The 63,569-nt window shown below is 40.5% G+C and overlaps 6 protein-coding genes and 2 long non-coding RNA genes across 11 annotated transcripts; 3 read left to right on the top strand and 5 right to left on the bottom strand.

Annotated features, from left to right (window-relative positions):
• Positions 1-10,270: 10,270 nt before the first annotated feature.
• Positions 10,271-11,776, bottom strand: LOC126591876 (uncharacterized). The gene is made up of 4 exons (XR_007612540.1): positions 11,212-11,776; positions 11,031-11,128; positions 10,851-10,948; positions 10,271-10,675 (listed from the first exon to the last, which is right to left on the bottom strand). It is a non-coding gene; the product is annotated as an uncharacterized LOC126591876 (long non-coding RNA).
• Positions 11,777-15,834: 4,058 nt separating this feature from the next.
• Positions 15,835-20,335, top strand: LOC126591871 (2,3-bisphosphoglycerate-independent phosphoglycerate mutase). The gene is made up of 10 exons (XM_050257577.1): positions 15,835-15,999; positions 16,192-16,373; positions 16,513-16,640; positions 16,865-17,015; positions 17,113-17,316; positions 18,145-18,569; positions 18,928-19,120; positions 19,207-19,302; positions 19,480-19,635; positions 19,832-20,335. The coding sequence occupies exons 2-10, from the start codon at positions 16,212-16,214 to the stop codon at positions 19,994-19,996; spliced, it is 1,680 nt and encodes a 559-aa protein (XP_050113534.1). The 5' UTR covers positions 15,835-15,999; positions 16,192-16,211; the 3' UTR covers positions 19,997-20,335.
• Positions 20,336-21,069: 734 nt separating this feature from the next.
• LOC126591873 (cell division control protein 2 homolog C) lies at positions 21,070-22,924 on the top strand. The gene is made up of 4 exons (XM_050257579.1): positions 21,070-21,792; positions 21,902-21,971; positions 22,082-22,220; positions 22,587-22,924. The coding sequence occupies exons 1-4, from the start codon at positions 21,180-21,182 to the stop codon at positions 22,677-22,679; spliced, it is 915 nt and encodes a 304-aa protein (XP_050113536.1). The 5' UTR covers positions 21,070-21,179; the 3' UTR covers positions 22,680-22,924.
• A 562-nt stretch (positions 22,925-23,486) lies between these two features.
• Positions 23,487-25,341, top strand: LOC126591874 (serine/threonine-protein phosphatase PP1-like). Its single transcript, XM_050257580.1, has 3 exons — positions 23,487-23,859; positions 24,025-24,584; positions 25,013-25,341. Exons 1-3 carry the CDS (start codon positions 23,691-23,693, stop codon positions 25,187-25,189), a joined length of 906 nt encoding a protein of 301 aa, XP_050113537.1. The 5' UTR covers positions 23,487-23,690; the 3' UTR covers positions 25,190-25,341.
• Positions 25,342-28,805: 3,464 nt separating this feature from the next.
• Positions 28,806-30,143, bottom strand: LOC126592309 (F-box protein CPR1-like). Its single transcript, XM_050258010.1, has one exon. The coding sequence runs from the start codon at positions 30,141-30,143 to the stop codon at positions 28,806-28,808; it is 1,338 nt and encodes a 445-aa protein (XP_050113967.1).
• Positions 30,144-37,497: 7,354 nt separating this feature from the next.
• On the bottom strand, positions 37,498-41,607 carry LOC126591872 (uncharacterized). The gene is made up of 8 exons (XM_050257578.1): positions 41,100-41,607; positions 40,242-40,389; positions 39,802-39,952; positions 39,580-39,705; positions 39,410-39,490; positions 39,076-39,268; positions 38,732-39,002; positions 37,498-38,089 (listed from the first exon to the last, which is right to left on the bottom strand). Exons 1-8 carry the CDS (start codon positions 41,292-41,294, stop codon positions 37,839-37,841), a joined length of 1,416 nt encoding a protein of 471 aa, XP_050113535.1. The 5' UTR covers positions 41,295-41,607; the 3' UTR covers positions 37,498-37,838.
• Positions 41,608-43,642: 2,035 nt separating this feature from the next.
• LOC126591870 (mediator of RNA polymerase II transcription subunit 33A-like) lies at positions 43,643-51,096 on the bottom strand. Of its 3 annotated transcripts, none has more exons than XM_050257574.1 (13): positions 50,946-51,096; positions 49,617-49,885; positions 49,338-49,448; positions 48,371-48,724; positions 47,847-48,163; positions 47,622-47,713; positions 47,149-47,533; positions 46,770-46,980; positions 46,574-46,688; positions 46,226-46,387; positions 45,402-46,062; positions 45,001-45,207; positions 43,643-44,851 (listed from the first exon to the last, which is right to left on the bottom strand). In XM_050257574.1, the coding sequence occupies exons 2-13, from the start codon at positions 49,868-49,870 to the stop codon at positions 43,755-43,757; spliced, it is 3,966 nt and encodes a 1,321-aa protein (XP_050113531.1). In that variant the 5' UTR covers positions 49,871-49,885; positions 50,946-51,096; the 3' UTR covers positions 43,643-43,754. The 3 variants fall into 3 exon arrangements, with proteins under 3 accessions (XP_050113531.1, XP_050113533.1, XP_050113530.1); XM_050257576.1 differs by lacking the exon at positions 50,946-51,096 and having other exon boundaries at positions 48,371-48,604; positions 48,676-48,724; positions 49,617-49,654; XM_050257573.1 differs by lacking the exon at positions 50,946-51,096 and having other exon boundaries at positions 49,617-50,022.
• Positions 51,097-60,422: 9,326 nt separating this feature from the next.
• Positions 60,423-61,953, bottom strand: LOC126591875 (uncharacterized). Of its 2 annotated transcripts, XR_007612538.1 has the most exons (5): positions 61,485-61,953; positions 61,304-61,401; positions 61,123-61,220; positions 60,942-61,039; positions 60,423-60,766 (listed from the first exon to the last, which is right to left on the bottom strand). It is a non-coding gene; the product is annotated as an uncharacterized LOC126591875 (long non-coding RNA). The 2 variants fall into 2 exon arrangements; XR_007612539.1 differs by lacking the exons at positions 61,123-61,220; positions 61,304-61,401 and having other exon boundaries at positions 61,485-61,803.
• Between the last annotated feature and the right edge of the window lie 1,616 nt (positions 61,954-63,569).

Here is a 63,569-nt window from a genome sequence, read left to right as displayed (position 1 = left end):
GCAGAAATTTTTAGAACAGTGTAATTAAGAATAAAATCAAAGGAAAACTAATGAAAATGACTTGAAAACTTTGAGTTTTAATGATAAGGACAAAATAAAGAGTAAAATGAATAGTACCAGATTTGACTTTTTAGTTTAAAAATGTGGTTTTTCGTTAAAGTGAACAGTACCGTGAGCTTTTTGTTAAAACTCCCTAAAATCAAAGATCCATAAAAGGAAAGAAAGGGAAACAATTATGGAAGCCGTTGGACATCATCATTTTCCAAAAGCCAGATTGGGCCTTGAGGCAGAATCCTTGGATCCCCAAATTGAAGCACATGTAGGATTTAGGGCCCATATATGTCTCTAGAAGAAACGACCGCTTGTTGAAACTGTAAATAAAGGACTTGAGCCCAAGCAAAACCACAATTCTTTGTCATGTCAAATGCCAAAGAGATGATTGAATGATTCAGAAGATTAGGGAAACTTTTCCCCAGTCGTCTAGTAACCTGTTGGCGTTGTGTTACATTCAAAGTCCAACAAGTTTCAAGTTCAGTTGGTATCGATCTGCTCATTAACTATGGAAAAGTTTTTGACAAAAAACAGATGAATCGAAAATTTTTTGTAGATGAAGAGATGTCAAAGGGCTTCTTACTTCCCAAACGGATCTCTGTGTGTGGACTTGAGTCCCATACAAGCCCAATATTAAATTGACTTGTGTGGAGGAAGGCAGGCTACGGTGCAAACAACCGAATCAAGTGGTCGTTTGGCCGCACACATAAAACACTATACACACTACCTCAGTACCTCCCTTGTATTTGGTGGCGATTGGACTGAAAAATTTCTCCTAGGCATGCTTGTAGTGTTGTACCAATTCTTTTTCGTCCGATTAGCTTTTGTTTTAGAAGAAATAATCGCTTTGCAAGTGCAGAATTTTAGTTTCAATTATGTCCCTCGGGCTTCTAATGATGTTGCACACTGTGTTGCCAGGTTTGACCTTAGTATTCGTGATAGTTTAGTTTGGTTTGAAGACCCTCCTGACATTATCCGAGACGTCTTCTTCCAAGACTCTTTGAGTTGATGCTTCATTAATAATTGATATCACTAGATGGATACGTCCCCTTGAAGGTTATATGAGTTGCGTTCTTATATAGAATATGCACGCATGCCCTTTTCTAGTGCTTTGACTCTTTTACTAAAATGTAATTCAATGACCTCAACATTATTGAAACATAAAGTATTTTGTTAGGTAGTTAAAAAACTTTAATTAAGTAGAACAAGAGCATGAAGTAGCCACACACAAGGGTCAATTGTCTATACAAATTGGACGCATGCACCTAAACATCAGAAAATCGAACTTGAAACATCTCGTTACTTACAATTAAAATGAATAAATTTAGCATTTATACTTCATTTGTTGTATGATTTCAGTATGTCGAAAATCCATTCTTGGTACACCAAGTATCATAATACAATTGGTTTAATTTGTATTTTGTTGAAGTATCTAACCAATTGTATTATTACACTTAGGGTATCGAGCTGTGAAAAATATCTCCAATTTCTGAATATTTTCACTAATGAGTACCTCTCTTGTATTTGGTGGTGATTGAACTGAAAAATCTCTCCTTGCATGCTTGTAGTGTTGCACCAATTATTTTTTGTCCGATTAGCTTTTGTTTTAGAAGAAATAATCGCTTTGCAAGTGCAGAATTTTAGTTTCAATTATGTCCCTTGGGTTTCTAATGATGTTGCACACTGTGTTGCCAGGTTTGGCCTTAGTATTTGTGATAGTTTAGTTTGGTTTGAAGATCCTCCTAACATTATAATTATCCAAGACGTCTTCTTCCAAGACTCTTCTCGTATTTGAGTTGATGCTTCATTAATAATTGATATCACTAGATGGATACGTCCCCTTGAAGGTTATATGAGTTGCGTTCTTATATAGAATATGCACGCATGCCCTTTTCTAGTGCTTTGACTCTTTAACTAAAATGTAATTCAATGACCTCAACATTATTGAAACATAAAGTATTTGTTAAGTAGTTGAAAAACTTAAATTAAGTAGAACAAGAGCATGAAGTAGGCACACACAAGGGTCAATTGTCTAAACAAATTGGACGCATGCACCTACACATAAGAAATCGAACTTGAAACATCTCGTTACTTACAATTAAAACGGATAAGTTTAGCATTTATACTTCATTTGTTGTATGATTTCAGTGTGTCCAAAATCCATTCTTGGTACACCAAGTATCATAATACAATTGTTTTTTTTTTTTAAGTATCTAACCAATTGTATTATTACACTTAGGGTATCGAGATGTGTTCCCGATACACTAATTTCAATTATGTCCCTTGGGTTTCTAATGATGTTGCACACTGTATTTCCAGGTTTGGCCTTAGTATTCGTGATAGTTTAGTTTGGTTTGAAGACCTTCCTGACATTATCCGATACGTCTTCTTCAAAGACTCTTCTCATATTTGAGTTGATGCTTCATTAATAATTGATATCACTAGATGGATACGTCCCCTTGAAGGTTATATGAGTTACATTCTTATATAGAATATGCACGCATGCCCTTTCCTAGTGCTTTGACTCTTTTACTAAAATGTAATTCAATGACCTCAACATTATTGTTACATAAAGTATTTTGTTAAGTAGTTGAAAAACTTAAATTAAGTAGAACAAGAGCATGAAGTAGGCACACACAAGGGTCAATTGCCTATACAAAATTGGACGCATGCACCTACACATCACAAAGTTGAACTTGAAACATCTCGCTACTTACAATTAAAAGGAATAAGTTTAGCATCCATACTTCATTTGTTGCATAATTTTAGTGTGTCAAAAATCCATTATTGATGTACCATGTTTGTACCATACTTGACCAATCCCGAAACTACCGAGCACCGGCCAACGCTATACTGTCAAGGACCCAGAAGAGTTCCCCTCCGACCAGGAGGCCAATCACTACTCGACACGTGTCAAGATTAGAAGCCAATCAGAGCGCAGCACGTGTCGACATCAAGAACCAATCATAACATGACACATGTCAATGTGACAAAGCTACAAGTTTTTCTATAAACAGGGGTCATTCCCCCACAATATTGCCTAATGTCATTTTGTACTAAACTATTCACAAGAACTCATTAAATTGAGAGCTTGATCCTTTGTACTTGTGTAAGCCCTTCACTACTAATAAGAACTCCTCTACTCCGTGGACGTAGCCAATCTGGGTGAACCACGTACATCCTGTGTTTGCTTCTCTGTCTCTATTCATTTACGTACTTATCCTCACTAGTGACCGAAGCAACCAAGCGAAGGTCACAAAACCTGACACTTTCTGTTGTACCAAAGTCTTCGCTGATTTTGTGCATCAACATTTGGCGCCGTCTGTGGGAAACGACACTTATTCCTACTCTCTTCAGCTGTGTCAAGCTGGTTTCTATCATTCGTACACTTTCTTTTGACCAGGCATCCCTCTCCAACATGGGAAGCGAAGGAAGCCACAGCACACAGAATGACACCCTCCTTGCACATAGTGCGAAACAACGAAAGAAGGAAGGAAAACGAGTTCTTCTTCAAGCTAAAGTCGATGAGTTGGAAGCTCAGAACAACAAGATAGCAATGAGGAATGAGGTCCTCCAGGAGCAATATGAGAAGCTCTTCGAGACACTCCACGAAGCTAGGCAAGCTCAGACACGCGAGCTTGTTGCCCCCGTGGAAGTCAACCATCAACTGGGTGCCCTCCAACATGGAGGGTCACATGCATTCGACATAGATATCCCTGATAGGGAACAGATTACCCCTCGACTTGATAATCAACATGAGGCTTCTCTTAACCCAGTTGCTTCGACCCGAACCATGAGAAGTGGAGGGAGACACCTCTTTGCTGAAGGGGCAGAAGGATCGAAAGCCGTCTTTCGCGATTGTCGGGATTTCCTGAAGCAACGTCGAGAGAATTCCATCCATATAAGCTCAAAGATTAATGACCCAAGGATTTCTGAGAGACTCGGTCCCCTGCCACGGCCCAAGCCGGCCACCAATTTGGGGAAGGGGCAACAAGTCCTAGAGAGACATGAGGGTACAGGGGACTCAGAGGTGTTCCGACAGACATACCCTGGAAGCCAGTACAGCGAGTCCAGGGAAAAATCACATGCCCTTGATCAAACCTTCCTAATTCCAATAGGAGATGGAGATTTACGAAAGAAAGCTCCAGTGACACATAACTCCGCTCAGGACCCCCTTGTCCTACAACTTCTTGAGGAAGTAAACAAGTTGAAGGCTGAACGTCAGGCTGAAATACCTGACTGGAACCAACCCAGGCCTGGCCCTCTTACAAGGAGGATCCTTAACACCCCCCTTCAAGCAAAGACAAAGCAAAAGCTTGGCTTGCAACTTTATACTGGAAAAGAGGACCCGATTGAGCACCTTAACCTCTTTGAGTCCACCATGGCATACCGGATGCACACCGACGAAGAGCGATGTCTTCTCTTCCCCTCCACCCTCTCTAGTGGAACTCTAAATTGGTATTGTCGTCTTACACCTGAGACGGTAGACTCATTTGAGGAATTGAGGAAACTATTTGTTTCCCAACACATTTTCCAAACCGATCGCTTGCACTCTGCAGATGACTTGTACACTATCCGCCAGAAGCCAGACGAGTCATTACGTATGTATGCTGGCCGCTTCAGCCATGAATACTCCCGGTGTGCCGAGGCAGACGACAAGACTGCCTTCAAAGCCTTCACGGCAGGCCTACGTGATTGTTTCTTTAAATACATGATCAATGCCAATACTTGGAAGACTTACTCTGAGGTGATGGCGCAGGCTTATAACCATGCCTCCGCCGAGGCAAAGACATATCAGGAGAAACCCCCTACAACCATCCTTTATCAACAAGTGGGAGGTGGAAGCCAGACTCACCTAAATGAGAAGACCTCGACTTTCCAAACAGCAATGGCACCTCCCCATGCCTTGCATAATGCTTCACCGAATCAACAGACATATCAATTTCAAGGCAAGAGGAAGGATTTCCATCCTCACCACTCTCCTTTCAGTAAAAAGAGTAAGGGACACTATCCCGATAACCAAGGGTATCGCCACAATAACGCTCGCCCCCAGGCAGTCAATGCAGTGGGTCAAACCCGCGTCAAGATACCCCCTACCCCAAGGTATGAGACATACACGCCCTTGAATGCCACATGCGCGGCCATTTACCCCAGCATAGCTCACCTGATACCAAAGCCAAAGCCGAGGCACCCAGATTACACGCCCCCGAATAACGCGGGCATGTTTTGTTGCTACCATGAGCATAACGGCCATGATAGTGAGAAATGTATCATCCTCCGTGATCGTATTGAAGCTTTGGCACGAGAAGGAAAAATTGATCAATTCCTCCTTCACCCTCAAAGGGATAACCGTAACCAACGCCAGGTGAATGTCATATATTCCATAAGCGGCGGCACACCCATATCTGAATCTTCCAATAGGGCCATGAAAAACAGTGAACGAATTCTAAGGCCTGGTCACCAAGTGTTTCACGTGGAAGACATCAGGGGAGGGAAGTATCAAAAGCCTAACTGGGATCCGATATGTTTCTACCCTGAGGAAGAAAGAGGCATCATCTACCCTCATAACGACCCATTGATCGTGGAGGCTCACATAGCCAACCTTGATGTTCGACGAATCCTCGTAAACACAGGGGCTTCGGTCAATATCATGTTTGCCGAAGCTTTCAGGGCACTCAGTGTAGCTGAACACTTGCTCGATCGCTCGATTTCTCCTCTGATAAGCTTCTCCGGTGATATCGTGCAACCCTTAGGGAGCATACATTTACCCTTTACTATTGGTACAGGCCCTTACACGGCTACCATTACCACTAACTTCCTAGTGGTTGACTGCCCAACGGCATACAATGTCATCTTTGGGCGCACAGGCATCAATGATCTCAAGGCTATGGTATCCACGCATATGCTGTTGATGAAATTTCCAACCCCCCATGGCAACGGCTACATCAGAGGAGATCAGCTTAGTGCACGATCATGTTACAACACTTCAGTTAAGCAACAACACTTGCCCGGACCCAAGGAAACCCTGTCTGTACATGACCAAGTCACAAAGACCAGCCTAGATGAAGCGAACTTGGATCTTCCTGATAGCAACAATCAACCCGATGATCCTCGAGATGACTCTTTCACCCAGCAAGCCCAACCTGCTGAAGAGTTGGAGAAGGTACCTATCTCAAGAGATTATCCAGATCGCATGGTGAAGATTGGCACCACATTGTCACCACCCCTTCGGTTAGCATTGATATCTTTTTTGAAAGAGAACACTGAAGTCTTCGCCTGGTCATACGAGGACATGCCAGGCATCTCTCCCGATGTCATCTGTCATCGTTTGAGTATTGACCCCAAGATCAAGCCGGTGAGACAGAAGCGAAGATCTTATGACGCTGAACGATACGAGGCAATGAAAGCAGAAGTTGAAAAACTCAAAGGCATAGGCTTTGTCCGCGAAGTCAATTACCCGACATGGGTAGCAAATGTGGTCCTTGTTAAGAAAAATCCGACCAAAGAAAGTCTTTTGCTTCAAAAGGTCTTGTGGAGAATGTGTGTTGACTACACCGACCTAAACAAAGGGTGTCCGAAAGATAGCTTCCCTCTTCCTCTTATTGACAGACTTATAGACTCTACGGCCGGGTGTGAACTCCTGAGCTTCATGGATGCTTACTCAGGATACAACCAAATCCTCATGAACCCTTCGGATCAAGAACACACAGCCTTCACTACCGACAGAGGACTATACTGCTATAAAGTCATGCCTTTCGGCCTAAAGAATGCAGGAGCGACTTATCAGAGACTAGTCAACTCAATGTTCGCCGAGCAGATTGGGAAGAGCATGGAAGTTTACGTTGATGATATGTTAGTCAAGAGCAAACATGCTGACCAACACATCACCAACCTATCTGAAACTTTCACTATTTTGAAGAGGTATCGAATGAGGTTAAACCCCAACAAATGTGCCTTCGGCGTAGGCTCTGGCAAATTCTTAGGTTTCATGATTAGCCAACGAGGCATTGATGCTAATCCTGAGAAGATCAAAGCAATCCTCGACATGAAGGAACCGGTAACTTCAAAGGACATCCAGAGCCTTACTGGCAAGGTGGCAGCCTTAACCAGGTTCATCTCTAAGGCCACAGACAGATGTGCTCCTTTCTTCAAAGCACTCAAGGGAAATAAGAAGTACATTACATGGACGGAGGAATGTGCCAAGGCATTCAGGAACCTCAAAGAGTACATGAGTAAAGCCCCTCTACTCTCCAAGCCCGAGGTAGGAGACATTCTCATTATCTACCTATCGGTATCAGCTTCAGCCGTAAGTTCCGTTCTCATTCGAAAGGATGGGAATATTGAGCGACCTGTCTACTACGCTAGCAAAGCCTTACAAGATGCGGAGACACGGTACTCTAACATTGAGAAATTGGCTCTGGCATTGGTCATGTCTGCTCGAAAACTCCGCCCTTACTTCCAAGCGCACTCCATCATCGTGCTTACCAATTATCCTCTTCGACAGATACTCCAAAGTCCTGACACTTCAGGGCGAATGATCAAATGGGCAATAGCGTTGGGTGAGTTTGACATCTCCTACCAACCAAAGCCAGCTGAGAAGGGCCAAGCAGTGGCAGACTTCATTGCCGACTTCACATATCCGGTTGACATTGCTTCTACACCTGAAGCAGTGGCTTCATTACCCCCGGAAGCTCAGAAGATAGAACCAACAACCCCAGCATGGAGTCTGTATGTTGATGGCTCATCCAACCAACAGGGCTGTGGAGCGGGACTAGTCTTGACTACACCCGACAAAGTAGCAATGGAGTATGCTCTTCGTTTCAAATTCAAGGCATCAAACAATGAGGCCGAGTATGAAGCCCTTCTAGCAGGATTACGTTTGGCCAAACACCTCGGGGTTAAACAAATTGATATTTTCAATGACTCCCAATTGGTGGTCAACCAGGTTACCAACAACTTTGATGCTAAGGACAGCTCCATGGCAGCATATCTTGCTCAAACACAACTTTTGCTCAAGCACTTCCACTACCAGATCACCCAAGTTCCTCGAGCGGCAAACAGTCATGCAGACGCCCTGGCTCGCCTCGCCTCGGTTGTGGAAGACAAGATTGGAAGAAAAATTCATGTCGAACTGTTGGCAACACCAAGCACCATGGCCGCAGAAGTATGCAACTTACAACAGGGGGATAGTTGGATCACCCCGATCTATAATTTCCTTGCTCATGGCACCCTCCCAAATGATAAAGTCCAGGCTAAGCAAATTCGATACAAGTCTACCCGCTACCTGATCATCAATGATCAACTCTATAAGCGAGGTTTTAGCCTGCCATACTTAAGGTGTCTTACGCCTGCCGAGGCGGAAATCGTCCTTCGGGAAATACATGAGGGAGTCTGTGGAGATCATGCTGGATCTCGGTCCCTAGCACACAAGACTTTTCGCCAAGGATATTACTGGCCAACACTCCACCAGGATGCCATAAAAGTATCCCGCTCATGTGACAAATGTCAACGATATGCGACCATTCCTCATTCCCCTCCAGAGCCTCTTACTCCTATGATCAGCCCTTGGGCCTTCGCCCAGTGGGGACTTGATTTGATCGGCCCAATGCCGGCAGGGAAGGGCAAAGTCTGTTACGCAGTCGTTGCAGTGGACTACTTCACAAAGTGGGCCGAAGTAGAACCCTTGGCAACCATTACTGAGGCAAAGATAGAAGACTTCGTGTGGAAGAACATCCTTTGTAGATTCGGCATTCCCAATGCGATAGTCACTGACAATGGGCGACAGTTTGACAACAAGAAGTTCAGGTTGTTCTGCTCTAAGTTCAACATCAACTTATGCTTTGCCTCTCCAGCTCATCCCCAGTCTAATGGACAAGTTGAGGCCATCAACAAAATAATCAAGCGCACTTTGAAAACCAGCTTGGACAAAGCTAAAGGCTGTTGGCCAGAATTTGTACCCCAAGTTCTTTGGTCATATCGCACTTCATATCGGACTTCAACAGGAGAAACTCCATTCTCACTTGCCTTTGGCACAGAGGCGGTTGTCCCTGTTGAGCTCGAGCAAGCAACATTCCGAGTCCAGAACTACATTCAAGTGAAAATGACAAACAACTCACCCTCAACTTGGATTTAGTCGAGGAACACAGAAACCAAGCTCACTTGAGGAATGTCGCCTACAAGCAGCGCATCTCCAACTATTATGACTCTAGGGTCAAGCCTCGTTCTTTCAAAATAGGAGACTGGGTCTTAAAGAAAAGATTACTCTACGACAGAGTCCCGAGTGAAGGCACACTTAGTCCAAACTGGGATGGACCGTATGAAGTCATTGGCATCAGTCGCCCTGGCTCTTACACACTTAGAAGCTCTGATGGCAAGACCCTTGGCCATCCATGGAACGCTGATCACTTGAAGTACTACTACAAATAGACTCACGATGTACAAGTGTTGAGCTATAGCCGTTCGGCATCCTATGTAATGAAGGCCATTTGGCAATGAATTCAATAAAGAGGTAATTTAGCCAACTCAGCCCTCACTCTTTTACATTCATAGCAAGCGATGCCAGAACCCTTCTCAATCAGAAAGCAATCCGTCTTCCACAGTCACTACAAAACAAGCAAATGAAGACCGTGTCAAGCGCCAAAAAAAAAAAAAAAAAAAAAAAAAAAAAAAAAACAGCTTCATCCAAAAAGCTTCACCCGAAAAGCTTCACCTCCAAAGCTTCACCCACAAAGCTTCACCTAAAAAGCTTCACCCAAAAAGCTTCACCCGAAAAGCTTCACCTCCAAAGCTTCACCCACAAAGCTTCACCTAAAAAGCTTCACCCACAAAGCTTCACCTAAAAAGCTTCACCCACAAAGCTTCACCTAAAAAGCTTCACCCAACAAGCTTCACCCGAAAAGCTTCACCTCCAAAGCTTCACCCACAAAACTTCACCTAAAAAGCTTCACCCACAAAGCTTCACCCAAAAAAAAAAACTTCACCCAAAAAGCTTCACTTAAAAAAGCTTCACCTACAAAGCTTCATCTACAAAGCTTCACCATCAAAGCTTCACCTAGAAAGCTTCAACACCAAAGCTTCAACACCAAAGCTTCACCTACAAAGCTTCAACACAAAACCTTGCTCCAAATAAACAAATTTTGTTCACAAAACCCAAGATGCCCTTGAACTTGTACAAAAACACTTGGGTAAACATAAACATTTTTTGTTTTACACCCACAAGGGCCCAAAATTTTCCTTCTTATTTATTCACTTATATATGTTCCCAAACATATTATAATAGATCCAACAACAAGCCAAAGTCCCAAGTTTCATAATGGACAAAAGTACAAGCAATTCATCAATATTGAAGGTGCTACAAAAATTGGAATCTGCCCCAAAATAGAAATCCAACCCAAGAGACTTTTTCTCTCTCTCCCTCTTCCGCCTCCTTTCATCTATCAAATTTCTGCAACCTCTGCTCTTCTCCAATGGAGCTGAATTTTGGACACCCTATAGTTCTTGAGCATATGAACAACTTTCAAGAAGGAACCATTTCTGTTTGAGCGACGGAAATTAAAGTGTTGAAGCTCCAAACATGATAGTCGGCTTCTTGCAGATTTCGAAGCTGTTGTGATGTTTCGAAGATCTGGAAATATTTAACCGTTAGTTCATCCTGAATGTTTGATATGTTATGAAAGAGTCGATGAGGAACAACTTCAATGAAGAAAGCATACCGATCTGAACAAGAGAAAATGGAGTTTCGAAGCTCACAACAAATCTGACGGGTTGACAGAAAAATAATAACCAGTCATTCATCATACCTGGATTTCTGGAGTTATACTGCTCCGAGGGATCTCAAATTTGGATATGTTGTAGTTCACGAGCTGAGGAACAACTTCAATGAAGAAAGCATACCGATCTGAACAAGAGAAAATGGAGTTCGAAGCTCACAACAAATCTGACGGGTTGACAGAAAAATAATAACCAGTCATTCATCATACCTGGATTTCTGGAGTTATACTGCTCCGAGGGATCTCAAATTTGGATATGTTGTAGTTCACAAGCTGAGGAACAACTTCAATGAAGAAAGCATGCTGATCTGAGCAAGAGAAAATAGAGTTTCAAAGCTCACAACAAATCTGACGGGTTGACAGACAAATGATAAACAGTCACTCATCATACCTGGATTTCTGGAGTTATACTGCTCCGAGGGACCTCAAATTTGGATATGTTGTAGTTCACAAGTTAGGGAACAACTTCGATGAAGAAAGTATGTTGATCTGAACAAGAGAAAATGGAGTTTCGAAGCTCACAACAAGTCTGACGGATTAACAGAACATTGATGAACAGTTACTCATCATACTTGAATTTCTGAAGTTGTACTACTCCGATGGATCTCAAATTTGGATATGTTGTAGTTCACAAGATAAGAAAAAACTTTCATGAAGACGACTTTGCAATCTGAGCTATAGAGAAAGGTGTTATCTTGCATCCACTCAGGCTGATTAGTGGAAACGAAAAGCAATTCCACCAAAGAAAAGATGAAAAAGAGAGAAAAGCTACTAATTGCACTTGATCTTGTCTAGTCAATAGCATGCAGCATCAAACACACAAAAGTTGGAAATATTTTTAGATAAAGCATATACGAATGTGTGACATCGAAACAAGAATTCGTTACTTTGACAAATTAGTAACACGCGAGACACCTCATTCGGCAACTCTCTTCGCCTGAAGACTTGGGGGACTCCCACCATATGCTACTGCACCTTGATACTCGGCAGTCTCACAACCACTCAGTGACTTGGATTTTTCAAGTCTCCAACCGAGAAGTTTTCCTCACTCGGGAAATTAAGGGAACACTACCTCAAACTACATGCTTCACTCACAAAGCTTCAACAATACAGGTTTCAACAAAAGCAAAAATTCAAAGAACTTTATGAAGAAGGCTTTGGTGTATTTAACACAATATGTTGAAATGAAGCAAAGCTTATTTATTAATATTTTCGATAAGCCACAAATATGTACATATACATGAGTCAAAATAAACAAACAAAAGGGAGCCTTCACAAAGGTTGCTTAGGGGAAGTCTCAGCAGTCGGTAGAGCCCCAGAAAGAGAAAGCACCGGAGGGTGGTTATCCGGAGCCTCAGTACTTGACAAAACCCCAGAAGGAGGAGGCATTGGAGGTTCATCATTTGAAGCTTCATTACCAGGTACAGCCCCAGAGGACGAAGGCAATAAATGCCTTTGGAACAAACCCACAAACCGCTGATGATCAAGTAAAACCTTACCATCAGATTCCTTCATCTGGTCAAGCTTCCTCTTCATGTTTGTAGCATAGTCATAGGCGAGCCGGTGCAACTGCTTATTCTCATGCTTGAGCCCTCTAATCTCTTGTTTGAGACTCATCACTTCAGCAGCCAATGATTCAACTTGGCGGGTTCTAGCAAATAGGCGTTGGGCCATATTAGACACAGAACCTGCACACTGAACACTAAGAGCCAGAGAGTCCTTAACAGCCAACTCATCAGACCGTTTGGAAAGTAGTCTGTTATCTTTGGGAGTGAGAAGGTTCCTGGCCACCACTGCAGCGGTCATATCATTCTTCATCACAGAATCCCCAACGGTAAGAGGACCAGTAAGGGATATGAAGGATGGGCGCCATATGTTGTCTGGAGAAGGCGTGGCTGTCTCTTCTCCAAGGTTCAGGTCAAAACGACGGTCGGAGGGTCCAGACATTTTCAAATGTGTTGAAGAGGGAAGAGGTCAGACAAATCAAGATCTTAGAAGTGCAAGAAATGAGCTTCTACTGGTAGAGATTCAAGTGTGCTGTGGAACTTAATGCCAGCCTCTATAAAAATCTGCACTCGACGGAGCTTCAGAAATCGAAGAGGCGTTTGCTTTCTCAAAAGCTGGGCTGCTCAGAGACCACGAGGGCCGATCTCAGAAATCGAAGAAGCACTTGCTTTTTCAGCCTCGTCAGCACCTGTCACATGCACACTCAGCTTTGCAGAAATTACGGGCAATCTGTCGAAGATTTCTAGTGAAGTAAAAAGCACGTGAATCTTACTGTTCAATCACCGCTCTCCATATGCACCATCAACTCCTCGGGTACCACATATAACTTTATCAAAGATCTCTGACAAAGTTTAGGCACGAGAATTTCGAAGTTCCAGCTACCCTACTATTACCCATAAGGGTAAAGGAACAGCACCACTGCTTGACAACTGGAAAGTCCCTATGTGTGTCGACCTCCGTGTTTTGCGGCAAGACAGATTGGCAAGAATGTCCAACCTTTACTCACATTCGAGAAAAGACTCCCAACATAATTACTTTCTCAAAAACCGGAGTAGCACCGCTTTCCGAATCTCGAGAGTCAGATCCTCGACGGGATTGCTTGTTCGAAAACCGAAGAGGCACAACTCTCATAACTTCGAGAGCCAGATTTCCTTAGATAAAGCTTGTCTGTAATCTTCACACGTAACATCAGCTTTCCAGATACCACATACCACTTTTTCAAAGTGCTCTGACAAAATTAAAACACGTGAAGCTGGTAGCTCCCACTACATTGCTGTGACCAAGAAGGGTAAAGGAATAGCATTACTACTTGTTATTGGGAAATCCCTATATACATTGACCTCCCTCCTCAACGGACAGGCAAACCTGCAAAAATGCTCAACCCTTTCTCGCATTCGAAAAGGCACCCTCAACATAACCTCTCGAAATACTCAGCTTTATTTCCCCCCGATAATACCTCAGCAAATAAGCCACACCAAGAACAAGAGTATCTCATATCATCAGGGTCGAAAGCAAGAGTATCCCATATCATGCTTTCTCCCTATCTTTGTCTTTGTCCTTGTCCACACCTGCAGGACAAGGAGAAAGAGAGCAGTCAGTCGGAACCTGAAATCAAACCTCCAATTTGGAACTGACTGCCTGGAGCCTTTGCCTGGTTGCTTACTTAGCATTGCTCTCGAGTACTCATCCTCAACTGCTGTCAAGGTCACGAATTCCACCGGCAAATACCTCATGACAGTTGATCAGATATTGGCTCTTTACACTGAAGCTGCCAAGCGTGGATGAGTCACTATGAAGGAATGTTCTGAAGGACCATTTAAATGCAAAGGTTGCACACCACTTCTGCCATGCAAAAGATTGAAGCAGAAGGTTCAACGGTGAGCTGAAACAGATCACTACAGCACGACAGCTTTCCATACCACATTCATTATTCCGTCAACAGCAAAAGTATCCCATATCATCAAGGTCGAACGTACTCTAGATTTGATGGACTTGTTTTGACCCTCAAATTTTTGAGTTGGCCTTATACTCTGAAGGGCACCAGAAAACCCTCCAGCACAGTTCAAGAATAAGCCTGTGGAAAGTTACTTCTTCAAAAGCAAAAGTATCTCATATCATCTCTTATCCATTTGCTTCTCCTTATCCTGGCAGTTGAATGAGAGACAAGGAGAATGAGAACAATCAACCGGAAGCCGAAGTCAAACCTCTGATCCTGGGTTGCTTACTTGGAAGTTTGACTGCTTACCTTGTCTGTCACCTCTTTCGGCAGATCTCCTAGCTCGGCGACTTGGGGGACTCCTACTATAGGGTTTGTATCACACTTGACTAAGCCCGAAACTACAACTAAGCTTCAAGTGAAATTGATACATTACCTTGTGCGTCAACATCAGCTAAATACACCATTCCCGGATGGAGGAAAGGTACTTCCAGAGAAGGGCAGATGAAGATCAGACCACACTTCGGTACTTAGAAGTTTCGTGATTACTCAAGGGATTGGATCTTGCAAGTCCCCAACCGAGGAGTTTCCCTCACTCGGGAACTTAGGGGAGCACTGTTTGTACCATACTTGACCAATCCCGAAACTACCGAGCACCGGCCAACGCTATACTGTCAAGGACCCAGAAGAGTTCCCCTCCGACCAGGAGGCCAATCACTACTCGACACGTGTCAAGATTAGAAGCCAATCAGAGCGCAGCACGTGTCGACATCAAGAACCAATCATAACATGACACATGTCAATGTGACAAAGCTACAAGTTTTTCTATAAACAGGGGTCATTCCCCCACAATATTGCCTAATGTCATTTTGTACTAAACTATTCACAAGAACTCATTAAATTGAGAGCTTGATCCTTTGTACTTGTGTAAGCCCTTCACTACTAATAAGAACTCCTCTACTCCGTGGACGTAGCCAATCTGGGTGAACCACGTACATCCTGTGTTTGCTTCTCTGTCTCTATTCATTTACGTACTTATCCTCACTAGTGACCGAAGCAACCAAGCGAAGGTCACAAAACCTGACACTTTCTGTTGTACCAAAGTCTTCGCTGATTTTGTGCATCAACATACCAAATACCAAGTATCATAACACAATTGGTCTATTTTTTTTAAAGTATATAATTAATTGTATTATTACACGTAGGATATCGAGCTGTATTCTCGGCATACTTAAAAATATCTCAAATTTCAAGATATTTTCACTAATGAGTTAAATAATTAGAACAAAATTAGATGCTTCTGGAATATTCGGTTAATAATTTTAACCAAACTCTCTTTCTACCTACGCCAAAAAGCCAAGACGGTAGGTGGCATCGGTCGCGGCTTTGCCAAAGCTATCACGTGCATTACCCCGCCGCTGGTTTTCGACTCACGTGGATTCCGCTGCAGTGCTGCACCAATGGTCGCGACTTTTCAATCTTACGCGCCACGTGTAACGCCAAGATTGAATCTGATCACCATACAGTCATGAACCGCAAACCACCGAGTCAAATACCGCAGGGCTTTACCCCCACGCCAAGAGGTAACCTAGAAAGGCAAAAAATCTACGGCGTCAGATTCGCTGTTAAGTTCCAAACCTCCATTTCGTCAGTTGGGTTCCGTTATATATACCGGCCGTAGGAGAAGCATAGCATTCCAGTTACTTCTCGCTCTCTTCAACTCCTCTCTTCCACAAGGTTCGCTTTTTTTCGTAATTCCCAAAATTTTAAAGTTTTATTTAATTAAATTTGTTTTTAATTAATTATTCGAGTGCGATTTGTTTGGATTATTAGTGATAATAATTTGAGGGTGATTTGTTTGTAATTTTGTGATATAAAATTGGTTGGTGGATTGGGTTTTGATTGAATTTTGATTTGTGTTCGGATCAGAAAAATCGAGAAAAAGGAAAATGGGGAGCTCAGGAATCGACTGGAAGTTACCGGATCACCCTAAGTTGCCGAAGGGGAAGGTGATCGGACTCATCGTTTTGGATGGGTGGGGCGAGGCCAACGCAGACCAGTACAACTGTATCCATGTCGCCGAGACCCCCGTCATGGATTCTCTCAAGAAGGTGACTTTCGTAATTTTTCAGATCTGGTTTTTCGATTTTCGATTGCCATGTTCGTTTAAATTCTTAGATTTTTGTTGTTAGATTTGTATTTTGATGCGTATTGATTGTGTGTGTGTGGTATGGTGTGTTATGGATATAGGGTGCTCCTGAAAGATGGAGGTTAGTGAGAGCTCACGGAACTGCCGTGGGACTTCCCACAGAGGATGATATGGGCAACAGTGAAGTGGGTCACAATGCTCTCGGTGCCGGGCGTATTTTTGCCCAGGGGTGAGTTTTGGGCTCTCCCTTCAATTTGTTTTGCTTACTTTATGTTAATTATGATGTTTGTTTGTGGTTTTCGTTATGTTTGTCGATGCTTTGATTCAAAATATCGGATTCGTTGAGCAATTGTGGTTTTTTTTTAGTGAATATAGTGCTAAGCTTGTTGTTGATGCTTTGATTCAAAATATCGGATTTGTTGAGCAATTGTGGTTTGTTTTTAATGAATATAGTGCTAAGCTTGTCGACGCTGCACTTGCTTCCGGGAAAATGTTTGAGGGAGAAGGTTTTAAGTACATTAAGGAATCCTTTGCCACTAACACATTGCATCTCATTGGTTTAATGAGTGATGGTGGAGTCCATTCTCGGCTCGATCAATTGCTAGTGAGTTTTCGAAGCACTAGGCTGTTTTTCCTTTGTTTGGATTTGGTTTGCTTTCTTTCATATTTTTTCTTATATTATTTTTTCTCTCTTGGTGTAGTTGTTGCTTAAAGGAGCTAGTGAGCAAGGTGCTAAAAGGATCCGTGTGCATGTTCTCACTGATGGACGTGATGTTCTGGATGGTTCAAGTGTGGGATTTGCAGAAATCCTTGAAAATGACCTTGCGAAATTGCGTGAGAAAGGTGTGGATGCACAGGTTGCATCTGGTGGTGGTCGTATGTATGTCACCATGGATCGTTATGAGGTATTGATTGAAGCGAACTCTTTAGGTCTTTCCGTATGCATGATTGGGTCCAATTTCTCTTTTGTATTTTGGACTGGTATGTGTATATTGCATATAACAGTTTGTTTGGAAAATGCTAGGGAGACCATATTTTGTAAATCAAATGATGTGGCAGTTGACGGTTGTTCCATGTTTAATAATTTAGAGAACGAATCCCATTATCAACTGCTACAATATATGGTCGAAAAAGATGGTCTCTCTAGCATCGCCCCAGTTTGTTTAAAGTATACTCCTTTCTACGAATCTTTTTGCACGTATTGCATGGATATAACATTATATCATTAGTTGGGATGTGTGGATAATCCTTATTAACAAAGTGTTTTGAATCTGATGTTCTGCATATTGCTGGCCTTCTTTTTATGTCTTAAGAAGGGTTTATTAAAGTTTCCATTCACTTATTTTATTATGGGGTAATGCTAGGGAGACTAAATTTTGGAAACTAAAGGACATGGAAGTTTATGATTTTTTTATTACTTAAGTGTGAATAAACGTGCTCATTCCTATTGGTGGCACATCATTTAGTTTGCAAATTTAGTTTCCAAATTTAGTTTCACTAGCGTTACCCTTTATTATGTGTTCCCAGAATTATTGTAGTTTTTTTTAGTAAATGTTAAAATTTACTAGTTGTTTCCGTGCCGAGAACCAGCATGATATATTCATCAATATGGTGAAAATACTTTTCTGAATTGTTGCTTTGGAACCATGAAGAAAATTTAAGATTGGTCTGTTCAAGATTATGGTCTATTAATTAAACGTATTAATTCTAATGGATAATTGGCTATTATGCAGAATGACTGGAGTGTTGTAAAGCGAGGATGGGATGCCCAAGTTCTTGGTGAAGCTCCCTATAAATTTAAGAATGTAGTTGAAGCTATCAAGACATTGAGAGCGGAACCAAAGGCCAATGACCAGTACCTACCTCCTTTTGTTATTGTTGACGACAGTGGAAAGCCTGTTGGCCCTATTGTGGATGGTGATGCTGTTGTTACATTCAACTTCCGAGCTGACCGTATGGTTATGCTTGCCAAGGCACTTGAGTATGCAGACTTTGACAAGTTTGATCGGGTTAGAGTCCCTAAAATTCGTTATGCTGGTATGCTTCAGTATGATGGTGAGCTGAAGCTTCCAAGCAAATACCTTGTAGAACCCCCAGAGATTGATAGAACATCTGGTGAATATCTTACATACAACGGTGTCCGTACTTTTGCCTGCAGGTTTGTTTTTCTCACCAAGTTAATTATCTGTGTATCCGAAGTGCTAGGATTGTGTTTTCTCCAAATGACAACAAATTTCTTTAGGATTTCTCCCCATCCCACATAAAGGTGTCGGTTTTCGTCATTTTTGTTGGGATAATGTAATTTTCACTTTGTGTTGGGGAAACCCAGATATGAGTTGGAACTAGGAAGAAGCAATCAGTGTTTCTTTTTGTCGTTGTTCTTTGTTCAAAATTGTTTCTGGGGTTGGGGAGAGTGATTGATTTTAACCAATTTGCTCATTTCAGAATATTCTTTTTGTGGTCGAATTTTAGGCCTCCTGACTTTTTTCTTTCCTTCCAAATCTTTGTATGTACAGTGAGACTGTTAAATTTGGCCATGTCACTTTCTTCTGGAATGGGAATCGCTCTGGGTATTTTAACGATAAAATGGAGGAATATGTTGAAATTCCAAGTGATAGTGGAATCACATTCAACGTCCAGCCAAAAATGAAGGCAATTGAGATTGCTGAAAAGGCGAGGGATGCTATTCTTAGTGGAAAGTTTGAGCAGGTAATGAAAAGACCTACTATTGATATCTAAGAATTTCTATTATCCAAAGAAAATATTTCAGATTGGCTATTGTTTGTTTTGTTTAGGTACGTGTTAACCTACCAAACTCAGACATGGTCGGGCACACTGGCGACATTGATGCCACAGTTGTAGCTTGCAAGGCTGCTGATGAAGCTGTCAAGGTACGGTAGCTATAGGTCGACATAAGAGTTTGAAGTCAAATTTGATATAAAAAAAACCCTGTGCTTGTTGTGTCCCAAATTATCGTCTCTTGAACTGTCTTACCTTGCATTCCCCTCACCCCTTGCTGTATTGAGAGTTACACGTCTTCTTACTGAGATGGTATTGTCTACATGCAGATAATTTTTGATGCAATCGAGAAAGCTGGTGGAATTTACGTCGTCACTGCAGATCATGGTAACGCTGAGGATATGGTGAAGAGAAACAAGACTGGGCAACCTCTTCTTGACAAGAATGGCAACATTCAAATTCTTACTTCCCATACTCTACAGCCAGTAAGTACTCTCAAATTCCTTCTGGAAAATTTATAACAAATGAATAATTAATGGACGTCGGGCCTGTAGCCGAGCAAATGACTTTCGCTTTATCATTGGCCGGGCCGCAGTTGGTTTACCATGGATTCATAGTATACAGCATTGTCGACTTCCACAGGTTTTCAGTCATTGATTGTTTTGGTTTTTCTTTGTGAAGGTTCCAATTGCAATTGGAGGTCCTGGACTTGCACCCGGAGTTCGCTTCCGCAAGGATCTTCCTAGCGGTGGGCTGGCCAATGTTGCTGCAACCGTGATGAACCTGCACGGGTTCCAGGCTCCTAGCGACTACGAGCCATCCCTCATCGAAGTTGTTGATAACTAGGAAGGCAGCAGCAGCAGCGCAAAGAAGAGAACTCCCATCTAGTATTTCCTAAATTTTGACTTAGGTTTCCGAACACCATGGAAAGAGGCTTGTCGATTACAGTTTGTTGTTTTATTAAATAAGTTCGAACAATGTCCGCTCACAGCAGCAGCTTTTGTGAGCCGGTACGGTAATCGGATCATTTTCTCAGGAGAATGACAGAACTAGAAAGATCAAAAACTGGAATTTTTGCTATTTTTATGCTCTTATCGATTACCGTTTAGGTTTTGTTGTCTTCAAATATCTCGGTTTATGAAGAACATTGTTTTTCGGATTGAAGGTTTAAATCTCAGTTTATAATTTTTCGTCTTCCTTCATACAAATTCGCAAATTGCATTTGCATTTTGTTTTCCTCTCTTGAGGAGAAAATGTGCGCCAAAATCCTTTCCAACGAAGGGGCAAGATGATTGGGAAAAACTTTCATGACACGGGAATGCCATTATATAATTTGGCACGTATTTCGCTAATCAAATTGTCACTTTCTTATTTTGGTTGACTATGAACATTATTTCTTTTGTGGTTAGAGTAGAACTTCCATAATGTAGGAATGTCCCTATGTGATTTTGCGTAAGTTATGATAATCGATTTGAATTCGCTTTCCTTACTTGATCAACTCTGAATGTAATTTATTTTTTGAGTGGAATAAATTACTGTTAGCATGTCTAAATACTATGAGTAAAGTAAAAAAAATTAAAAGGCGAGGTGCAAACGAATTCAAATTTTTAAAGGCATCACCCATCACCAAATTGGAGGACTTATTTAGAGATTTTAAAAGAACTTTCGGGTCCCTAAAAGAATATTGTGTGCAATACTAGGTCTTTATAATCCATAAATGTAGAGACTAAAATATTAAAATATTATTGTTTATTTCGTTGGAGTATTGTAATCGTTGATAAAAATAAAAAATTTATTATTGCCAGGGCGAGAGAAAAATCAAATTCAAAAAGAGAGGCTGCGGGACACGTGTCTCTCTCTCCTTTCCATTCCGTTGGAGTCGTCCCCCCACGCTCCTTTCCGCCTCCTTTAAATTTAAATCCAAACTCGCCGACAGAGGGAGCGGACGGTGCGATTTCGATCCAGAAAAACAAGAGGGAGAACCAGAAATTCAAATTTCTAGGGTTTCCGATTTCCCGATCTCTCAGAAATGGAGAAGTACGAGAAGCTCGAGAAGGTCGGCGAAGGCACGTACGGAAAGGTCTACAAGGCGAAGGACAAAGCCACCGGCCAATTGGTGGCGCTGAAGAAGACGCGCCTCGAGATGGACGAGGAGGGCGTGCCACCCACCGCCCTCCGCGAGGTCTCGCTCCTCCAGATGCTTTCTCAGTCGCTCTACATCGTCCGATTGATCTGCGTCGAGCATGTTGACAGCAAGGAGGGGAAGCCCGTCCTGTACTTGGTGTTCGAGTACTTGGACACCGATCTCAAGAAATTCATCGATTCGCACCGGAAGGGGCCGAATCCAAGGCCGATGCCGCCGTCGCTGGTGCAGAGCTTTATGTACCAACTGTGCAAGGGGGTGGCGCACTGCCACTCCCATGGCGTCCTCCACCGCGATCTGAAGCCCCAGAATCTGCTGCTTGACAAGGAAAGGGGGATTCTGAAGATTGCTGATCTCGGACTTGGCCGCGCCTTCACTGTGCCTCTCAAGAGCTACACGCATGAGATTGTTACTCTCTGGTATAGAGCGCCGGAGGTTCTTCTCGGGTCAGCACACTACTCCACCGGCGTTGATATGTGGTCTGTCGGATGCATCTTCGGTACTCCTTTCTTACACTCCTAATTTCTTCAATATCGTATTGAAATATCTTCAATTGATTTATTGTTCAATTCAATTGATTGTGTTATCATTTGGGTCTTGAATTGCAGCCGAGATGGCGAGGAGGCAGGCTCTGTTTCCGGGAGATTCTGAGTTCCAGCAGTTGCTTCACATTTTCAGGTATTTGTGTTATGTTTCCTCTCATTTTTCGCGTTTCGGTTCAAATTTAATTTTTGGGACTGTGAAGAAGGAAAAGATAAAATCTTTGTAGTGTTTTACTACATGTGTAGGCTGCTAGGAACACCATCTGACAAGCAGTGGCCAGGAGTTTCTTCTCTGCGAGATTGGCATGTGTATCCGCAGTGGGAGCCTCAGAACTTGGCTCGTGCTGTTCCTGCTCTGGGGCCTGAAGGAGTTGACCTCCTAGCCGTAAGTTTTCTTCGATCATTCAAAGCTTCGATTAACTTGTCAATTAGAAACCAACGACGGGTTTAAGTCTTCTCATCAGCATTTTTCAATCTCATAACTGTTTTATTTGATATCCATACTTTCCTAAAAGGAATTTGGCATTTCGCTACATTAACAATGAGACGATCATATGAATCAAATTACTGGAATGATGATCTACTTATCTGTTTGCCAGCAATTTATCTCTTTGTTATGTTTTTGCTTTGGTCCATCTATTTGCAATGATGATCGACTTGTAGCTTTGTTGTGTCATTGGTTGTCTGGTCCATGATTGTTTTAAGTCGAACCATGCTCAGTCTAATACTGTCTTGCTTTTGGACTATGCAGAAAATGCTTAAATACGATCCAGCTGAACGAATTTCGGCCAAAGCCGCACTTGACCACCCCTATTTCGACACCCTTGATAAGTCTCAGTTCTGAAGTTTCGCAATGAACACAAAGATGCTATGAAGTGCTTTCTCGTATCTAGGAAGAGATGAATTCAGTGCTGCCTTGCAGTTTTTCAACTGTTATCCGGTGAAGTCAGCCGTCATCATCTTGGTGATTCAAAATTAGCCTACGATGTTTGTAACTATGTAAATCACAGTATGTTTATCCTTGTAAGACAAATCATCGTCGTTTTAAGTATCGTTATTTGAGTAATGTTAATCTTTCAAAATTTGCAACCGTGGTTGTTTAAATCGTGGTAAGTACTCATCGTTATCTATTTAAGAATCGTTTTTGTATTGCTGAAACGTTCAAATGGAAGAGGGGCTCTAAGTGTCATGAGCGAAGATGTGTCGAAGTGAAAGCCCTCGGGATTCTTGAACGTAAATCTGTGCACAAACCTATGCAAACAGGGTTAAAAGCGGAAGATAGCCAGGTTTCTATACGCCATGGTCAACAAGAACTTATAATCGGGTTAACTAATCCACGTCTTATGTCTTAGAGGACAACAAATTTGATATTCATCAACCTAGGGTGTATGTTGATAAATAGATATCGTCACGTGATACGTGACAGTGTGACCATCACGCTAAAACTTTTTTCATATCGTACCGACTGAACTAAACAAGAAGGAAGTCAATCTAGTTACGATCTATCTCATTATCAAGATCATTTACAGCCTAATTATCCCATTTTCCATGGAAGAACGGCCCATCTAAGTCGGGGAAAGGTTGTGGGGTGCTGATTTCTTGTTCTAATTGGTTGGCAACATTTGAACCTCTCCATAAAATTAAGGTTCATGTCACAGCTCACAAACCCAAAAACAGAACAAGTCTCTCAATTACTCTGACCAAAAAAACATCAAAAAATTCCACCAATTCTCTCTCTCTCTCTCTCTCTCTCTCTTCCTTAAGATTAATAAAAAATTAATACATAATTATAGTTATAGAGATTGTAGGATCAAATCATAAAACAAAAATAGTGAAAAAGATAGGGAAGTGGGGGATGGAAGGATTGGATGCGCTGATACAGAGACTGTTGGAAGGCAGGGTTCACAGAGGTAAGAGGATTCAGCTAACCGAAGCCGAAATCCGGCAACTTTGCATCACTGCCAAACAAGTCTTCCTCAGGCAGCCTAATCTTCTCGAATTGGAAGCCCCCATCAACGTTTGCGGTAATAAAAATGTTTATGATTCCGGCAGCTAGATTTTTCGATCTCGTTGCATTGTTTTTTTGTCGTTGATCTAGTAAAATGTAGACTTGGAATGCAAGCAATGAGATCATATTATAGAGCCTGCTATTTGTACCGCATTTACTTATCATATTTCGGGTTGTGCAGGTGATATACACGGGCAATATCCTGACCTCTTGCGATTATTTGAGTACGGAGGCTTCCCACCGGAAGCCAACTATGTATTCCTTGGAGACTACGTCGACAGAGGAAAACAAAGCACAGAGACAATATGCCTTCTCCTTGCATATAAAGTCAAATTTCCGGACAATTTTTTCCTCCTCCGAGGGAACCACGAATGCGCTTCCATCAATCGAATCTATGGATTCTACGATGAGTGTAAACGCCGCTTCAGCGTCCGGCTATGGAAGATCTTCACAGACTGCTTTAACTGTTTACCTGTGGCTGCAGTCATAGATGACAAGATCTTCTGCATGCATGGTGGCCTGTCTCCTGAATTGAACAGCTTGGAACAGCTCAGAGCGATTGAAAGGCCGGTTGACGTGCCAGATCAAGGGCTTTTGTGTGACCTACTTTGGTCGGATCCGGACAGGGACATTAAAGGGTGGGGTGAGAATGATAGGGGTGTTTCTTTTACCTTTGGGGCAGATAGGGTTGCAGAGTTCTTGCTGAAACATGATATGGATCTCATATGCCGGGCTCACCAGGTTTCTATCTTTCCCTTTTTTTATATTTTATAACGTTCCAAAGAGTAATTTTATCGTATCACCGGTTGTATGCAATTATGTCCCAACATGTTTTAGATCACATAATGAGAGGTATGCCGCTTGATTGTATGCAACGGGTGATTGGAAAGAAGAACATCAAGTTTTCAAGCATTATTTTATGACGAGTCATGTTACGGATATGATTTCCGCACTTCCCTTTTTCTCCTTCTGCAAACCCTTTTTTCTGTCAATTGAATCTCCTTTGATTTAATCAATTGAACGTGGCTAGAAAAGAAGAGGGGAATGCAGAGGTGAAAAAGAAAGTGTGGAAATCATTTCCTATGTACCACATCTACCGTCCACATTTGGTAAACGATCTTTGCCGCTGTCGCATTGAGGCTGAAGCCTTCCTTTTCCTTTGTTGACAGGTCGTAGAAGACGGATATGAGTTCTTTGCAGACCGGCAGTTGGTGACCATATTCTCGGCACCGAACTATTGTGGAGAGTTCAACAATGCAGGTGCATTGATGAGTGTCGATGCCAGTTTGCTTTGCTCATTTCAAATAGTGAAACCTTGGAGAGGGAAAGCTTTTCAGGTAGAATGATTCTAAAGCAACTGGGGAGCTCTGGAATTTGAATACAATTTGCAGAAGGCAAATATGCATGCCAAAAGCACTTTTGCATATATTCCTGCAAGCAAAAGCACTAAAAAGCTGTCTGTGTATATAAAACCCTCATATACATATAACTTTTCTGATATCTTGCTTACAAATTTTTTTTTCCCGGATTTGGCTGATTTTCTTTAAGCTTGGTTCATCCTTCTTCGAATAAAAAAAAATTATAACTAGTCTTCATGTGCTTAAGGAAAATGGAGTGCTCAACCAGAGCTAAGCCAAGATCTTCGTTTGTAATTCAAGAAAAGATAGATCAACAGCTTACAATGTTGTTTGAATATTCAGTTTGATCAGATAAATTCGAAGGTAACCAAGAGTATAGCAAGGAATTGAATGTTCAAAAGAGAAAAATACAATGAACTAAATATTGAAATAATAACATAAGCAACTTCTTCTAGCAAACTGATGGAAACTGGAGTCTTATCTTGCACTTCAATAAAAATTATGCCAAATGTTGAAAAAGGGATTGCAACTCCATCGATCTGCTTCTGCTTCTGCTTCATCCGGCTTCCCATAACGTTTTAGTGGAATCAAATTCCCATAATTTTTTAGGGAAAGCAAGCCACCGGATAACTAAAGATGCTCGTATACACCCCCTTTTGGGATACCGGACATTCTACGGGATTTATGTTACCAGTTCTTAGATCCAAAAAGACTACAACGCTGCTACTATTTCTGGAACGTTTGAAAAATATCACATGCTCCCATTCGCCCCAATTCCAAAGTCCAAAACTTCTTCTGCATGGATATTCTGTATTATTAAACATTCTGGCCTCTATACTGTGACCTAAAATCCACTCTTTTTCATCATAGTTTTTGAGCATCCATATGTCAAGATATCTATCTGATGAAGCATCAACGATGGACAAAGATCCTCTCAGATTAATCAATTGAAAGCGCTGGACAAGGGGGGACTTATGCGGCATGTTTCCTAAGAGGGGGGGGGGGGGGGTGGTCAGGAATATTTCAACCGAACTCCTCTCTCTTGAAGTCGAATGACAAGATACTTATGCAATGGCAAATATTTGCTTGAACTCCTCCAGTTGTTGCACAACGAATTAACCAGTGCATGTCTCCATATGCAGATAAATTCTTATCCGTCAACTTACAGGGAGGAACTGAGGATATCTCTCTCCATGAACTTGTGCCCAGCACATAAACATGAGCAAGGAAACAGTTGTACCCCGCATATCTCCACAAACACGGACAATTTTGTGCGTACAAGTTGTGTTGTCGAATCCCATACCATACCAATACGCAGAGAACGCTGTTATTTTCAGATTTAGATGTTCTGGAATTTGGGTAATACAAGTTGGGAGCATTGCAGCTTCTCCCTTCAACAGATTTAACAACAGTCACCGGCTTCCATAGTTTCTGTCCTTAATGCAAACCAAGTTGCAGAAAACAAAATATAGTTGGAAAGAAAGTTCGTACCACCTAGACAAAATCTCCGAGACAATCCTCGTCGTGGGTCTGCTGGTCATTTTCAAAGTATTGCCATCGTATTCGAATGATTGCATGGAAATTAGCTCTTCGGTGTACTTTTTCCTGGACTGAGAAACAATCACAAGTTGAGGTACTTCAGCAGTGGCGTTGGTTACTACAAGAGAATTCATGTGTTGGTTAAGAAACAAGGGGCAGCTGACTAGGTTTCGCAAGGGTTTCGTCACACATCCAACGGAACAAACTGATTTCGCCCGCAGCCTAGAGAAAATGTCGACTAGGTTATCAAGGTCCATCAAGTTTGTTTTCCTGTCTGCAGCGTCTCATCCTTTTAGTTCTCGGCATCTCCATTAGTCCTACTCAATCAAACAAAATAAAAAATTTAATAATCTCACTCAAACAAATTAAAAATTCAATAACAAAAGGGAAGGAGCGGTGTAGAAATTTTACTTATAAACACCAGTAGAGAAGTGTCTAAAATTTGAGAGTTAAACTCGTAACCAAGAGGCAGCGAAGGGTAAGCTTTTGTTTGTTTTTTATTTATTATTATTTTTATAAGATTTAAAATCTTTTATCAAGTGGTAATTGTTCATAAGTTTGAGTCTCAATACAAATACAAGAAAGAAAGGTACTGTACATCTAATCACCTAGACAACAGGTGTCACAACTCACAAAGGGCAAGACTCATTAGGAACATATAAAGTCATGCTTGGATAAACAAAATATAAACAACATTGGAGAAAAATTAAGAGATAGCAAATTCGCACAACAAACTCATAATGAATTAGCTCGGATTCAAGAAATTTCGAAGAGAAGAAAACAACTTTGGTACAAACAATTGCGAGGAGCCATTGTACCTTAATTATTATTCAGCGAACACTCACTAATGTTGGTTAGATTAATCTATCTTAGATAAAATATGTCTATCTCTGTTCAAATCGGCTTGTCTCAAATGAGATTCAAATTCGAGAACCAAAATCGCTGGAAGTTTAGATCACCCCGAGCCTATGAGATAAACAAACATAATTTAACATAAAATAGTGTACTTTACATTTTTTTTTGTTTTGTTTTTGTTGAGAAAACCTAGATTATATATTTTGAATCAAATAGCATTTTTGTATACATGGTAGGTAAATTATTTTTCATGTATTATTATATATATTAGCCTATCAGGGACGTATTTTTGGTAAAAATATATGAAGTAATATGTATATGATTGTTTGTAGGTAAAAAGATAAAATCAAAAGCATGATCCAATTCCTTAAGTTTATGCAATATTTTGTTGTTGGTATACAATATTTTGCATCATTGGAAAGGAACATTTCAAATAGTAGGTAGGTAAATTAATATGGTCTAATTATATAAATACACACACACACACACACACACATATTTATACACATTTTGAATCAAATAACATTTTTGTACATGGTAGGTAAATTACTTTTTTTATCTGTATTATTACATATATTAGGTTTTTTTTTTTTTTTGTAAAAATATATATATGAACTCATAATTCCAGACACAGAATTAAGCCAACAATTCTCATATTTGATATTAATATGCAATGAATTTTGTAACATTAATGTCTTATTTTTCTTTTTTGCGAAATCATTATTAACTCTCTCCTTACAATCTGCATATAATTAATTGTGCACATCAAATATGCAATAGGGGTATTTTAGGCATCTAAAAATATAAAATGTGTAAAGTAATATATAATTAATGAATTCACTTAGATGGATCCTAGTCATTGGGTTTTTTTTAGTAAAAAAATTATGTCGGGTTTTTCTATGGAAAAAATTGAATTTAAGGGATTAAAGTCATATTTTCAGTAAAATAAAATACTAATCTAGAGAAGTCCCGAGATTTCTCGAAAGGCAAAAATATAGAAAGAAACAACCGAGTAATGGTCCTTTTTACTCTTGGCAATATAATTCAAAGGAAATATGGATGAACAGCTTAAAAGGTTGTTCTCTAAATTCAGTTTAATCAGAGACAAATTCAAGGGAAAGTACCATGAAATTTATAGCAAGGAATTATTCAAAAAGGAAAATACAATACATTAAGGTACAAATAATGAGATAACAATAAGCAGCTTCCTCTAATCAAACTTCCACAGGTTTGAAAATGCATTAAGATCCCGGGAGCCTGTTTTCGGTTCCACCAGATTCCCATAACTTCTTAGGGAAATCAAACCACCGGTATAACTCAGTACGCTCGTATGCAATCCCCTTTTTGATACCGGACATTCTACACAGTTGATGGAAGCACTTCTTAGATCCAAAAAGATTACATCAAGTGTGGTGCAATCGGATTTCTTAAAAAATATGCCGTGCTCCCATTCACCGCACGTCCAAAACCTAAAACTTCTGTACGGGCATGCTGCTATAAACGCACTGCCATCAATTCTGTAGCTGAAAATCCACTCTTTCTCATCATAATTGTTCAACATCCAAATCTCAAGGTACTTGTCTGATGAAGCATCAATGAGGGACAAAGATCCCTTCAGATTGATCAACTGAAAGCGCTCGACAGGAGGGAAGTTACGCGGCCCTCTGCTTGAGGGGGGAACAGGAATGTTCCAACAAAACTTCTCCTTATTGAAGTCGAAGGTTAATATGCTTATGTAGAAGAAGATATCTTCTCGAACTCTTCTTGAGTGCGTTGTTAACCAATGCATATCTCCATATGCTGACACTTTCTTATCAGTTATTTTTCGAGGAGGAACTGAGTCTATCTCCCTCCATGAGCTTGTTCCCAGCTCATGGACATGAGACACCAAATATTTGTACCCAGTATACCCAAAATCATAACCAAACTTGTATCCAAAAACACGAATAATCTTATACTTGTTGTTCGCATTATCGAATCCCATCCCATACCAATATTCATAGGATTTGGAAATTGGATTTGCTGGAACATCGGGGCGAATGGTGTTATCAACTGGGAGTATAACAGCTTCTGCCTTCAACGGATTCAAAAGCAAGCACCGGCGTCCATAACCATAATTGCTGTCTTTCAAGCAAATCAAGTTGCAGAAAAGAAACTCTAGGTCAAAAGAATAATTTTGCCTGCGAAATATAACCTTTGAGACAATGGTATGCCTGCTCTTTTCCAAAGAAGTGCCGTCGTATTGCAGTGATTGCAACACCGTCAGCTCTCCAGCGTACCTGTTCTTTGATTGTGCCACAACCATAAGCCGAGGCACTTCAGAAGCGGCGTTTGTCGCAGTCAGAAAATGCATGTGTTGCTTGACAAAATAGGGGCAGCTGACGATGTTTGACAAGGTTTTCGACATGCATCCGAGTTGAATAAGTGACTTTGACGGCAGCTTCGAAAAGATGTCGACAAGGTTATCGTTGTCGACGTCCATCAAATTTGTTTTCTTGTTGTCGCTGCCTTGCCTTTGTCTCAATCTTTTTATACTCCGCGTCTCCATTTAGTGCTCCTTATTCAAACAAAATAAAAATATATATTTAATATTCTCAATCAAGGAAATAAAAAATTCAATTACAATTATCATATTTAATTTTCGTAATCAAATGAGAATTGTTTTCACAAATTACAACCACAAATGGTCAATAATCACAAACGGTAATAAAATTACAAGAATGGTATATATCTATATCATTAAAAAAATAAAATAAAGAATTCATCCCGGCACAACCCCAACCATAAAAGAACCAAGAGTACACATTTGCAACACAAAGTTAAGCTTGGATAAACAAAGCATCTACACCATGAAAAAAATAAAACTATACCTCTAAAGGGAGAGATAACAATTTCTCATAAAAAAAACTTTTGGGCTCATAAAAAAAACTAAAGCCTAAAAAACAACATATACCAACACTTATAGGAGTAATTGTACCTTATTTCTCAACACGAACCCATTGTTGTCGCTCAGATTTGCCCAATCTTAAATCAACTATAAACTTGTGAGCCTAGATCACCGAGAGACTAGATCGCCTAAATCGTCGAGAAACTAGATCGCCTGAATCGCCTAAATCACCAAGAGTCTAGATATTATCGCGAGCCTAGATTGCCAGTATCCAAAATCGCTGCGAGCCCAAATTTATAGTGAAGAGTCCAATAAGGTAAACAAACATAACCTATTTAACATAAAAGGGTAAATTTGACATTTTGAGGCGTTCATTAGTCAACAATCTGTACAAATGTAATTTCACAATTGATAAGGGGATTTGTTAGTGGCCAACCAAAAAAGTTATCATTGTAGGAATTTATCTTTAAAGGTTGGGTTTTAATTTTGAATCACTTTCTTTTTTTGCAGGTTGATGAAATTGCCTGTAGATTTTGATTGTTTTTATACAAATTTTCAGTTAAAATAATTAAATAGTGCAATTTTCATGTCATCAATCACCATATCGAGTAAGACTTCCAAGAAATCTAAATGATACAACCCGCTGATAATATCCCATATTCCACTAACCAAGTTGCCAAACTAAACTATTTCTCGAAGAGCAGCTTCATAGCTCTTAAAACCAAAGTTTTAGTACGAAGAGTAAATTGTAGCTATGATCCCTTAATTTTAATTTAATTGGAGCAATGATTTCTCAACTAAAAATCCATTATCATTGGTCTCTCAACTCATCAAAACATGCAGCTATGGTTCCTCAACTAAAAATTCATTATCATTGGTTCCTCAACTTTAATTCAATTGAAAAAATGGTCCCTTAACTTTAACCCAATTGTAGCAATGATCCTTCCAACATAAGTCGTTTTGACAAAATTTTTGACGTAGTTGATGAAAAAGACCATAATTAAACACTTCGATGAGTTGAGGGACCCTAATTATATAAATGGTTATTCCAACATAACTTATTTTGACAAAATTTTGACGAAATTGATGAAAATGACCATAGCTACACATTTTGATAAGGTGAGAGACCAATGATAATGAATTTTTAGTTGAGGGATCATTGCTCAAATTTGATTAAAGTTAAGGGATCATTGCTACAATTTACTCTAATATGAACTGCAGTTAGACCACACATGAACAAGACCATGCCTATTTCCGGTTTACATCTTCATCCTAGAAGATAGCAGTTGCATCGATCGTGGCAGTTTGGTGCATAAGCTCTTTGGAATACGATCTCGAGAAGCTGTCGATTGTTCTTTGAAGGATTGGTTGATGCGATGCGAATATTGGAGAGCAGAACAAAAAAAGAAAAGGATTTGATTCTTGTTATTCAATGGAGCTTATGGTGCAACAGGAACAATTTGCTGCTACACATATTTTAGAGTATCACCAAGCAAATGATTTTATCGGAAGCCTAGACAAAACGTTGACGAGGATATTGTTGTCTAAGTCTGTCGAGTTTGTGTTCTTGTTTCTGCATTGCCTTTGCCTCGTCCTCCTCTGTGAAGCCGCACATACAAATTCGAGACTCCTCTGTGAGATTGGCCATTTGTGGCAGAAGAGAAAAAAAAAAATATATATATATATATAGACACACACATATATACATATATATATAAGTACAATTCTCATGTGATTTCTTGTATCAAATGAGAATTCATATATTTCAGTCAAAAAGCAATAGTCATGAAGGGGAATTACATGAGGGGTAGCAGCTACATCAGCTAAATATAAAATATTCCACTACACAAAAGATCAAGACACATTTGCAACACATAATTAGGTTTGGATAAACAAGGCATCTACACCATAAAACAAATTAGAATTACAAACTATCAAATAGAGAGAACAAATTGGCACAAAAACTCAGAATGAATTGCTACAACTTATTCCGACTCATAACAAAAAAACTAAACCGAAAAAACAAGTTGCGCAATTAATTATAGGAAGCCATTGTACCTTATTTCTAGCAAGAACCTACTGATATCGCTTATATTTGCCCGTCTTAGATCAGATCCAAACTTGAGAAACTAAATTGCTAAGAGCTTTACCTATATCGTTGCTAGCCTAGATCGCCTTAATTGTCGCGAGACTAAAATTTCTAGTAAAGAGTTTAACGACGTAAGCAAACATAACCTATTTAACATAAAAATGTTAAGCTGACATTTTAGACGTTCATGGTTAACAATCCATAAAAATGTAATTTCACAATAGATAAGGAGAATTCTTAATGACACGTACTGTCTTCATACTCTCTTCGACAATAGAAGAATAGAGAAAAAAGGGTAAATCTCAGTTTACTACCCTCATATTTCGTGGTTTTCAATATTTAGTACATCAAATTCTTTTCATCATAGAGTCATACCTAAAGTGTAAATTTTGGAATAGTCTCATACATCCGTTAGTCAAACTGTTAAGTCTCCCGTTAAGTGATGATGTGGCTCTCTTGTGGACAATGACTGGGCACCACGTGTCATTAAGGAGTCCACGTGGATTTTATTTCCTTTTCTTCTTCTTTCTTACTTCTCTTCAAAGAAGGGGTTCAGTTTTGAAAAAAAAAATCAAATTAAATAGGGAAAAAAACTACAACTTTCTATTCCAAATCTACAAATTCAATTCCAAACAAAATTTGAATTCTAAATCTGCAAATTCATCATTTATATTACCAACTACCAACAAAGTTTCAAGGGTTCACAACAAAGTTCAATTGTCAACAACTTTCAATTCACAACAAAGTTCAATATACACCCTCTAATTCACACGAAAGTATCAAAAGACCACAATTTTAACAACTAACGAGTCAAGGTGTTCTTCCAAAAACCAAAAAAAGAGTACCAAAAATACCAAAGATCTGTTCAAAACACTAAACATCTATCGGAAAGTTGTATAAAAAAAAAACTAAGGGCATATTCAACTATAACAAAATGAAACTTTAAACAACCTAAAGCATTAAAGCAGCATCATGGAACATTCCTCCTCCTTTTCTGACCTCTTACAATAGACTTTCAAGTGGTTTGAGAGGCTTGAGTTGGTTGAGATGCAGGTTGTGGAGCTTCCTAAGTGCATGGCTGTGATGTCTAAGAGGGTTGTGATGCCTTAGATGTTGAGGCCTAAGTAATGAACCCATATAGCATTAGCACTGACATATACTACACTTCACAAATAACAAATTCACTTAAGAAATAAAAGATCAACAAAAAATATCAAAAGTATACCTCATTTTTCTTGCTTTTTCTTCCTTTTCTAGCAGCCGGAGGAGGATGAGTGGTTGGGCATCTGGCCTTGTTGTGTCCAGAGACCTTGCAAACCCTACACTTCACACTTTTTTGCCCTCTCTTGTTTAACTTGAATTCATTTTCATCACCATCCCTAAGTCTCTTCTTTTTTGGTCTCTTAGGCTGCCTTTTAAAAGTTGGAGGAAGAATGCATTTGTTTTCAGCTGGCTCCCAAAATTTCATACCTTGGACGGGTTGAATCAAGTTTTCATAAGCTTTAAAGTACTTCTCCTTCTTGTACCAAGAGGAAACAAATTCTTCAGGCTATCTCCTTGCATAATAGATGGCCAAGCAACCATGTATGCAAGGAAAGCTTATCAAATCCCATCTTCTGCATGAGCAAGTGCACCCATTCAAATCCACCACAAATATATTGCCTCTGCCTTCATCCATTTCAAACTTTTCTCCTCTAGACCATGTAGCTATAGTGTGTGAGCTTTTCAGTTTGTACTCCTCCAACTTCTGGATTTTTGGGCAAATAGCTCATTTATCCTTCCTCATTGCATCTCTTCTCAACCATACCATCTTCATTAATAAAACTCTTATGGTTTCAAGCATGGTAATAATAGGCTTGTCCCTAGACCTTAGGATAAAAGAATTGAAGCTCTCACATAGGTTGTTTAAGAAAATGTCACACTGAGTGTGTGTCTCAAAATGTGACCTACTCCAATGCAAGGTTGGTCTCTTCACCAACCATTTATAAGCTTCGACATTCAGCCTATTCACCTCAGCCATACTTTCTCTAAAATCAGCGATGGTTGTTGCCTTGGCAGCATTCCACAAAGCATCCTTTAATCTTTTCCCTTTAAACCCATATGCCTTGTAGTTGGTGTATAAGTGCCTAACACATAACCAACGATTACAATTAGGTAGAACCTTCTCAAAAGCTGGTATTAAACCTTTTTGTTTGTCAGAAATGAAAGTCCAAGCACGCTGGTTCACAATTTCCAAGTCAGCAGCTAGCAGTTCCAGGAACCAAACCCAACTGTCATTGTTCTCGAACTCTACTATGGCATATGCAATAACCCAAGTTTGGTTATTTGCATCCATTCACACCGCAGACAGTAACTGGCCCTTGAACACTCCCTTCAAGTGACAACCATCCAATACAAGCTGCCTACATCCATTCTTAAATCCATTTTTGCAAGCCCTCAAACAAATATAAATCCTCTGAAATATCACATGAGCATCATCATAAGGCAACACCTTCATCAGAACTGTACTACCCGAGTTTGTCCTCCTAAACTCATCACAGTACTTCCACAACTTTGTGTACTGATCCACGTTACTCCCCTCAAGGATTTTCAAACACTGAGCTCTCACTCTGTAGGTTGTCTTGAGGTGGATCTAAACCATTCTTTCCTTTTTCACTGTCTCAAAAAATGCAGTGATGGGCATGTTTGGGTTGAGTCTGAACTTGTCCACATTCCTCTTCACAAGCCATGTCATTTTGCAGTTAGGATTTTCTCTCCAAATCCTCGAACATTCATGTTTCCCAACATAGGTTTTCACTTGCATTGAATCTTCATTGTACATCCTGGAAGCATACAATCTCTATTGACAGTTTTTCTCACACCTTGCACTAATCTTCCATTTCTCATTCATTTTTAGCTTAATAGAAGGTGTACCATACTTAATGGAGTGAGACCACACTGTCTCTCTCCATTGTGCAGCATCTCTGAACTTCAATCCATTTTCAAACTTTGGATCGTCCATGTTGGTTTCTTCATTAAACTTAGGGTAGATGTCCTTCTCATTATATTCTGAACCTGAATTGTCCACACTGTGTAGGCCATCTAAGTCTTGGCTCTTATCATCCAGGGGAACGTCTTATACATCCCTTGCATCAATAACATCTTCTAAATGTTGGTTCCCAACCCCTTCACCCTGTTCAGCATCTCCAATGACACTTTATACAACCGTATCATCTACTGCATAACGATCATCATCTTCCAAACTGTAGTCACTATCCACAAACTCACTATCTGTACTGTCATCCTTTGCATTTACTGCCACAAACAATGCATATTTGTTAAAAACCTAAACTTTGCAAAAATAATTGAATAATGAAATTAAAATTGCAAAAATAAATGTTTCAAAAATTTTACCTTCATTAGCTTCTACTCCGGCCCCTTCATTAACTTCTTCAGTTTCATCACCTCCATCATCTTCATCACCTTCATTATCAGCATTTAGAGGACCATCTTCAGCCTCATGTTCATCATCACCATTGTAGGCTATGCCATTCAAAAGACATAGTTGTTTTTCTAAGTGATCAGCACCTCATTTTGCTCTACCCTTCTTCAGTTTTGATCCACTTCCCTTTGTAATCGAAATCGCCACCCTCGATTCCTCAATATTTTCTATAATGACACCTTTTTTTAAAATGCCACTCTCATCTAGATTCATCAAAAGCTTATGTTTCAAGGCAGCTTGCTTCGGACTTAGATGTTCTAGGTAGATTTCTATTTCCCTAGTCCTTGGAACATACTTGCACATTTCACCCACATCTTGGTCCCCTTCAATAAGCCTTAATCCCTCCCTATAAGACATCCCAAGAATCCTATAACGATACAATATAAACCCATCATATCCTAACTCCTTAACCATTTCATCAATCTCGAAAAAAGACATGAAGTCTTTGTCTACGTAATCAAACCAAGCCTCGAACCCTCCCGTATATGCATTTTCAGACTACTTCCCACCGTGGTTAATTTTAAGGCTAAATAATTCAGGCATACCTGCGAAGTCAAGGAAAAAGGTTTTAAAACCCAAAACGTTAACCCAAAATACTAGTAAGACGAATGAAGACAAGGTTTTTTAAAGGCTGCAATAGGGAACTAGGGACCATGAATACAGGGTTTTTTAAAGGCTGTAATTGGGAGCACGAATGAAGACAAAACCACGTGCACATTGAAAACAATTAACAATGCAGAAAACCCACTACAAAACACAATTCTACAAACCATAGAGAAAAAAATGGAATTGGTACTCACAAATCCCTAATCCCTAAAATTCAAAATTGAAAAATCGAAAAACCTAAACCCATATTATCTACACTTCAAAAAAGGTAAGTTACTTACAATAAACCCGTGTCTCAGCTACTTCAATCCTCTTTTTTTCCCACCCCATCGCTAGCGATGGCTTCACGACAACCTTGCCCAGAAACGATGCCCCTTCTTTGATGTGCAAAGGTGTGTGCAACGGCGTGCAAGGTCGAGCGACGGCGAGGCAGAGTGACGCCGCATTGGTAAGGTTTCGAACGAAGATGGGGGATCGCGATTTATGGGGGAGTGAAAAATGGTTTTCACTTTTCACTTTTAACTGTCCTCCTTCTCTGAATTTTGAATTTTGAATTTTTTTATTTTTTATTTTTTTTATTTATTTTTTTAACTGAACCCCTTCTTTGAAAATAAGAAGAAAAAAAATTTCACACGTAGCGCCCATTCATCGTCCACATGAGCGCCATGCCATCACTTAATGGGAGACTTTACAGTTTGACTAACGGATGTATAAGACTGTTTCAAAATTTACACTTTAGGTATGACTTTGGGAATAAAAAAAACTTGATATAATAAATGTTGAAAACCACGAAACATGAGAATAGTAAACTGATATTTACCCAAGAAAAAAACACTGCATGATGAATTTTTTAGGAGTGTTGGTAACCATTCCCTTGAATTTTTTTGAAAGTGTAGCAAACAATTCCCTTTTGAAGTGACAGTAACATACCTCACATGTTGAAAGAAATACAGGACTTACATGTAAACATTTTTTACAAAACCAAAAATCCAGTTCTATTGAAATCTACATTAGCAATTTGAAATCATTTTATGATACAATGCGAGAGCACTTTCAAGAAATCTAATGATACAAAGCCACTGACAATATCCCATATCCACTAACAAGCTAGGCTGCCAAACTAGACTATTTCTCTAACAGCAGCTTCATAGCCCTTGAAAGCTAAAAGATAACCTGAACTTCAGTTTGACCACACATGAACAAAACCATGCCTATTTCCTGTATATATCTCGTTGCGATCTTCATCATAGAAGAGAGCAGTTACGTCTTTCAAAGCATCAGCGACGGTGCTGCTCACCACAGATGAGTTGCTTTGCTTCCTTGAGGAGCCAGCGTTGCCTTCACAGTTGTCGACCTTGGGACCACCATTGCTTGGATTTATTTTGGCCAGGCATTTTCCGGTTAAGATATTGCTAATATGAATAGATCCAGCTGCGAAAAAACAACCATATATGAGATGACAAAATAATATCCTCCTAACTTTTTTCATAACATCAATGCTTAGTCATCACAAGTAACCAAAGTGATTACTAAGTTCTTGCTTTATGGAGAGATTGGAACATGCAAGGATGGGTATAACTTCCAACAACTGTTAGCATTCATGAAAACAACCAGCTCAGCATATCAAATGAACAAACTTATGCTGTTAGAAAATGTCAACCATCATCTTTTGATCTATGAGCCGTGTGTACAGACGTCTGTATTTACTAGAAAGATGCCAGGGACAGTTGCTCGAGGGAAACATAAGGTAAAGAAGTTCATTATAGTTGCACAGAATATCAAGTTACAGTGTTTTTATGTCCATTTGAAAATAAACCAAATTAAGTTTTGATTTTCAGGTTTCACGGTGCTTTAACTTCATAAGCAGGAAGAGAACAAGGCCAACACTGTGCTTAAGTTCAAAAAATTAGACATGAAAAGGATGTTCTAGTTTACAATGTATAATTCCGTTATATTTGTTACTATCTAGACAGTGGACACACATGATCATTAAGCAAGATAGTTCTGAGCCCAGCCAAGAACTCTAAAATCACTAGTTGTACAAAAAACTGAAAAGGAAGTGGAAAGAGATACCATTTGCTTCTGACCAATGATCATCAGAATCAGCCTTGCAGTAAGATATGATAAGATCCTGATCGCTTGTTATATAAATGTTATTGGTATTGCAGTCAGGATGCCATAACAAGTGATCCTCAAATGCAGTTACAAGTTCTCCACGAAAGTTCCACACAGACACCAGTCGATTTCTGAACGTCAGGAATAACTGGTTCTCATACAGAAAAATAAATGCTGATGGAGTTATGAAGTCTGTTCTGCTAACTTCCATCATCTCAGCATTTCGAACCTGCAGAAGTTGATTAGGCATGAATAATCAAGGGTGCAAAAGAACTGTTGACATAATTGCTATATTTACTTACATCCAGAATCTGAAGGTTCTCATTTTCTTGCTTGACGAGAAGCTTTTCATTGAACTGTTCTATGAAGTCCACCTTCTTATTTCTATGAAGTAGATGATTGAAGTCTTTGAGAACTGTGCCATCTTCTATTGATAGAATCTTCAGAGGAACATGGCTAGTAGCTCTGTTATAAATCAACAGCATGATGCCTGGACTGTTACAAACAACAGAAATTATGGGGTACAGTGAATATAGAAGAATTGTTTTAAGAACTTAAGCATCATTATTGGTCAACAAACTATGCAAAGTAAGCACAACCGTTTCAAGAGGGGTAGGGAACAAGAAAGAGACATACCTGATTTTGATTTCTTGTACATGTTTGTCTGATATAGAGTACAGCATGGTATAGTTTTTAAGGTCAAACACCTTGTATATACTGCCCAGTACCACAAAAAAGGGATGTCCGTTAGTATCCTAATGGATTTGGTAATTGTATATTAGAAATGTTACACAATGAAAACATACCTATCCTGTGCTGAGTATGTCAGCACCTTGCCATTAACATCATCAAACTCTACAAACCCAGGCCACTTCAAAGACTCAGACTCGAAAAGAGCAAAGCCAGCTTCTGGCTGTCCCCTCCTTATATATCTAGCCAAAGAATAAACAATAACAGAACATAAGAAACAGATAATCAATGAAGGCAATGAAAAAGCTACACATAAATATTGAGTTCAATCTACCCACTCAATCCTTGTGGATCTGCATTTCAAAGAGCTGAAGTTGTCTGATGCATAAACCGAAACTGTGATGAGCGAATCGTTGTTCTTATTATAGAACAAGCTCCGAATGACTTCATCAGGACTAACATTCATGAAACAAATCCTCTCATTTTTCTCTGCAATATGAATAGCCAACTGGGAATAAGTAAGATTCCATTCACCCGCGATTGGGCCTTAATGCTTGGTCACCCAGTCTTGTTTCTACTTTTCTAGTCAATTTAAGTCCAATTATTATATATTGGATCTTCCTCTATTTAAAATGCGTATCTCCTCCTTCAATTGTTGTGATTTATCATTCAAATTGACTAACCTAACCTATTGTAATATTTACTAGACTGGAAATACGGAATATAAAGTTCTGCATTTGGTCAGTACAATATTCAATACCGTTCGGCATGTTATTACCTCTACTAAAAGCTGCGCAAACACCAGAGTGTGCAAGAGCAAAGACTATGTCACGTGCGGCAACTATCTCAATGACCTTTGTCCTTTTCATCAGAAAAGGCAATATGGCCGAAGAATGCCCCTTGGGGTCATGAGTATCATATTCCTCCTGAAGCAGAAATTAACTAATTAGGTACCCAAAAAAAAACAGCATGATATTGATAACCACCATGATATGCTTGACAGATAAAGTAAGGATTACCATGAATATCAACTTTACTGTTCGACAATAAAAGAAAAAATGTTGGGTCACATTTGGTGGAGGTTTTCAGTTTGACCGTCATACCCCCACATGTTACCAATGTTTTACCACTCTAATTGTTTACCCAACACTATGCCCTAGTCCCCTAATATATCAACCCCGTCACCCACTCATATCTTAACACATGGATTGGCAACATCACGTTACTGCCACAATAAAAATTTCTCCATAACTTGAGCTTCTAAGTTCTAATGCTCCGTATTTAGTAGGTAATTAATATGATCACAAGATTTATTCTAAGGCCAGCAGCAGAATCTACAGAAACAAACCCTGGGCAATCAAAAAGTACATAAACCGAGGCTACAATGATATGAGCCGGGTGGGAAACACCAGATCAAAACATCTCTAAAATGTTAGGATTATCACTAAATCCGAATTCGAATTCAGTTTCAAGTATCTTACTTTGATTACAAGAATTGCTCTAAGTTGAATCCCCAGAAAAACATCAAGCACAAAACAATTTCAACAAACTTTCAGGCGAAAAAAAATTGAAAATTTTCAATTGCATTGGATTAATAATACTAATAGGAAATGAGATAAATGAAAAGAAAACGAACCACGAGGTGCATGTTGCGGAACCTCTCCTGGGAATTGCTCATCCCAAAAGCTCTATCACGCTTCGAAGAAATCTCACGCCTCTGAAGCTTCTTCACGCTGTTTACGAACCCATCGGAGCTACCCCTCTTCTTCGCCACCACTCGCCGGACGGAGCACGGCCGAGGACTTGCCGATATTCTCCTTCCCACTTCCATTCTCAACTCTCAGATTCTGGTTTCATACACCACCCAATATATATTCAAATTCAAATTCAAATTCAAAATACATATATATCCACACACCCAAATCCTCCCTTCCACAACGTTCGACAATTAGGTGAAATGGAAGCCCTTTTGGGATGGGATCACAAGAATCCCCACAAAACCCTAATTTTTGTGAAATTTCATCGTCTGGAAAGAGGGGTTGAAAATTGGGAGAGCTCTGAAAAAGTGTCAGAGCCAGCGATTAGAGAGGAAGAGGTAGAGAATTAATCAGAACAAAATAGCAGACATAATTATCAATAAATAAATAAATAAAAATATAAAAGGATGGGCACGTCCCAGATATGTAATTATATTATTATTTTAATTTCTATTTCCAGATTCTCCTAAATTTTGAATGGCCCGCCAATCCGCTACCGCCGAATGCTAAGAGCAACTCTATCCTTGATGGTTGATCGGGGGACAAGCGAAGGGAAAGGGCCCGAGGGCCGGTGGATAGGGCTCCAGTGTTGGGCAGCTCGAGTGAAGGTGGGAGTCCGAGGGCCAGGTTCGTGGAGGATTGCCAGCCCTGCAGTCCGAGGTGGGTGTGACGTCAAGCTGACGTCAGGCCTAGCGTCGATCCTTTTTTTATTTTTTTTGTGTCAGGCGCGTGCCCCACACTCGCGAGTGGGGGCACGTCAACCAACAGCTTTATAGGGCACAAGGCACGGGCACCAGTTTCAGCAGGTGACTGTTGGGAAGCCACGTGGCTTCCTATGATCCGTTTGATCTCAACGGCTCTTTAATATGAGCTGTCCGATTTGAAACGGTAATAAAAACACTGATTTAATATCAACCGTTCGATCTGAGATCAACGATTGATATTAATCCGCTTTATAAATTAAAAAAATAGTTTTAAAATTAAGAAAAGTTATTGTTGTGACACGTGTCACAATCTGAAGTGTTCGAATTTAATTTTTTTTAAATCCAACGGCATAGATTAATTATTTGAATAAAAAAATTTAAAAATTGTAAAAAATCAGAAAAAAAATTTCTGAAAATTAAAAAAAAAAATGTTTCTACTTTTCTATAAATATCTTCTCATTATCATCTATCCTACACCACAATTTCATATGTTCTTAACTACTTTCAATCACATTCCTATCTTTCTCTCAAAGTTTCAATCCAATTTTTTTCAACAAAATGACTACTGATGCAGGTACGAATTGGACATCTCTTGAAGATGTTGCATTGTGTACTAGCTGGGTTGAAGTTACTCATAGTTCGCGTACAGGTCATGAGATGCAATTGCGAGAAATGTGGAGTCTTATTCATACCAATTATCTTGAGAAAATGGGTGGGAGTAGAACCAAAGAATCGATGTCTAGTCGTTGGAAATTACTTAGCCAATCGTTTACTATTTGGAGAGACACCTTGGCACAAGCTAGTAGTAATCTTCGAAGTGGAGAAAATTACACGGATCAGGTAACAATATATTATTTATTTGTTTGTACTATACCCAAATTTACATTGTAATTATTTGTTTGTATTATTTATTTGTTACCTACTTTAATTATAATTATTTGTTTGTATTATTTATTTGTTACCTACTTTGATTATAATTTTTTGTTTGTATTATTTATTTGTTACCTACTTTAATTATAATTATTTGTTTGTATTATTTATTGGTTACCTACTTTGATTATAATTTTTTGTTTGTATTATTTATTTGTTACCTACTTTAATTATAATTATTTGTTTGTATTATTTATTTGTTACCTACATTGATTATAATTATTTATTCTCCCCCATTGTGTAGCTAATTAAAGCACAAGCTTGGTATGATGCCAAAACCAAAACCAAAAATAAATCATTTAACCGGTAGGAATGTTGGAATATTGTCAAAGATTGTCCTAAATTTCAGAGTTGTGCATGTCAATCCAGAAGTTGTCATGAACAGCACCCCTCTACACTCTACACTTGATAATGGATCGCATGAAGATGATGCAGAAGAAGTGCCCAAAACTCCCATTCCTGAACAAGCGTCGGGTTCGACCCGTTATCCAATTAGGTCTCAAGGTAAGAAGGCTTAAAGAGAAAAGGAAGTGCTTCCAAGTATGATTATGCAAAGTACATGGAAGAACTTACTCGCCATAGTGAATTGATTTTGGCCCGGGAAATGACGAAATTTGAGGCTGATAAGGCTAGAGAGGAGGCAAAAGCTGCAGCTGTTGAGAGAATTTCAAGCTAATGAGAGAGAAAGAGAGCTACTTAGGCAAGAAATGGAACTGGTTAGAGAAGAAAGAATGGTTCCTCCTCTATCGATGCTTCCAACCCAATACATAATCTAGTTGCACAAGCAATTTTCGAACGATTATGCACTTTGTAATTAGCTCTTTTATTTTATCATGTTCGATGTTCTTTTTTTCTTCCTTGTAAAAAGGTCTACATCTTGAAATGTGTTTGAATTCAGACTCAGTCCAGTACATTTACTACTAATTCGGCGGCAGTTCCGACGGCCGAAGCCCCGCCTCTTTCGAGAAGCGAAAGGGCCAGTTCACATGCGTGCCACCCTCTCAGTCCGCCGGCCAATTTCCTCAACGTCTCCACCTTCACTTCTCGTATCCACACCGGAGCAAAGTTCACCATCAAACCCACCAAGCAAGAAACATAAGCTTTCCAAGTAGCTGGATGACAACCAAGCGATATGTTCCCCTCCAATGCCCCTGCCAGAAAGTCCATGTGGATCCCGACAACCCTCACTCGTCTTGAGAGTGCCCATGATGGCAAGTTGTCTCCGATGCCCCATTCGATTGAGCCTGACAGAATCACCAGATATGCCATCGCATACCCCTCCATTACATGGGACACAGCGTTTGCCTCCCCGAGTCTCTCATCCTTTGACGAGAGCAACCAGTTTGGGATGGTTTCCCGGTACAGTTCTTGAACCAGCTGGACTCCGCCTGTGACGCACAAGAGACTTGCACCAAGTGAGGCCACTTCCTTTGTCTTTGCAATGGCTAGGCACTGTGATACCTGACTAGAATTCAAGCGAGGGGAGTCCGTTCTTGCACATCTGGTGGCTAATTTCACAGCATACTCTGCCACTAGTCCTACAATCACATCATTCACAAGTTGGGCAACGTGTATTGTCCGGCAAGAGCGCAGGTATAGAAACCCAGGTGCCACGGAAGGACGAGCATTAATATCTGCGATGGTAAAACCCAACAGACCATTCACACTGCTTTGACTGGACAACGAAGAGGTTGAAGCATGGGGCGTGCCAAGAAATGAGGAGAAGCAACTTCTCAGAAGCTGTGCAACAGCATCTTTGTTTTGTCTAAATATGGAGCGAGAAGTTGATACAACAATGAAATTATGCCAGCGGCGGACCTTTTGAGCCCACAAACAGCCTACAATAGGCATGCTAGGCCAACAACAACCTGATGCACAGTTCTCCAAGGCCAGCCCAGCAACAGCATGGATGTATTCAAAGCTCTTCTCGAGTTTAAAAGTAATGGTTAAACTCACAAGAGCAGCCAGTGGAAGTGGGAGCATTGCGGTTGAAATCCCTGCAAGGCATTAAAAGGGTTTTAGTATTGGAAATGCAAAAGATATTCTTCGGTGAGTATGACATTATGTAAATTGAACAATCATTATCAATCTCTATGAGCATCTGTGAATTCTACTAAGAAGACGAAGACAAATGAAGTTTAGTTACCAGAGGTACAGCTCGGAACATTGACACCAACAGCACCGAGTATTTCTTTTATTTCAGACTCAACTGACTGAAGAATCACTGCTGGACTAGGCCAGTCTATTCCATTCATAGGCACGGGTTTCCATATACCACGAGTAACTTCTGCAGAGAAGTAACTAATAATGGCAGCAAGAGAAGCGGGCAGAAACTCAACGAGGTCTCTCAGGCCTGCAAAAGCATTGAAGGGATAATTAGAAGGAATTTCATCTAAAATTTAAAAAGTAAACTAAACACCCTAATTTTTTTTCCCAGTATCCATAAAGTTACATATTCATCAGCTGATGAAAGAAGCAGAGTTCAGAAACAAAAGCTAAAACCATATAATGAGCGTCAACTGACAAGTGCAGTAGCATCCGACTAACCTGTTGTCAGGTCCCGAGATGAAAGCCTGCCATGGGCACAAGCAGTTAAAATGGCATCAAGGACAAAAGGAATGGCTTCCAATACCTCCCAAGCGGGAAGCATTGGTCTCTGACACGAATCTTCTCCAGTATCTGCAGGGGAGCCACTAATACTGGCGCTTGATGGTCCAGAAGAGTTACTTGGTGGGGCCCCACTTCTAGTTATTTTCCAGTAAATCATACTTAATATCTTATTAGCAACTTCATGGACAGAATTTCCACTAGAGAGACTGGTAAGTGTTGAAGTCATACAAGATTTGTTTTGACGGTACCAGGCTTGTAATTTTGGATAAGAATCAATGTACATAGGTTCCATAGATGATGATTCAAGCTGATCCCCACTGCCGTTCGTCTCATTCCAGGCAGGTGCAATGTGACCATTGCGCAATAACAAAAGATACTCCAACGTCAGCACACCTCCAACTGGTCCTCCCCTGTCCGTAATGTATTGCTCGAGAGGTGGTCTATAAAATTTCCATAACCGAAGTAGAAAAAGAAATGCCAAAGAAAAGACCATGTAAATGGAGGACTCATCACCCATGCTTGATTTGTTATTTGATGTAGGCTTAAGTGATCCAAAGACCTCACAAAGCGGGATTAAAGAAGCTGCAACTTCAGGGACCTGGATGAACAGAGTTTTTTTGGAGCCATAAGAACGCTGGAACTTCAACTTCATGTGAATTAATTGAATCAAATAGGAAGAAGAGCTTTACGAGAAGAAACGCGTGCCAAGTTTAAATAATTCTTTGATACCAATTTCTACACCATGAGACTATTTCACTCACCTTACCATGCAAAGAAAGAATGTGAACTGTATCAATATAGGAAGCTCCGAAAAGGAGGGCACTCAGCATTGACATATAATCAGTTAAGTGACTTCTTGGTCCAGTATAATTGGGAGGTACGGGAGGAGAAAGAAGCTTCACCACAAAGTGCACAACATGTTCCTGAAAGCAGCAAAGTTCAGGGATCCATATGTAATTCTCTTAATAATAATTTTCTTAAATACCATAACATTGTCAAAATTTGAAGAACGACATGAGATAAAAGGCACCATTAGGCTCTTCGAGAAAAATAGGACTTGAAAAATAGTCAAATGTAAAATCTCCAGTATTACTGCATGGTTTTTCAACCTGAATGTTCCATCCACTTCTGAGAGATGCACCACATAGGATCTTTGCAGCAGCTGACTTCTCCTCCTCAGACCCATTTAGTGCAACATGATATAACTTCTCTATCTCTTCTAAACTTGAACAAGAGAAAAAGGAGAAAATAATCAGCTGAAGATCAGCTCGTATTACAACTAATTTCAGATGTTTTTCATTGTACCTTGAAGCTGGTGTCGTGATAAGGGAGTTTATTACGGAATCCCTCAGTGGTTCTCCTTCCATGAATGTTGACCAAGGGGATTTTTGAATTGGTAATGTGTCTGACGGTGACATCGTGGATGCAGACACATAACTGGGCCAATAATATGCTGATGTGTCAATTAAATTTCTTGCAATGCAAGCTTCCACAATAAGGTGCCTCATGTCACCACCTGAAAACATTTGAGCCAATTACAAAATTATTACCAGAACCAAATTCAGAGACAGTAGCAGGATGCATGTTTACACCTTTTCTTTAATATGAGATCCACGACTAAAATAAACATGCATTAATCATGATCAAATCAAAATGAGTGGTGAGACAGATTTCTAAAATAAACCTGCTTTGATACAGACGTCACCACCACTGCCTGCACCTGATGTATCCTTTTCATTCTTGGAATTATGTACAAAGCGAGCTGCTTTTGTTGCTGCAATATTAGCTGAATCCACGACTGATGAAGGAGGACATAAGAGGCCAGAGAAATTTCCAAGGACCTGGAGAGATGAAATCAGGCCCTGTTTCCTTGAAGTATTAGCTTTACCATCCATTTTGTGTCCATATCCATTCTCCGTGTTCCCAGACACAGTATCTCCCTGAATAGAAGAGGAATCCAACTTGGTCTCATCCTTCAAAACGTTAGCAATGGCCAAGGGGACAATAGACAGAAGAACACAAAGACGGGACTCAAGATGCGGTATAGGGCCTTCAAGAGGGTCACGTTCCTGCAAAAGAAGAATGAAGGAGAAATTAACTATCCATGCTATTTTTTTTTCCTTTCTAAAATATATGCTGACATGGAGTAGTCTCAACTCGTTGCACAAGTCGAAGAGCTGAGAGCCAGAGTGCTAGGAAGGTTTCTTGCCAGCTTGCCTGGTTAAATACTTGCAGTGTCATGATTCCTTCTGCGTTAGGTCAGTGAAATTAAGAATTAGTTGAATTTTTTGCGGTTTTCTTTTCTTTATTCAATCGGAACTAAAGTCAGACGTGCATGCATGCATACATATATTCATTTGAGAGTCTTCAAAAGGACTATACCTGCAAGTATATCAACGACTGATTTAATAGAAAGTTGCTTTCCATCCATTGCATTTTCCATGTATATATCGAAACGAACCCAACAAGTGGAATGACCAAATCCTGGGTTGCAGTGGAATACTGGCTTCTGAGACCCACTATCAAGAAGCACCCCAATGAGCTTGTGCTTATTTAACTGGTATTTAAAACCTGAGACTCTTTGAATGTTGGCAGATAATCTTGCCAGCGGTTCCACTGCAGAACTCAAATCTGAGGACGCAAGTTGACGTCCTTCAAGAAATCGTAGCCTCTTCAGGAGGCCATTGAATATTTCAGGCCTATGAATAGAAGTGGATTAGACAAAAAATTAATTATTAGTCTCTCGTTGACAATCAACATGCATCCTTTTTCATATAAATGTTTTTAGTGTACTGACAGAACAATTAAGAAAATTAATAAATAACATGAACTGTCAATATTGCATGGTTGGATTCTGACAGCATCAGCAAATTGAAGGTGAGAAATATTATGAATGAGAAGCTTACATATTCAAGTGAACAAGTCGAAGCAGAACCAAAGCTTTTCTGCTTTCAGTTAGTTTTGCCAGCACCTCTATGGCCAAAAAAGAATTCATTTTCCTTATCCGTTGATGATGTTCTTTAATTTTGAAATTCTTACTTTCCCTGGAATCAATTTCCATATCACTGTAGTCTGCACCTCCAAAATCTGATCTTGGCCTCTTTCGGGATGTCATTTTGAATCCCCAATCATCCAACGTACTGTCAATCAAGCAACTGATTACACTGAAAAAGAACAAGACCAATGCATGTCCAAGCTCCACAACACGAACCTTATAAGTCTGAGAAAGGTCAAGGGCAACATCAATGGATTCCATTATCCTGAAAGACAGAAGAATTAAAGTTTCAGCACTTCATCCAATTGATTGAGTGCAAAAACCATGCTAACAATGTCGGTATTCCTTTTCCCAAACATTTTGACTCGTGTTCACGAAACCAAACTAAACCATCTAAACCAAGAAGCAAACTTTCCACCAAGTTCGAAAATGAATAGAGATTAAGCCATCTGAACCACAATAGCATTAGACAAACAGAAAGCTAATCAAAATAGAGCATAATAAAATGAAACAAAATTAAACCATCTAAGCCAAGACAGGAAATGTTGATCAAGTTTCGAAACTGCATAGAGATTAAACCATCTAAACCAACCATAACGCAAACACTTCCACCAAATCAAACCATCTAAACCACAACGGCGTTAGACAAACAAAAGTTAATCAAAACAGAGCATAATACAATGAAACAAAACTAAACCGTCCAAATCAAGATTTTAAATTTCCAACAAATACGACAATGCATCGAGACTAAACATCTAAACCAACCAAGATGCAAACTTTTCCACCAACTAAAACCATCTAAAGTTCTAAACCACAATGGCATCAGGCAAACATGAAATTAATCAAAAATGGGCACAACATGAGATTCGTAAGCTCACTTTTCTTTGGAAACATGACCAGAAAGTGGACCAAATGAAAATGCGTATCTTCTCAGGAGTTCAAGATAGAGTCTATAAGCTTCTGGTTGAGACCATCTATTGGGAATCACACTGTGACACAAAAAATACACAAAATCATTCAATCAAACAAAACCATTGTCAATGTGTTAATTGGGTAGCGAATTTCAACCCCTTCAGCCGTCTTCGAGGCTAAAAGATGAGTGTCAAAATCGCGAAAATAATTTTAAAAAATGCAGTGAGTGGGGAAGTGTAGAGTACCTGGAAGACAAAATGGAGAGGACATGGGGAGGGGAGAGGAGGCCGGAGGAGAGAGCAATGTCAAGAAACTTCCAAAGGGAAGGTCGGTTGTGTTGGAAGCAGAGTTGGGATACCAACACTTCCCCCAACTCAATGCTCGGAGCTGCCTCGACCCATTTCCCCACTTTCACCGCCCACTCCACCGGGCTCTCCGTTCCCCTCTGCTTCCCCGCCGACACCAGCTCCGCCACCCGCCGCTGCAGTTCACTCCCCATTCCAATGGACCCCACCTGCAAAGTTCCACCCTTTCTTATCAAATCCATTTTGTTTTGGAGTTTCTCAAATTTATAATTAAAAATTGCCCATGTATACAGTCCTGCTGCTGCCGCTCACACAACATAACTGTGTGATTATTTTTGTGGGAAGGGAAGGGTTGTTAGGTGTTTATAATTTTGTATGTAGGAGCACCTACCACAACCACGCACTCCTCACCTCAAACTCAAATGTTCGTTGTGACGAAAATACAGTGCTAACAGGAAACGTTGTCATACAAGCGCACTAGAAAAATTATTATTTTTAATTGTATAGTAATATGTGGTATACTAGCTGTGTTTAAGACATATTGAAAAATCTCTCTTCTTCATATATGAAAAAGACTTTTATCTTGTCATTTTGTGTTGGTAATATAATATTTAAAATAAGGCTTTTAGCTAAATGGTTACTGAGATTGACATAATTTCTCACTTTAATCTTCACTTTAGTCCTTAGTGGTCCCTGAGTTTGTCTACCATCAATTATTTTAGTCATTCCGTGAAAATCTCTATTAAATAAAGACTAAAATGACAAAAATATCTTTAATTTTTGTCAAATCATATTGGTTATTCCGTAAAAAAAATATTTTAAATAAGAATCAAATGACAAAAATAGCCTTAATTTTGGTCAAATCATTTTGGTTCGTTGTTTATTATATTGAGAGTGTTTTTGTCATTTTGCTCTTTATTTAAGACAACTTTTCACGAAATGACTAAAATGATTGATGGTAAACAAATTCAATGATCCCTTCTATTGATTTTAAATATCAAAGACCAAGGTGAAGAGTTGTACCAATTTCAAAGATCATTTTGACTAAAAAGTCTAAAATTTACTTTGTAGTCATAGATCATCGTATCATCAACATTAATTTGTAGTCATAAATCACCGTATCATCAACATAAAAATTAATTTGTAGTTATAGATCACCGTATCATCAACATAAAAGTTGCTCAAAAAATGCATCATTTGATTCAATTTTCATGCCCAAATGCCAATGAATCAAAAATTTCTCACCAATCTACTAAAAAAACTTCTTACCAATCTACTGCTACCAATTCTCTTTTGCTTTGCCTACTGCATCCAACGCTTCAACCTGCCCGCCATGAAGATTAAGAGCATCGAGATTTTGCTTTTGCCCAACTGCAATTAACTGAGCAAAATGCAAAGGTAAAGGAATTGAGTTGAATGGAGAGTTCGAGAGGTCGGTGTCCTCATGGCTCCCGCGATGGAATAACGGTTGCAATTTGCGTTACATGTCGTGCATGTGTGTTGTTATGTGTCCTTGTCCTCTGTCGATGTCTTTATCTCTTTATGTGCATGTAAGGGTTAGGTATCAACAGCAAAAGAAGCCTTGTAGTCCAGCAAATAGAAGCCCAAGAAAGACATGGGTTTTTTTGTTTCTATCCAATTAGGCCCAAAACGATCTAAAAGCATTTGAAAGTCCTTTATGAATAAGAGCATGTTGCATGTTGATAAAGTAGCTAAAAACACTTCTAGGAAATGAAAAACGTTTCTAATAACATTTGTCATAAGAAGTTGTGAGTATTTATTTCAAATTGTTTTTTTTTTTTTTTGGAAAAAGCATTTGAATTTTTAACCACGACAAGTGGGTCAACAGAAAAGTGCAAACAACAGCTTTCTAAAGAAAAAAAGCGAGAGGTCCTACGTTCAATACTTTGTAAGCTGTGAATGTGCTTGATTGTGGCCACATATAGGGTGAAATTCTCAACTAGCCTCCTCTGTGCCCCGAAATGATTGATAACCGTGATTTGACACCAGTTGTCCTCCTTTTAATAAGGAAAAAAAAACATTTGAATTTTCATTAATTTTTTGGACATTTTTAGTAGAAGCACTTATGAACAGAGGTGATGCTCAATATATATTAAAAGTACTTCTAAACAAGTATTAAGGGTTGGTTTGAGATCGTAGTGATTTGGGGGAAAAAAAAACTTATTAAAAAATCTAGAACATTAAATGTGTGTGGTAAAAAAGTAAAAAAATAAAATAAAACTGCTATCAATGAAAGTAAAAAAACATAGAAAAGCATAAGCATGGTCTATCATGCTTCTAAAAAAAGTTTTTTTTTTTCTTCAAAACATAGTAATCAATGCTCATTTAATGAAATTTTCAAATGGTAAGCATACCCCCAGATCTTTTACAAAATTACAGCATTTGCCCTACATTATTGTCTTTAACAATTATTATATCACATTAAATACTATATCATTTTTAGTCATTTAACATATTCAAAGCAATTTATATAAAAGTTTACCAATCACTCTTTTTTTATCAAAAGTTATTAAAAGCACTTTTACAAAAAAAAAAAAAAAAAAGTTTACCAAAAACTCAGTAACTTTATTTTACGGTTATTTATTCTCCCACCACAACCGAAGTAGTTTTTCTTAAAAAACACAGCAATACCAAACTAGTTCTTAAGTATTTTTTATAATATTAAGAATTGTTGGTTAGGGTTTTAATCCTTTTTAAAATAGTTCAAAATGAGGCATGACGAGTTAAACCACATATGCAAATCAGTGGTGGATCCAGGAAATAATATTAGGGGGGTTAGTAAGAATAGCGTGTGCAGCGTGCAAATTTTTTTTAACATAAATAGCATGCATATCGTCATTTCATCAAGTCTTGATAGGCCTGAAGTCATTTGGAAATGCATACTACACACCTGTTAATGCCTCATTTGCGTGGATAACTAACATGTTCTAAGGCTGCTCCCATATGAATACTTAACAAAGAAACACACTTATTTTGAACACACTAACAATGTTTGATATCATTGCATCCCATTAATATGTTTGTCCAAGAATGATGATGCTTTGTTATTCTCTGAGATCATCATTTCATTTACTTTGCATTTTTTGATAGTTTTTTACTTGGTTCTTCTTTTTTTTCTGCCTACAATTGTAATCACAACCAACAAACAAGTCAAAGGTAAATAATTTTAGGACTAGACTGTAAAGGGGCAACACCTCTCTAATGCATTTTATCAAGCAGTTAAACGGCATATATGAAAGGCAACTCCAACCTTTAAAGGGGCAGCACCTAAGTCATCCGTGGACATTCACCGAAGTTCGAAAGGTCAACACACAAGTTATCCCTAGATATTTACTGAAGTTCAGGGGTCAGCTGGCCCCCTGCCCCTTAATGCATCCGTCAGTGATGCAAATATCCCATGATCCCATGTGTTTGTACCATACTTGACCAATCCCGAAACTACCGAGCACCGGCCAACGCTATACTGTCAAGGACCCAGAAGAGTTCCCCTCCGACCAGGAGGCCAATCACTACTCGACACGTGTCAAGATTAGAAGCCAATCAGAGCGCAGCACGTGTCAACATCAAGAACCAATCATAACATGACACATGTCAATGTGACAAAGCTACAAGTTTTTCTATAAATAGGGGTCATTCCCCCACAATATTGCCTAATGCCATTTTGTGTTAAATCATTCACAAGAACTCACTAAATTGAGAGCTTGATCATTTGTACTTGTGTAAGCCCTTCACTACTAATAAGAACTCCTCTACTCCGTGGACGTAGCCAATCTGGGTGAACCATGTACATCCTGTGTTTGCTTCTCTGTCTCTATTCATTTACGTACTTATCCTCACTAGTGACCGAAGCAACCAAGCGAAGGTCACAAAACCTGACACTTTCTGTTGTACCAAAGTCTTCGCTGATTTTGTGCATCAACATTTGGCGCCGTCTGTGGGAACGACACTTATTCCTACTCTCTTCAGCTGTGTCAAGCTGGTTTCTATCATTCGTACACTTTCTTTTGACCAGGCATCCCTCTCCAACATGGGAAGCGAAGGAAGCCACAGCACACAGAATGACACCCCCCTTGCACATAGTGCGAAGCAACGAAAGAAGGAAGGAAAACGAGTTCTTCTTCAAGCTAAAGTCGATGAGTTGGAAGCTCAGAACAACAAGATAGCAATGAGGAATGAGGTCCTCCAGGAGCAATATGAGAAGCTCTTCGAGACACTCCACGAAGCTAGGCAAGCTCAGACACGCGAGCTTGTTGCCCCCGTGGAAGTCAACCATCAACTGGGTGCCCTCCAACATGGAGGGTCACATGCATTCGACATAGATATCCCTGATAGGGAACAGATTACCCCTCGACTTGATAATCAACATGAGGCTTCTCTTAACCCAGTTGCTTCGACCCGAACCATGAGAAGTGGAGGGAGACACCTCTTTGCTGAAGGGGCAGAAGGATCGAAAGCCGTCTTTCGCGATTGTCGGGATTTCCTGAAGCAACGTCGAAAGAATTCCATCCATATAAGCTCAAAGATCAATGACCCAAGGATTTCTGAGAGACTCGGTCCCCTGCCACGGCCCGAGCCGGCCACCAATTTGGGGAAGGGGCAACAAGTCCTAGAGAGACATGAGGGTACAGGGGACTCAGAGGTGTTCCGACAGACATACCCTGGAAGCCAGTACAACGAGTCCAGGGAAAAATCACATGCCCTTGATCAAACCTTCCTAATTCCAAGAGGAGATGGAGATTTACGAAAGAAAGCTCCAGTGGCACATAACTCCGCTCAGGACCCCCTTGTCCTACAACTTCTTGAGGAAGTAAACAAGTTGAAGGCTGAACGTCAGGCTGAAATACCTGACTGGAACCAACCCAGGCCTGGCCCTCTTACAAGGAGGATCCTCAACACCCCCCTTCAAGCAAAGACAAAGCAAAAGCTTGGCTTGCAACTTTATACTGGAAAAGAGGACCCGATTGAGCACCTTAACCTCTTTGAGTCCACCATGGCATACCGGATGCACACCGACGAAGAGCGATGTCTTCTCTTCCCCTCCACCCTCTCTGGCGGAGCTCTAAATTGGTATTGTCGTCTTACACCTGAGACGGTAGACTCATTTGAGGAATTGAGGAAACTATTTGTTTCCCAACACATTTTCCAAACCGATCGCTTGCACTCTGCAGATGACCTGTACACTATCCGCCAGAAGCCAGACGAGTCATTACGTATGTATGCTGGCCGCTTCAGCCATGAATACTCCCGGTGTGCCGAGGCAGACGACAAGACTGCCCTCAAAGCCTTCACGGCAGGCCTACGTGATTGTTTCTTTAAATACATGATCAATGCCAATACTTGGAAGACTTACTCTGAGGTGATGGCGCAGGCTTATAACCATGCCTCAGCCGAGGCAAAGACATATCAGGAGAAACCCCCTACAACCATCCTTTATCAACAAGTGGGAGGTGGAAGCCAGACTCACCTAAATGAGAAGACCTCGACTTTCCAAACAGCAGTGGCACCTCCCCATGCCTTGCATAATGCTTCGCCGAATCAACAGACATATCAATTTCAAGGCAAGAGGAAGGATTTCCATCCTCACCACTCTCATTTCAGTAAAAAGAGTAAGGGACACTATCCCGATAACCAAGGGTATCGCCACAATAACGCTCGCCCCCAGGCAGTCAATGCAGTGGGTCAAACCCGCGTCAAGATACCCCCTACCCCAAGGTATGAGACATACACGCCCTTGAATGCCACATGCGCGGCCATTTACCCCAGCATAGCTCACCTGATACCAAAGTCAAAGCCGAGGCACCCAGATTACACGCCCCCGAATAACGCGGGCATGTTTTGTTGCTACCATGAGCATAACGGCCATGATAGCGAGAAATGTATCATCCTCCGTGATCGTATTGAAGCTTTGGCACGAGAAGGAAAAATTGATCAATTCCTCCTTCACCCTCAAAGGGATAACCGTAACCAACGCCAGGTGAATGTCATATATTCCATAAGCGGCGGCACACCCATATCTGAATCTTCCAATAGGGCCATGAAAAACAGTGAACGAATTCTGAGGCCTGGTCACCAAGTGTTTCACGTGGAAGACATCAGGGGAGGGAAGTATCAAAAGCCTAACTGGGATCCGATATGTTTCTACCCTGAGGAAGAAAGAGGCATCATCTACCCTCATAACGACCCATTGATCGTGGAGGCTCACATAGCCAACTTTGATGTTCGACGAATCCTCGTAGACACAGGGGCTTCGGTCAATATCATGTTTGCCGAAGCTTTCAGGGCACTCAGTGTAGCTGAACACTTGCTCGATCGCTCGATTTCTCCTCTGATAAGCTTCTCCGGTGATATCGTGCAACCCTTAGGGAGCATACATTTACCCTTTACTATTGGTACAGGCCCTTACACGGCTACCATTACCACTAACTTCCTAGTGGTTGACTGCCCAACGGCATACAATGTCATCTTTGGGCGCACAGGCATCAATGATCTCAAGGCTATGGTATCCACGCATATGCTGTTGATGAAATTTCCAACCCCCCATGGCAACGGCTACATCAGAGGAGATCAGCTTAGTGCACGATCATGTTACAACACTTCAGTTAAGCAACAACACTTGCCCGGACCCAAGGAAACCCTGTCTGTACATGACCAAGTCACAAAGACCAGCCTAGATGAAGCGAACTTGGATCTTCCTGATAGCAACAATCAACCCGATGATCCTCGAGATGACTCTTTCACCCAGCAAGCCCAACCTGCTGAAGAGTTGGAGAAGGTACCTATCTCAAGAGATTATCCAGATCGCATGGTGAAGATTGGCACCACATTGTCACCACCCCTTCGGTTAGCATTGATATCTTTTTTGAAAGAGAACACTGAAGTCTTCGCCTGGTCATACGAGGACATGCCAGGCATCTCTCCCGATGTCATCTGTCATCGTTTGAGTATTGACCCCAAGATCAAGCCGGTGAGACAGAAGCGAAGATCTTATGATGCTGAACGATACGAGGCAATGAAAGCAGAAGTTGAAAAACTCAAAGGCATAGGCTTTGTCCGCGAAGTCAATTACCCGACATGGGTAGCAAATGTGGTCCTTGTTAAGAAAAATCCGACCAAAGAAAGTCTTTTGCTTCAAAAGGTCTTGTGGAGAATGTGTGTTGACTACACCGACCTAAACAAAGGGTGTCCGAAAGATAGCTTCCCTCTTCCTCTTATTGACAGACTTATAGACTCTACGGCCGGGTGTGAACTCCTGAGCTTCATGGATGCTTACTCAGGATACAACCAAATCCTCATGAACCCTTCGGATCAAGAACACACAGCCTTCACTACCGACAGAGGACTATACTGCTATAAAGTCATGCCTTTTGGCCTAAAGAATGCAGGAGCGACTTATCAGAGACTAGTCAACTCAATGTTCGCCGAGCAGATTGGGAAGAGCATGGAAGTTTACGTTGATGATATGTTAGTCAAGAGCAAACATGCTGACCAACACATCACCAACCTATCTGAAACTTTCACTATTTTGAAGAGGTATCGAATGAGGTTAAACCCCAACAAATGTGCCTTCGGCGTAGGCTCTGGCAAATTCTTAGGTTTCATGATTAGCCAACGAGGCATTGAAGCTAATCCCGAGAAGATCAAAGCAATCCTCGACATGAAGGAACCGGTAACTTCAAAGGACATCCAGAGCCTTACTGGCAAGGTGGCAGCCTTAACCAGGTTCATTTCTAAGGCCACAGACAAATGTGCTCCCTTTTTTAAAGCACTTAAGGGAAGTAGGAAGTACATTACATGGACTGATGAATGTGCCGAGGCATTCAAAAACCTCAAGGAGTACATGAGTAAAGCCCATCTACTCTCCAAGCCCGAGGTAGGAGACATTCTCATTATCTACCTATCGGTATCAGCTTCAGCCGTAAGTTCCGTTCTCATTCGAAAGGATGGGAATATTGAGCGACCTGTCTACTACGCTAGCAAAGCCTTACAAGATGCGGAGACACAGTACTCTAACATTGAGAAATTGGCTCTGGCATTGGTCATGTCTGCTCGAAAACTCCGCCCTTACTTCCAAGCGCACTCCATCATCGTGCTTACCAATTATCCTCTTCGACAGATACTCCAAAGTCCTGACACTTCAGGGCGAATGATCAAATGGGCAATAGCGTTGGGTGAGTTTGACATCTCCTACCAACCAAAGCCAGCTGAGAAGGGCCAAGCAGTGGCAGACTTCATTGCCGACTTCACATATCCGGTTGACATTGCTTCTACACCTGAAGCAGTGGCTTCATTACCCCCGGAAGCTCAGAAGATAGAACCAACAACCCCAGCATGGAGTCTGTATGTTGATGGCTCATCCAACCAACAGGGCTGTGGAGCGGGACTAGTCTTGACTACACCCGACAAAGTAGCAATGGAGTATGCTCTTCGTTTCAAATTCAAGGCATCAAATAATGAGGCCGAGTATGAAGCCCTTCTAGCAGGATTACGTTTGGCCAAACACCTCGGGGTTAAACAAATTGATATTTTCAGTGACTCCCAATTGGTGGTCAACCAGGTTACCAACAACTTTGATGCTAAGGACAGCTCCATGGCAGCATATCTTGCGCAAACACAACTTTTGCTCAAGCACTTCCACTACCAGATCACCCAAGTTCCTCGAGCGGCAAACAGTCATGCAGACGCCCTGGCTCGCCTCGCCTCAGCTGTGGAAGACAAGATTGGAAGAAAAATTCATGTCGAACTGTTGGCAACACCAAGCACCATGGCCGCAGAAGTATGCAACTTACAACAGGGGGATAGTTGGATCACCCCGATCTATAATTTCCTTGATCATGGCACCCTCCCAAATGATAAAGTCCAGGCTAAGCAAATTCGATACAAGTCTACCCGCTACCTGATCATCAATGATCAACTCTATAAGCGAGGTTTTAGCCTGCCATACTTAAGGTGTCTTACGCCTGCCGAGGCGGAAATCGTCCTTCGGGAAATACATGAGGGAGTCTGTGGAGATCATGCTAGATCTCGGTCCCTAGCACACAAGACTTTTCGCCAAGGATATTACTGGCCAACACTCCACCAGGATGCCATCAAAGTATCCCGCTCATGTGACAAATGTCAACGATATGCAACTATTCCTCATTCCCCTCCAGAGCCTCTTACTCCTATGATCAGCCCTTGGCCCTTCGCCCAGTGGGGACTTGATTTGATCGGCCCAATGCCGGCAGGGAAGGGCAAAGTCTGTTACGCAGTCGTTGCAGTGGACTACTTCACAAAGTGGGCCGAAGTAGAACCATTGGCAACCATTACTGAGGCAAAGATAGAAGACTTCGTGTGGAAGAACATCCTTTGTAGATTCGGCATTCCCAATGCGATAGTCACTGACAATGGGCGACAGTTTGACAATAAGAAGTTCAGGTTGTTCTGCTCTAAGTTCAACATCAACTTATGCTTTGCCTCTCCAGCTCATCCCCAGTCTAATGGACAAGTTGAGGCCATCAACAAAATAATCAAGCGCACTTTGAAAACCAGCTTGGACAAAGCTAAAGGCTGTTGGCCAGAATTTGTACCCCAAGTTCTTTGGTCATATCGCACTTCATATCGGACTTCAACAGGAGAAACTCCATTCTCACTTGCCTTTGGCACAGAGGCGGTTGTCCCTGTTGAGCTCGAGCAAGCAACATTCCGAGTCCAGAACTACATTCAAAGTGAAAATGACAAACAACTCACCCTCAACTTGGATTTAGTCGAGGAACACAGAAACCAAGCTCACTTGAGGAATGTCGCCTACAAGCAGCGCATCTCCAACTATTATGACTCTAGGGTCAAGCCTCGTTCTTTCAAAATAGGAGACTGGGTCTTAAAGAAAAGATTACTCTGCGACAGAGTCCCGAGTGAAGGCACACTTAGTCCAAACTGGGATGGACCGTATGAAGTCATTGGCATCAGTCGCCCTGGCTCTTACACACTTAGAAGCTCCGATGGCAAGACCCTTGGCCATCCATGGAACGCTGATCACTTGAAGTACTACTACAAATAGACTCACGATGTACAAGTGTTGAGCTATAGCCGTTCGGCATCCTATGTAATGAAGGCCATTTGGCAATGAATTCAATAAAGAGGTAATTTAGCCAACTCAGCCCTCACTCTTTTACATTCATAGCAAGCGATGCCGGAACCCTTCTCAATCAGAAAGCAATCCGTCTTCCACAGTCACTACAAAACAAGCAAATGAAGACCGTGTCAAGCGCCAAAAAAAAAAAAAAAAAAAAAAAAAAAAACAGCTTCATCCAAAAAGCTTCACCCGAAAAGCTTCACCTCCAAAGCTTCACCCACAAAGCTTCACCTAAAAAGCTTCACCCAAAAAGCTTCACCCGAAAAGCTTCACCTCCAAAGCTTCACCCACAAAGCTTCACCTAAAAAGCTTCACGCACAAAGCTTCACCATCAAAGCTTCACCTAGAAAGCTTCATCTACAAAGCTTCATCTACAAAGCTTCACCATCAAAGCTTCACCTAGAAAGCTTCAACACCAAAGCTTCACCTACAAAGCTTCAACACAAAACCTTGCTCCAAATAAACAAATTTTGTTCACAAAACCCAAGATGCCCTTGAACTTGTACAAAAACACTTGGGTAAACATAAACATTTTTTGTTTTACACCCACAAGGGCCCAAAATTTTCCTTCTTATTTATTCACTTATATATGTTCCCAAACATATTATAATAGATTCAACAACAAGCCAAAGTCCCAAGTTTCATAATGGACAAAAGTACAAGCAATTCATCAATAATGAAGGTGCTACAAAAATTGGAATCTGCCCCAAAATAGAAATCCAACCCAAGAGACTTTTTCTCTCTCTCCCTCTTCCGCCTCCTTTCATCTATCAAATTTCTGCAACCTCTGCTCTTCTCCAATGGAGCTGAATTTTAGACACCCTATAGTTCTTGAGCATATGAACAACTTTCAAGAAGGAACCATTTCTGTTTGAGCGACGGAAATTACAGTGTTGAAGCTCCAAACATGATAGTCGGCTTCTTGCAGATTTCGAAGCTGTTGTGATGTTTCGAAGATCTGGAAATATTTAACCGTTAGTTCATCCTGAATTTTTGATATGTTATGAAAGAGTCGATGAGGAACAACTTCAATGAAGAAAGCATACCGATCTGAACAAGAGAAAATGGAGTTTCGAAGCTCACAACAAATCTGACGGGTTGACAGAAAAATAATAACCAGTCATTCATCATACCTGGATTTCTGGAGTTATACTGCTCCGAGGGATCTCAAATTTGGATATGTTGTAGTTCACAAGCTGAGGAACAACTTCAATGAAGAAAGCATGCTGATCTGAGCAAGAGAAAATAGAGTTTCAAAGCTCACAACAAATCTGACGGGTTGACAGACAAATGATAAACAGTCACTCATCATACCTGGATTTCTGGAGTTATACTGCTCCGAGGGACCTCAAATTTGGATATGTTGTAGTTCACAAGTTAAGGAACAACTTCGATGAAGAAAGTATGTTGATCTGAGCAAGAGAAAATAGAGTTTCAAAGCTCACAACAAATCTGACGGGTTGACAGACAAATGATAAACAGTCACTCATCATACCTGGATTTCTGGAGTTATACTGCTCCGAGGGACCTCAAATTTGGATATGTTGTAGTTCACAAGTTAAGGAACAACTTCGATGAAGAAAGTATGTTGATCTGGACAAGAGAAAATGGAGTTTCAAAGCTCACAACAAATCTGACGGGTTGACAGACAAATGATAAACAGTCACTCATCATACCTGGATTTCTGGAGTTATACTGCTCCGAGGGACCTCAAATTTGGATATGTTGTAGTTCACAAGTTAAGGAACAACTTCGATGAAGAAAGTATGTTGATCTGAACAAGAGAAAATGGAGTTTCGAAGCTCACAACAAGTCTGACGGATTAACAGAACATTGATGAACAGTTACTCATCATACTTGAATTTCTGAAGTTGTACTACTCCGATGGATCCCAAATTTGGATATGTTGTAGTTCACAAGATAAGGAAAAACTTTCATGAAGACGACTTTGCAATCTGAGCTATAGAGAAAGGTGTTATCTTGCATCCACTCAGGCTGATTAGTGGAAACGAAAAGCAATTCCACCAAAGAAAAGATGAAAAAGAGAGAAAAGCTACTAATTGCACTTGATCTTGTCTAGTCAATAGCATGCAGCATCAAACACACAAAAGTTGGAAATATTTTTAGATAAAGCATATACGAATGTGTGACATCGAAACAAGGATTCGTTACTTTGACAAATTAGTAACACGCGAGACACCTCATTCGGCAACTCTCTTCGCCTGAAGACTTGGGGGACTCCCACCATATGCTACTGCACCTTGATACTCGGCAGTCTCACAACCACTCAGTGACTTGGATTTTTCAAGTCTCCAACCGAGAAGTTTTCCTCACTCGGGAAATTAAGGGAACACTACCTCAAACTACATGCTTCACTCACAAAGCTTCAACAATACAGGTTTCAACAAAAGCAAAAATTCAAATAACTTTATGAAGAAGGCTTTGGTGTATTTAACACAATATGTTGAAATGAAGCAAAGCTTATTTATTAATATTTTCGATAAGCCACAAATATGTACATATACATGAGTCAAAATAAACAAACAAAAGGGAGCCTTCACAAAGGTTGCTTAGGGGAAGTCTCAGCAGTCGGTAGAGCCCCAGAAAGAGAAAACACCGGAGGGTGGTTATCCGGAGCCTCAGTACTTGACAAAACCCCAGAAGGAGGAGGCATTGGAGGTTCATCATTTGAAGCTTCATTACCAGGTACAACCCTAGAGGACGAAGGCAATAAATGCCTTTGGAACAAACCCACAAACCGCTGATGATCAAGTAAAACCTTACCATCAGATTCCTTCATCTGGTCAAGCTTCCTCTTCATGTTTGTAGCATAGTCATGGGCGAGCCGGTGCAACTGCTTATTCTCATGCTTGAGCCCTCTAATCTCCTGTTTGAGACTCATCACTTCAGCAGCCAATGATTCAACTTGGCGGGTTCTAGCAAATAGGCGTTGGGCCATATTAGACACAGAACCTGCACACTGAACACTAAGAGCCAGAGAGTCCTTAACAGCCAACTCATCAGACCGTTTGGAAAGTAGTCTGTTATCTTTGGGAGTGAGAAGGTTCCTGGCCACCACTGCAGCGGTCATATCATTCTTCATCACAGAATCCCCAACGGTAAGAGGACCAGTAGGGGATATGAAGGATGGGCGCCATATGTTGTCTGGAGAAGGCGTGGCTGTCTCTTCTCCAAGGTTCAAGTTAAAACGACGGTCGGAGGGTCCAGACATTTTCAAATGTGTTGAAGAAGGAAGAGGTCAGACAAATCAAGATCTTAGAAGTGCAAGAAATGAGCTTCTACTGGTAGAGATTCAAGTGTGCTGTGGAACTTAATGCCAGCCTCTATAAAAATCTGCACTCGACGGAGCTTCAGAAATCGAAGATGCGTTTGCTTTCTCAAAAGCTGGGCTGCTCAGAAACCACGAGGGCCGATCTCAGAAATCGAAGAGGCGTTTGCTTTCTCAAAAGCTGGGCTGCTCAGAGACCACGAGGGCCGATCTCAGAAATCGAAGAAGCACCTGCTTTTTCAGCCTCGTCAGCACCTGTCACATGCACACTCAGCTTTGCGGAAATTACGGGCAATCTGTCGAAGATTTCTGGTGAAGTAGAAAGCACGTGAATCTTACTGTTCAATCACCGCTCTCCATATGCACCATCAACTCCTCGGGTACCACATATAACTTTGTCAAAGATCTCTGACAAAGTTTAGGCACGAGAATTTCGAAGTTCCAGCTACCCTACTATTACCCATAAGGGTAA

The sequence above is a fragment of the Malus sylvestris genome, chromosome 12 (genome assembly GCF_916048215.2).
Source record: "Malus sylvestris chromosome 12, drMalSylv7.2, whole genome shotgun sequence".
Taxonomy (NCBI): Eukaryota; Viridiplantae; Streptophyta; class Magnoliopsida; order Rosales; family Rosaceae; genus Malus; species Malus sylvestris.
Note: the sequence above shows the minus strand (reverse complement) of the source record. Positions and strands in the feature narration are given on the sequence as shown.

Bases quoted from the DNA above. Each gene is read 5' to 3' on its own strand.
- LOC126591872 (XM_050257578.1), bottom strand. From the start codon at position 41,294: ATGGAAGTGGGAAGGAGAATATCGGCAAGTCCTCGGCCGTGCTCCGTC. The intron at 40,390-41,099 runs GTTCGTTTTCTT...TTTCTGCTTCAG, and splicing joins TCCGCAACATGCACCTCGTG to GAGGAATATGATACTCATGA. The intron at 38,090-38,731 runs GTATCTCTTTCC...GTTTTTTCGCAG, and splicing joins TCATTGGTCAGAAGCAAATG to CTGGATCTATTCATATTAGC.
- LOC126591871 (XM_050257577.1), top strand. From the start codon at position 16,212: ATGGGGAGCTCAGGAATCGACTGGAAGTTACCGGATCACCCTAAGTTG. The intron at 19,121-19,206 runs GTAATGAAAAGA...TGTTTTGTTTAG, and splicing joins TTAGTGGAAAGTTTGAGCAG to GTACGTGTTAACCTACCAAA. The intron at 19,636-19,831 runs GTAAGTACTCTC...TTCTTTGTGAAG, and splicing joins CTTCCCATACTCTACAGCCA to GTTCCAATTGCAATTGGAGG.
- LOC126591870 (XM_050257573.1), bottom strand. From the start codon at position 49,918: ATGGATTTGATAAGAAAGGGTGGAACTTTGCAGGTGGGGTCCATTGGA. The intron at 46,981-47,148 runs GTTTATTTTAGA...AAATGTTTTCAG, and splicing joins TGACGTCTGTATCAAAGCAG to GTGGTGACATGAGGCACCTT. The intron at 45,208-45,401 runs GTTAGTCGGATG...ATGCTTTTGCAG, and splicing joins ATCTCGGGACCTGACAACAG to GCCTGAGAGACCTCGTTGAG.
- LOC126591874 (XM_050257580.1), top strand. From the start codon at position 23,691: ATGGAAGGATTGGATGCGCTGATACAGAGACTGTTGGAAGGCAGGGTT. The intron at 23,860-24,024 runs GTAATAAAAATG...CGGGTTGTGCAG, and splicing joins AGCCCCCATCAACGTTTGCG to GTGATATACACGGGCAATAT. The intron at 24,585-25,012 runs GTTTCTATCTTT...CTTTGTTGACAG, and splicing joins TCATATGCCGGGCTCACCAG to GTCGTAGAAGACGGATATGA.
- LOC126592309 (XM_050258010.1), bottom strand. From the start codon at position 30,143: ATGGAGACGCGGAGTATAAAAAGATTGAGACAAAGGCAAGGCAGCGAC.
- LOC126591873 (XM_050257579.1), top strand. From the start codon at position 21,180: ATGGAGAAGTACGAGAAGCTCGAGAAGGTCGGCGAAGGCACGTACGGA. The intron at 21,793-21,901 runs GTACTCCTTTCT...CTTGAATTGCAG, and splicing joins GTCTGTCGGATGCATCTTCG to CCGAGATGGCGAGGAGGCAG. The intron at 21,972-22,081 runs GTATTTGTGTTA...CTACATGTGTAG, and splicing joins CAGTTGCTTCACATTTTCAG to GCTGCTAGGAACACCATCTG.